At 42.2% G+C, this 60948-nt stretch overlaps 1 protein-coding gene across 1 annotated transcript; it reads right to left on the minus strand.

The window, feature by feature from the left end:
• Positions 1-7199: 7199 nt before the first annotated feature.
• On the minus strand, positions 7200-60714 carry SLCO1B3 (solute carrier organic anion transporter family member 1B3). Its single transcript, XM_073329735.1, has 16 exons — positions 60633-60714; positions 50325-50456; positions 44166-44318; positions 41333-41474; positions 41112-41244; positions 37189-37313; positions 36193-36339; positions 35065-35163; positions 27738-27983; positions 25802-25966; positions 17446-17641; positions 16535-16697; positions 13856-14040; positions 12610-12674; positions 8924-9041; positions 7200-7740 (listed from the first exon to the last, which is right to left on the minus strand). Exons 3-16 carry the CDS (start codon positions 44292-44294, stop codon positions 7524-7526), a joined length of 2130 nt encoding a protein of 709 aa, XP_073185836.1. The 5' UTR covers positions 44295-44318; positions 50325-50456; positions 60633-60714; the 3' UTR covers positions 7200-7523.
• Positions 60715-60948: the final 234 nt, after the last annotated feature.

The following is a 60948-nucleotide window of genomic DNA, read 5'->3' on the forward strand; positions in this document are numbered from 1 at the left end:
ATGTTAACAGTAAGGTTTACCCTGAAAGAGTGTAGCCACTGTTTTATAAAATGTCTCTTTAAATACCGCTGTCCCTTTTTTTTTCTCCACCAGCTGCATGTGTTTCAATGATCACAGGATCTTCTCCTTCCCAGAGGCTAGTGAAGCTTAGAAAGAAAAAAAAATGCACTCGCAATGAAATGTTCTCCGAGCTCATGCTGTCCTCCCACACTGACAGAGCACAGACGAATGTGTGGAGGCAAATAATGTCAGAGTGCAGGAAAGCACAAAATGACTGGGAGGAGAGGTGGTGGGCTGAAGAGAGCGCTGAAGCTCAAATGTGGCAGCAGCGTGATGAGAGGAGGCAGGATTCAATGCTGAGGCTGCTGGAGGACCAAACCAGTATGCTCCAGTGTATGGCTGAGCTGCAGCAAAGGCAGCTGGAGCACAGACTGCCACTGCAGCCCCTCTGTAACCAACTGCCCTCCTCCCCAAGTTCCATAGCCTCCACACCCAGACGCCCAAGAATGCAGTGGGGGGGCCTCCGGCCAACCAGCCACTCCACCACAGAGGATTGCCCCCCAAAAAGAAGGCTGTCATTCAATAAATTTTAAAGTTGTAAACTTTTAAAGTGCTGTGCTTAAAGTGCTGTGTGGCATTTTCCTTCCCTCCTCCACCACCCCTCCGGGGCTACCTTGGTAGTCATCCCCCTATTTGTGTGATGAATGAATAAAGAATGCATGAATGTGAAGCAACAATGACTTTATTGCCTCTGCAAGCGGTGATTGAAGGGAGGAGGGGCGGGTGGTTAGCTTACAGGGAAGTAGAGTGAACTAAGGGGCAGGGGGTTTCATCAAGGAGAAACAAACAGAACTTTCACACCGTAGCCTGGCCAGTCATGAAACTGGTTTTCAAAGCTTTTCTGATGCGTACCGCGCCCTCCTGTGCTTTTCTAACTGCCCTGGTGTCTGGCTGCGCGTAACCAGCAGCCAGGCGATTTGCCTCAACCTCCCACCCCGCCATAAATGTCTCCCCCTTACTCTCACAGATATTGTGGAGCACACAGCAAGCAGTAATAACAGTGGGAATATTGGTTTTGCTGAGGTCTAAGTGAGTCAGTAAACTGCGCCAGCGCACCTTTAAACATCCAAATGCACATTCTACCACCATTCTGCACTTGCTCAGCCTGTAGTTGAACAGCTCCTGACTACTGTCCAGGCTGCCTGTGTACGGCTTCATGAGCCCTGGCATTAATGGGTAGGCTGGGTCCCCAAGGATACATATAGGCATTTCAACATCCCCAACAGTTATTTTCTGGTTTGGGAATAAAGTCCCTTCCTGCAGCTTTTGAAACAGACCAGAGTTCCTGAAGATGCGAGCGTCATGTACCCTTCCCGGTCATCCCACGTTGATGTTGGTTAAACGTCCCTTGTGATCCACCAGAGCTTGCAACACTATCGAAAAGTACCCCTTGCGGTTTACATACTCGGCGGCTTGGTGCTCCGGTGCCAAGATAGGGATATGGGTTCCGTCTATGGCCCCACCACAGTTAGGGAATCCCATTGCAGCAAAGCCATCCACTATGACCTGCACATTTCCCAGGGTCACTACCCTTGATATCAGCAGATCTTTGATTGCGTGGGCTACTTGCATCACAGCAGCCCCCACAGTAGATTTGCCCACTCCAAATTGATTCCCAACTGACTGGTAGCTGTCTGGCGTTGCAAGCTTCCACAGGGCTATCGCCACTCGCTTTTCAACTGTGAGGGCTGCTCTCATCTTGGTATTCATGCGCCTCAGGGCAGGGGAAAGCAAGTCACAAAGTTCCATGAAAGTGCCCTTACGCATGCGAAAGTTTCGCAGCCACTGGGAATCGTCCCAGACCTGCAACACTATGCGGTCCCACCAGTCTGTGCTTGTTTGCTGAGCCCAGAATCGGCGTTCCACAGCATGAACCTGCCCCATCAGCACCATGATGCATGCATTGGCAGGGCCCATGCTTTCAGAGAAATCTGTGTCCATGTCCTGATCACTCACGTGACCGTGCTGACGTCGCCTCCTCGCCCGGTATCACTTTGCCAGGTTCTGGTGCTGCATATACTGCTGGATAATGTGTGTGGTGTTTAATGTGCTCCTAATTGCCAAAGTGAGCTGAGCGGCCTCCATGCTTGCCTTGGTATGGTGTCCGCACAGAAAAAAGGCGCGGAACGATTGTCTGCCATTGCTCTGACGGAGGGGGGGGGCGACTGACAACATGGCTTACAGGGTTGGCTTCAGGGAGCTAAAATCAACAAAGGGGGTGTCTTTACATCAAGGAGTATTTCAGGTAGGACTTCACAGAGGGTTCCAATAAGAAATGGTGCACCTTAGTTATTGTTCTTATTGGAACAAGGAGGTTAGCCTGGCCTCTGATTGATACATGGCTAGATTTACCTCGCTGCACCTTCTCTGTGAGTGACTGCAGTGTGACCTAGAGGAATGAGTCCCCTAGACAGGGGAGGAGGCAAATGAGTACAAAACAAATCTGGTCTATTTCTTGTTTTGATCCACTCCATCTCTCTTTTACATCTTTGGCTGGCAGCAGACGGTGCAGAAGGACTGCATGCCATCCACATCTCATGGCTGCTCGGCAGAAGATGGTACAGTAGAGCTGCTAGCCATCCTCATCTCTTGCCTGCCTGGCAGAAGATGGTACAATACGACTGCTAGCAATCCGTATCGCCTGCCTGCTCACCATAAGACGGTTCAATAGGACTGACTGCAGGACTAAAGAGAATGACCTGGTCAAGTCACTCCAAATTTAGTCCCTGCGCCCATGTCTGCCCAGGCGCTCCCAGCCAACGTGGCCAGGAGCACCTCGGACACGACGAGGATGACTACCAGTCATACTGCACCGTCTGCTGCCAGAAGGCAAGGGGTTGCTGCTACTGTGTAGCAAAGCCGTACCGCGTCTGCCAGCACCCAGGAGACATAGGGTGACGGTTACCTGAGCGGGCTCCATGCTTGCCGTGGTATGGCGTCTGCACAGGTAACTCAGGAAAAAAGGCGTGAAACGATTGTCTGCCCTTGCTTTCATGGAGGGAGGGAGGGAAGGGGGGCCTGACGATATGTACCCAGAACCACCCGCGACAATGTTTTAGCCCCATCAGGCATTGGGATCTCAACCCAGAATTCCAATGGGCAGCGGAGACTGCGGGAACTGTGGGATAGCTATCCACAGTGCAACGCTCCGGAAGTCGACTCTAGCCTCGGTACTGTGGAAGCACTCCGCTGAGTTAATGCATTTAATGCACTTAGAGCATTTTCTGTGGGGACACACACACTCGAATATATAAAACCGATTTCTAAAAAACCGATTTCTATAAGTTCGACCTTATTCTGTAGTGTAGACATACCCTAAGATTATTATAGCAGGCAATACTGCAATTTCTGAACAGATCAATAGGTCTTGCACAACACACTTTATTATGACCCTTTATTCCTGGAAGTGGCTAATATCCAGGTCCTCTGTACTCTGAGTCTGCTAGTGACATGTTTTCCTCAGAATCCATCCATTGCTGTAACACTGTTCTTCAGGCTCTAGCCTTTTATTTAAATAATGATGGGTTTCTAGTACTGGCAGTTGTATAGTGAGATTTTCAAAGGCAACTAGGGGCTTAATTTATTGAAAATCCCACTAGGTGGCTATTTGCATTTCTAGGCACCGAAATACCTTTAAGTGTAAACAGTGTAGTATTGTCTTCCTGAGTCCTGCAGACAGCCTGAAACTATACCTCTCTCTGAGAGGTGTGTCCTGCCCTGTGTAACTTCTTTGGGGTTTAGAAAGCATGGCCCCTTTAAATCTTTTTCCTGAGGGGGGGGGAGTGCTTATTGTTCCAGAAGGAGGAAGTTCTGTTGGGGGAGGACGGGGGGGAGCACAGAAAGAGGGGAGAGTGACAGGTGTGTGTGTCAGGAGCTCCAGACAGAAGGGCTGCAGCAAGCAAGACCTCAGAGTGAAGCAGCTGAGAACCTGCTTGAAGCCTGGGAGGGACAGAGCAGCCGATCAGGGACACCCTGAGACAGGAGCCAGTGGAGCATTGTACCAGGGAGGAATTACCCGAGAAGGACAAACTGGAGCTGGACCCAGTATCACTGCTGCCAAGAGCTGTAGAGGGTGACCAGATGTCCCGATTTTATAGGGACAGTCCCGATTTTGGGGTCTTTTTCTTATATAGGCTCCTATTAACCCCCACCCCTGTCCCGATTTTTCACATTTGCTGCCTGGTCACCCTAGAGCTATATGGGGCCGTGAGTATTGGGGCTTGTGACTTTGCATTGGGAATAAGGAGGGAGGCTGTACCTAGTTAACTGGAGAGGTTGTCGCTCCGTGTGGCTTTGCAGAGAGCAGCAGAAGAGGGCACTGGAGGGGTTTGTTGGGGAAAGTTTACTGGCACCAAAGATGACCAGGAGCACCCAAGACTCACCACTGGACTGGAACTTTGCCCAGGACTCCTGAACTCTGTGTGCAGACACAATGCTTGGTGTCTGCCCTTTCAGGCTGTGCTACCACTGGGCCTGTGGGGCCTTGTGTTGAATGCAACCCTGTTTTACCGCTCTCCTTATCTTTCCCCCTGTTGTTTTTCTCCTTTCATCCCTCTGTAAGTAAATATTTTCCTTTTCTATATTCACTGTATGCATTGTACACATTCCGGTGTGTGTGTGTTCACTTTGGGGGGTTTGAAACAGGTGTTCCTGGGGTGAAATGGACTTTCCCTGCTGCATTCCTGCATGCACCTTCTCTTGGCCAGAGCTGCCTGCAGAGCAGACTCCATCTTGGCCACAAGGGCGCTGAAGTTACACCCGTCTTCTCAATGAGCAGGTAACTCTGAAACCTAAAGATGATTGGTATAAGCAACTTTGTTAACTATTTCACTGATGACCATTTCAAGAAAAACATCCAGTAAATGGACCCTTTGGTAATAATATATGTAATGCTGACAGACCCTGGTCATCAGGATTGAATCTGGGATCTCCAGAGCTAAATGCATGAGCCTCAACTGCATGAGCTAAAAGCCATATGGCTCTTAACTAAGGCTGTAGAGTAGACTCATTCATCTCTAAGTGGTCTCGGTACCATTAGAGGGGATAGACCACCACACACCCAGAAGGTGTGTGGATTACACATATGCCAATATAGAATTGTGTGTGGTAATAACATTAGTAATTTCTTTACAGTTTTGTTTTATTGCATTCATGTGTCCAAAAATTAGACAAATGGAAAGGGAAAAGGTTATTTTATGTTTCAATGTCAAGTCTTGGACTCCCGTGCTGTGATCCCTATTCAAGCAACACCCTAATTGTAGGGAAGTTTCAGGCACTTGATGTCTAAAACAGCTATGAAACCTAAGGGATTCTAACAGGATTGAATCCAATAGCATGAAAAGCTACTTCAACAGTATTTTAAATATGCTGATCAAAAGGAAGCCTCTAGTCCAGGATATTGTTTAGGTTTAGCAATGGTTTTGAAACAGATATTATAGACTGTCTCAAAGAAATCTAGAGCTCAACTTTCCTAAAAACAATGAGGATTAGGATTTGGTATATGACGAACATGATAGATTTGGGCTCCAATAGTCAGGTAGTTAATATTATTATTCTTTGAGTGCCCTCTACTGGCTGTTATATGGCACAGTAACAGAGGTCAGCTTCAGAATAAAATAGCCTAAAATGTGTGGGTTTTGCGTTGAAAACATAAAGTCACTACAAAGCTGAAAACATTTCACTGATCAACTTAGTAAAGAATTTAGTCTAATTTTTATAAAATGCTATAACTTTGAACTCACTTAATAATCTTCATTTTAAACTTTCTTTTAAAGAGAAAAATAATAAAATAATTATCAATGTACTTAAAGATATGATGGATGAATCAGTCACGATTTCAAAATTAGGTGCCTACAATTAGACTCCTAAGTCCATATTTAGACACCTAAATCAGTGCCCCATAATTTACTTCATGGGTAGTCTCATTGAAAGTAATGTGATAAATTTGGAATAAGCTAATACAAAACAGTATGAAGAGTATCAGAAGCTGGTCTTTTTTTGGCTTTAATATTAGTAAAATTGTGGTAAACTTTGAATTTGAATGCTTTTGCAATGGGGTGGGATTTTCCAAAACCACGTAAGTTAGGAGGACAAGTTCCACTGACTTCCTCAGAGGTGCTTTTGAAAACCGCCTTTTTTTTTTTTTTAACTGCTAGTTTTGAAAATGAAATCTTGAAAGCATAGATCCTGGTTTGTTGTGGAGAGTTTTTTTGCATTCTTTAAAAATAAATTATTCAAGTTTTGCTGCTTTCCTGTGGATGTCTAGATAGCTCCTTTTAGGCAGAGGAACAGTAAAACTGAGTATACACAGAGTAATGTCAAAATCTACAAAGTAAAGAAAAATAATTGATTTTTTTCAGTTATTTCATTTACAGCAAACTTAGGTGCTTCTTACAACTAGAGCCAGTTGAAAATTTTCCAATAGAACAGTTTGGAAAACGCTGATTCAATGAAATTGAAACATTTTGTAGGAACATATTGATTTCATCAACATTTTCAACAGGAAATTAATGAAATGATTGGTTTTGATAAGGTGGAAATATTTCATTTTGATAAAGTTAACATGTTTTGTTTCAGTAAGGTCGAAATGTTTTATTTTGACTTTATTGGTTCAAGTTTATATCATATTATCATTTATAAAAGCAATATAATATAAAAGTAAAAATTTTATGACATTTATATTATAAATGATAATGTAATATGACATAAAAGTTGTAATTATGTCAAAACCAAATGTTTCAATAAGGTTCTTTTGATGTTTCCTAAACAAAATATTTTGAAATTTTCATTTCACAGTAAAAATCTTGAAATTTCAACTTTTTGTTCCAATTCAGGATGAAAGCAAAACTTGAAATGCTGGAGTTTCTGATGGAACAGAAATTCCATTTGATAACCAGCTCTCCTTACAACGTTAGTAGGCACAACATTTTCAGTTGGAAATATGATTTTTCAAGTTGAGTGTCCCTGAGGATGCAGGAGGAAAAGAGGGTTTGGGCCTTCCACCTAGCTATTCCCTAGCAGGCCAGAGTTCAGAAAACTACACTAGCTTCTTACTGTACTGTGCAGACCCTTGCAACTATGCAAGTCCTTTTGACTTCAGTGGACTCAGTACAGGTGGATCTGTGGGCAGGACTGGGGCCTTCCAGTGTAGTATCTGGAATGCAGTTACTGTGCCAGAAACCACATTCAAGCCATTTAAAAATTACAAACAGTTGCAATTAACAATGCCAAACAGGATTTTCCCTCGTTAATTAATGGAATTTGTTGTGCGTGTCATTGATAAGCAGGTTCATATAAGGTAGTTAAATATAAATCATATGTGCACCTAACTGCCCTTGTCATTGACTATGTGTTCATTCTGGTTTTTCATTCTGAGCAGTGTTATTGTTTTATTCAGGACATTCTGAAAGTTGATTTTAAAAGATGCTGTCCTGATTCATGCAACATGGACGTAAGTGGTTTTTCTAAATACATGATTCTTTTTCCACATCGGAAGAACCTGATAAATATTCACTGCTCTTTGAGTTAGCTTCTTTGTTCATAGGAACGCTTTCTTGCCCTCCATTTTCTGTGGATTTGGGACCCCTTGCTTGGTACTGTTTCTTCACCATTGTATAAAACAGGAAAGCTAAGAAGTAGGATGGTAGTCTGAAGCCTGCTGTTAGGCCAAGGTAGGTATACCTGTGAAGGGAGAAGACAAAAGGTAGTTCTCCTAATATAAACAAACTTCAAAAGAACTGCAAGTACTAACATTACTTATAAACGGATCTTTTCAGGAATGGTACAAAAATCAAAAATGCACAGTAGTCCCTGAACTCTTTAATACAATAGTTAAGGAGACAAAATCTAAAGCGACCTTGTGAATGGTGCTATAAAGTGGACATTTTCACTGTTTGTTTACACTGTGATTTATGCCTTTGAAAATATGTGTACAGTAACAATCAATCATTTCTCCTCTACTCCTGCTGAATTTGTAGGAGCTTCTGGGGCCAGGATTCCTGCAGCGCCTGTATGTGTCATGGGCTCCCTAGTCCTGGCTACTCTGCATATAAATAAAAATCCTCATGTGGCCATCAAGAGTTGCATGAAATAAAACAAATGTGAAAAAAAACCAGTTGCTTTGAGTATTCTTCAGGCAGATATTTTTTGGTTGTGCTTAAAAAGCATTTCTCTACCATGTCCTCAGCTGCCCAATAGCTTTTATTTTTCATTTGTTCACACATTAAACATGGCCAATAAAGCAAAATTGGCAGTCTTCCCAATGTGCATGGTAGGCACTGTGAATTTGGATGTCTTTTCTATTCCTGCTTGTGAATCACATGACGACTATGGATTTCTGAGCTGGTCCAAAGTGTAGAAAGTATATCCACTATTCAGGAAAGACTCAGTCATTGATGTCAATGAGAGTTTTGCCTGAATGAAGAAAAGGAGTACTAGTGGCACCTGAGAGACTAACCGATTTATTTGAGCATAAGCTTTCGTGAGCTACAGCTCACTTCATCGGATGCATGCAGTGGATGCAACCGATGAAGTGAGCTGTAGCTCACGAAAGCTTATGCTCAAATAAATTGGTTAGTCTCTAAGGTGCCACTAGTACTCCTTTTCTTTTTGCAAATACAGACTAACATGGCTGCTACTCTGAAACTTGCCTGAACGAGTAAGGCCTGTATAAAGAACTGAGAAGAGACTTCAGTATTTGGCCCCAAGAGTAGTTAATGTGAAGATTTCTTGACATTTGAGATCCTGTACTGACCTATATGAAGGTGAAGCCAACATTAGATGACCGGGGCCAGAGCATCAAATAATTTAGAGTCCTGATGCAGAAAAGAAACTCACGACCACTCTGTGTTTTGATTTAACTTACCTGTATGCATCAGAATCATATATCCTACAAGCTCCTCGCTGCCCACAGCTTCCGCTTCCCCATTTCAAGCATGTCCTGTCGATTAATGCACCAAAATAAATGGGGGCTGGAATTCCGGCTGCAATAAAACATTCAAAAATATATCACTATGTCATATTATGAGGCACAACTTTAGAAAATATGATAGCATTTTCATACTAAGCTCCAACCCTGCCCTGTCCTGTAGTGGTACTCTGGTGGGCAGTGGGATATAGGGAGCCGCTTCTTCCCTTTATAGAAATTGGACAGGATCCTTCAGAATAGTGAGCTGGGTGACCACTTTTGGTGCTGTTTGGAGCTCCACAGTGACGTGGTCTGACACCTAGTGGGCCTGGCCAAGCTATCAGCCTGTGGTGACACACATGGCTTTCTCCAGCATGTATTAGCTCAACAGTTCCCAAACTGTTCTGTAAAGCACTGGTGGTTGGCAGCTCAATCGCTGCAGCAGTTTTCAGGACTTAGTGGTGCATGGACCTCATGCTGATCCTCTACACTGGGGTGAAATTCATCTTATGGCTCGCCTCTTTGTTTCCTACTGAAAAAAGTACATGGCGGGGGGTGGGGGTTAGGGGAAGAAAGAGAGGGAGATGAAACCAAGTCCTAAAGTAGACGGTAGGCAAAATTGTCAACGCTGCTTCAGACCCAGATTTTAAAGGTGTTTAGGCTTAACCCCACACAGTGTTACAAGGTATAACTTAGGCACCTAAGTCACATTTTCAAAAGTAACAGGCACTTAAGGGCTAAATTCACAAAGGATTTAGGTGCTGTGATACTGAATGTGGCAATGCCTACCTTTTAGGCCTATAGAAAATCATTGGACCAACACTGTGATTCACAAAGACCTGAGTTGGGCACCTAGGCTCCTGTATAATGCATGGGGAGAGACAGGCACCTTAGAATGTGATTCATATAAGCCAGCATGCTAGGTGGGGAGCTATCTAGTGGGAGATGTTGCCTAGATGGGTGTGTGCTAAGCCCTACCCCTCTCACAGAGAGACTGAGACCCACAGCAGAATACCCCATAGCTCAGTGGTTAGTGTTCAAATCCTTTCTGCCCCTTCAATAGCAGGAGGGATTGAATCCAGGTCTCCCACCTCATAGGTGAGTGCTCTAACTGCTGGGCTAAAAGGCATAAGGTGGGCACCATCTTCTCCTCCAGTGGCCAGATTTTAAATGGGACCTGATTCGGTAGGCGTCCTCTGAGCACACCAATTGGATTGGGCCCCACACATGAGTCAGGCCAGCAAACTCCTAGCTTCCTCTGTTTGTGAATCGCTCAGGGGTTACGGGGGAGATAAGTGTCCAGATGACTAGAGTGAGGTAGCAGCACACATGTTCAGATGGGTGCTGAGGGAACTTTCAACCTGAAACCTTAGGTGCCAAGTGATTTTAGGTGTCTACAGTGTTCGGTGGCAGTTTTGTGAAATGCAGTGGAGCCTAAAACTGAGATTTAAGCACCTGAGTCTGGGATTTAGGAGTTTAGGTACCTTTGTGAATCTAGGCCTAGAAGCTAAAGTCCCACTGACTTTCAATGAGACTTAAGCTACAAAGTCAGGTAGATGTTGCAATACTGAGCAGAACAAAGCCTAAATACTTCTCAAAAGCTGGGCCTGAGTAATTTAGCAAAGTCCTATTTATTTCTAAGAGTGATGTAGACACTTAGGAATCTAAATCTCATTGAAAGTCAGTGGAACTTAGGCTCCTCTTTTGAAAATGGGCTTTAGGTACCTTTGAAAAGTTTACTCAATGTAATTAGTTTTTCAAAATAGAACAAAACATTTACTGCACTGAGGACAACTAAAAATGCATGCACACATTCCTAAAATAACTGTCCGAGATGCTATATGTGCCATTGGGATTTTGTGTCTCCGAATGGAATGAGAGTTGGTCTGTGCCTTGCAAATGAGTGGGGCAATGATACTTGGCACAATCTTCGTATTATACTGTAGTTCAGACTATGAAAAAGCTTAGAAATTCTTGTGACTGGCCAAAGGAAGAGCAAGATGCATCTGTCATTGCACCCTCCACTCTGGCTTGCTCTGCACTGTGCTGCCCTTTACCCCTGTAAAATAATTTTAAAAAATCCTGGCCCTGTTACAATCCATGGGAATTTTGGCATCAACATTAATAATGCCTGGATTCCAACCTGTACTGAACCATGTTTGTGCCAGCTTTTTTTCTGCATTAAAATATTGCACTCCTATATAGGAAAACACTGGTTTAATCTAAAAGGAGTGTATTCTCTGTGTGTTCTATCCAGAGGGCTACATGTATATATTCTGCTCTTATGAGCGTATCTATGATCTGCTTCTGCAGGTCCATTTCTAACTTCGATGGCCCTAAACAAGCTGGGAGTGTGGACTTTTCTAATCTGATATAGCTTGGTCTGAAACCTAGAAAACCATTATGACACTTCTTCTTACACATTTTTTCATTTTTGGATAGTGCTCTAGGCACCTGTCCCATGAATTAAAAATCACAAAAACAAACAGACAAAGAATTGCCTATAACCATATCCACCTCAGCCCAGGGGTGCTGGAACAATTTGTATAGAGGGGGTGCTGGGAGCCACTGAACCAAACTGTAAACATAAGAACGTAAGAATGGCCCTACTGGGTCAGACCAAAGGTCCATCTAGCCCAGTATCCTGTCTTCCGACAGTGGCCAATGCCATATGCTCCAAAGGGAATGAACAGAACAGGTAATCATCAAGTGATCCAGCCTCTGTCGCTCATTCCCAGCTTCTGGCAAACAGAGGCTAGGGACACCATTCCTGCCCTGGATGGAAACCACTTCAAGCCATGGGGTGTTGCCACACCCCTAGTTCCAGCACCTACACCTCAGCCCACTCCCTCCTCGCTGCCTTGGAGAAGAGAGAGAAAAGATAGGTGTTATAGCATGTCTGGAACATTCTGGGCTCTGACGGACCAAAGAGGGGATTAAGTTCCAAAATGGAGGACCCTTCACAGATAAGAACCTGCCAGCAGTTCCCTCTTGTTTATATTAAATGAGCGCCAATTTGACTCTCTCTTCTGATCTCAACTGCGGCAGTATGTCACAGGGCGAGAGGCCATCTTCCAAGCAACCAGGGCCCTAACCTTTTAGGGCTCTTTATGGGTTAGAACCAACACCTTGAATTCCACCCAGAAGCTTATTGGAAGACAGTGCAGATTGTGGAGCACTGGCCTGATGTGCAATTCCACTTAATAAGCAGGCTGCAGCATTCTGCGAAATAGCATCAGCTTCTGAATGGTGCCAGGGTGCAGGCCCATGCACAGCGTATCACAGCAATCTCAGCTCAAGGTGAGGCATGCGTAATTGTGGCAAGGTCCAAATCAGAGAGGAAAGGTTGTTTTGTCAGGTGCAGTTGCAAAAATATGCTCTTGGCCACATCTTGGACATCCAGGAGCAGCCCAGAATCTAACACAGGGACTGTCTTTTTGTTTTTTGTTCCTGCAGTGCCTACCACAGTGGGGTTCTGCTTGATGGCTGGGGCTCAGTATTACAGTACTATTACTACTCCCACTAGTACTATTAATAATAATAGCACTGCCAAATTGTGCATCTGTTTTGCGAATGCACTTGGTGCCATTTAAAGCCACACAGACAATCAAAGGTATCTAAAAAACTCAAATAATTTATCTTACCTAGGGCTCTCATAATGAGTGTGTACAGACCAACTGCAAGAGATTTCAGCTCTGAGTGAACACACCTAAAATAGATAGATGTCAGTCACAATAATATGTCTCCATAATACCCAGACGCACTCATTAAAATTTATTATTTCCCCATAGAATTATTATTCTTAATGACAGAATACAAAACTTCAGAAGAAAGCTGTCTCATAGATTTGCCAAAAACACATTAAATAATGTGGGAAAAGTGAGCTAATCAATTACTCTTCATTGAATATTCACTGGGAAGTCAATGTACTGCACATAATTAGTGAGGTGAATCTATATGAAATACTGGCACCTTCTACCCACGTTTTGCAGAAGAGGGTGTCCCTAAATACCCGTTCTACTGCCTTTTCATTATGAGCATTATGAAGTGATGGGGACTACAATATTGCCCTGGGTCAAAACTTCTAGAAATGGCATAATTGGAGCAGCATCTTGTAACATTGTAATGACATTCCCAAAAGCTGTGTTTTCAAGAGCCACATTCTTAGCAAAGATGCAAAGCAACTTGCCGCTCAAATTTCCAAGAGATTAAACTAAACTGCTGCCACAAGGGAATCTGACAAGGGTTCTGAGTTAATTATATACCCAAACTGTGTTGAATCCCTTTAAAGTTATTGTCATGAAAAACCACCTTCTTAAATAACAACTTTATCTATATACTACATTAGCACCTCTTTCTGCATATTCATATATGACAAAGTAATTTTTAGAACTCCTTAGAATTCCCACTGATTTTGCTTCCAGATTGCCTTTGGGATTTCAGAGTGACCAAACTTTCTTCCTATCAAGCTTTTATTCATCTCTTCACATAAAGAAACAGTGGCAACAAAATATGTTTCAGCTGGACTTCCTTTTGTTCTTCAGTCTACTTATACAAACTACAGAACCATTTGTGTTTGTAGCTTTTAATCACAGAAGCAGATCTAATTGTTTTCTGTGCTACAAACACAAAATTCAGATGTAAAAGCCAATGTGGGTCAGATTAATAGAAACATGGAGAAATTAACTGTAATGTATGAACATAATAGTTAAATTTGGTGGTAGTGCCCACCAACTGATTTAATTCTTCATAATTAAAAATGGATTCAGAGAAGACAGCAGTAAAAGTGTGTTAGATTTCAAGAAAGTTAGTGTAATTTGGGGAAATTAAGTCTCCCACGATGGGAAAAGCCCTTAGTGATATTAAAATAATTATTTTGGTTTCACTTACCTAAACATAACCATGTATAAAGGGGTGCCTCCTAAAGCATAGAAAAAGGCACTTATAACTTGTATTACTGTATAATAAATAAACTTTCTTGAGCAGTCACCACTTTTTGGACATTGTCCCAAAATTACAGAGGTATTTCCTGATTGTAAACCTGTAATTTCCATGCAGCTGCAGTTATGATACACCTAAAAGACACAATTTTGATTTGTCGGTATATCATTAATGCAATAGGACATACAGCATTAAAATACAAGCAAAACCTCACATGAAAACATGACCCAGGTAAACACACCAGGAGCCTCTAACCAGCTCTTGTTTGCATTTCTCAGAGGTTTCAATGTTCAGTAGTTTCTTTCCTATGTGTCATGTACTTCTTGTACATAGTAGGTTGCAAGGCTTCTACTAGCAGGTCAAGCTTCTGTATCAATTATAGACTGTCTACCAGGGCTGTCCCTGTCAGGGCAGGGCCCGGGACATTAGAAACTTGGTGCCTATCTGCCAGCAGAGCGGGGAGGGTGGGGTGCTCTCTCCAGCTCCACCCAGGCCCTGCCCCACTCCACCCCTTCCCCCAAGGCCCCACCCCAGCCCCACCTCCACCCCGCCTCTTTCCCACCCAGGTCCACCCCCTCCTGCGAGTGTGCTGCACCCCTGCTCCTCCCTCCTCCCCCTCACAGCGCTGCCTGACGCCGCAAAATGTTTGATCCACGGCAGGCGGTAGGTGCTGGGAGGGAGGGGAAGGCACTGATCGGCGGGGCCCACCGATGGGCAGAAGGCACTGGGGAGAGGGGGAGGTTGTGGTGGTGATGGGGGGCTCCTAGTCACCCCCCCGCCTGCCTGCTGCTCACCTCCCCATTTGTCTCCTCACCCCACTCACTCACCCACCCACCTCACCTCCCCGCCTGCCTCCTGTGGGGCCCCCCGAGGCCCGGGGCGGATGCCCCAGTTTGCCATACCCTAGGGACGGCTCCGCTGACTACAGAGCTTATTTCTCAGAGATACACACCAGGTGTCTTTGCCATAGAACCCTTTAATACTCTGCCGGGTACAGCTAAAGATTAGCTTAAATAAGGTAAAAAGAAAAGGAGTACTTGTGGCACCTTAGAGACTAACCAATTTATCTGAGCGTAAGCTTTCATGAGCTACAGCTCACTTCATCGGATGCATACTGTGGAAAATACAGAAGATGTTCTTATACATACAAACCATGAAAAAATGGGTGTTTACCACTACAAAAGGTTTTCTCTCCCCCCTCCCCACTCTCCTGTTGGTAATAGCTTATCTAAAGTGATCACTCTCCTTACAATGTGTATGATAATCAAGGTGGGCCATTTCCAGCACAAATCCAGGGCTGAAGGTGACGGCTAAAACGCCCCCAACTAAAACCCCTCCAACGCATTATTAAGGATCTACAACCTATCCTGAAGGATGACCCAACACTCTCACAAATCTTGGGAGACAGGCCAGTCCTTGCCTACAGACAGCCCCCCAACCTGAAGCGAATACTCACCAGCAACCACATACCACACAACAGAACCACTAACCCAGGAACCTATCCTTGCAACAAAGCCTGTTGCCAACTGTGCCCACATATCTATTCAGGGGACACCATCACAGGGCCTAATAAAATCAGTCACACTATCAGAGGCTCGTTCATGTGCACATCTACCAATGTGATATATGCCATCATGTGCCAGCAATGCCCCTCTGCCATGTACATTGGTCAAACTGGACAGTCTCTACGTAAAAGAATAAATGGACACAAATCAGATGTCAAGAATTATAACATTCATAAACCAGTCGGAGAACACTTCAATCTCTCTGGTCACGCGATTACAGACATGAAAGTTGCGATATTACAACAGAAAAACTTCAACACCAGACTCCAGCGAGAGACTGCTGAATTGGAATTAATTTGCAAATTGGATACAATTAACTTAGGCTTGAATAGAGACTGGGAGTGGCTAAGTCATTATGCAAGGTAACCTATTTCCCCTTGTTTTTTCCTACCCCTCCGCCCTCATTCCTCAGATGTTCTTGATAAACCCTGGATTTGTGCTGGAAATGGCCCACCTTGATTATCATAAACATTGTAAGGAGAGTGATCACTTAAGATAAGCTATTACCAGCAGGAGAGTGGGGTGGGGGGAGACAAAACCTTTGTAGTGGTAAACACCCATTTTTTCATGGTTTGTATGTATAAGAACATCTTCTGTATTTTCCACTGAATGCATCCGATGAAATGAGCTGTAGCTCCTGAAAGCTTATGCTCAAATAAATTGGTTAGTCTCTAAGGTGCCACAAGTACTCCTTTTCTTTTTACCTAAGTGTAGTTACACTGGTGGCTAAAAACCTCAATGTAGCCAAGACCTGATTTACAAAAGGCAAACAAATGGAGGTCTGCCTTTAGGCAATGTGTAACACTCATCAGTGCATGTTGTGTGTTCCCTCAGTGCCCAATATGAGTTTGTTACAGCCCCCAGATACAGAGCCTGGCTCTTTTGCTCAAGCTGCAGAGACTCAAGCATCGAGCTCTGGAAGTTTGTGGTTCTCAGTGATCCTCACAAATACATGACAGTTCCTCTTGCTCTGTAATTGATTTGATCTTTTCTAAATATACATCACTAATACACCAATGTTCTTAAGCAAAAAAGATAGGAAAAAACTGGGTAAGTCTCTTACTGTGTTCTTCCCATGTCCTGTCGAAGCCTTGCATCCAGCAAGACAAGCTGACATATACGTGATTCCATTGTCTCCACAGACAGGATCCCATTGGTTCGTGGCACATTTGCAGTCAGAGTTGCAGACAGAAAATAAGGCAGTTTCATGTTGTGCAACTGGTTTGCTTATGAGGTAAATTTACAAAGGCACAACATTGTTTTATTACAAAATGCATCATTCAATTAAACATTAAAGGACAATATAGCAAATTTGTCTTTCACTCCTACTTGATATCCTCATTATTATAGAACTAAACTAATATTCCTGGTAAACAAGGTTAAATTGTTCCTATTCTTGTAACAGTGATCCTATGGCCTCAGCTTCCATCTCACACACATTGAAATACAGATGACTACTGGGTTATGAAAAATTCTATGACAAAGAAAGGGATTTCTGCCCATTATAGCCCAGAAAAACCAGACCTTTAGTTCTAACACACAGTGAAATTCTTGACACTATCGGTGTCCAGTCCCACCATTCTAGCTGCCTAAAACCACACCCTAAAACTGTTATTCATTTTATACATGAATCACACTGACACAGTTATTCAATTCAGATCCATACCCCAAACTGATGTAATTATGAAGCCTCCCCAAAAAGTAGCAGTATGTAACTTGCAAACAAAGTATATCAGTATAAAAAGAGGGCTACATTCTCATCTGGTGTAAATTAATCTAGCTCCATTACAATTTATACAAACTTAGAATCTGACATTTTCTAATGGTATAATGCTTCAATATTTGTGGAAGATACACTAAGTACTAAAATGGTGTGTTTGTATTCAATCATGACAAAACATCATGCTATTTGTAATGCTTCTCTGCTACCAGACAAAGGAAATGTGCTGTATCTTACATAAGATGTATACATACCCATCATAAGATACTGTCAATCCCGCCACTTCATGGTTCTCACAGCCCACAAAAAAGTGTGAGAGGGTTATGAGAAAAGCCATCAGTGACATCCCAAATCCAAATTTTGTAGCTCCAATCATGCCCATTTTGTATTTCTTCATTATCAGCCCTCCTAAGAAAATCCCAATGCTTACAGCGGGTAAAGCAGTTACTCCTGTAATAAAAGAGAAAGGAGGGATACTGGAGAGGTGTAGTCACATTCTGTCACACAAAACTGATTTAACACATGAGCTGATTGAAATTGGTGAAAATTTTCATAACATACTGCCTGAAAAAATTCATCCATTTATTTCATATGTCTCAAAACACGACGACATTTCAAGGGTCCAAAAATCTCCCCTAATACGTTTGCCAATGAACCTGTGAAAATTACATCTAGATCTATGTAATTAAGGACCAAACTCTGACCCAACTCATGCAGCACCATGAGAGGGTAAGGGAGCATAAGGCACCTCCTTATGCCCTTGTGTTGACTACCTGTACCATAGGTTGCAGCAATGAAGAGGAAATTGGATCTGGAGAACAGCTAGATTTTTCCCTCCCACTGGAAGGAGCATTGGCTTTGCCCCCTCCAAAATATCAGCCAGAATAGTTGCACCAGCATGTTGGGTGACATGCACTGCACCATGCAGAGGCCCAATGTGGAGTACCACCCAATCAAGGCAGTGGGGACACCAGGAGGCAGACAGTGACAGACATCTACACTAGCAACTATATATATGTCCATGTGCAGGCTTGTGACATAACCCCCGCAATGTCCACACTTAAACCCCAGAAGCATGTGTCTCAAGGTGAGCAGAGGGCACGTAAGCTAGCATGCCTGAGGGTGTGAGCAAGTACACACCTTAGCTGTGGAACAGCCCCATAGCTGTGCCAGTTTGCAGTGTGAATGGAAATGAGGAGCATCTACCAGGTTTCAAGTTTCAATACTCCTTCAGTTCTAGTTCCACAATGCACTGAATCCTTTTCTTCCTGATCCTTACAAAACCTAGGTCCCTGTCACCTTGTGCACTGGTAGTAGTGTGCTGCACTGCCCCCGGCAGAACAGTTGTCTGTTGCAGTCTTTACGGGTGTGTGACATTACCCAGGGTATTATCTGGACCACAGGTGCCAGCTTCCTCATTTCCCTGGGAGTGCCCAATCCCCCATTCCAGCTCAGACCCTGCCCCCACTCCACCTCTTCCCCCAAGGACAAATCCTGTTATCCCAAATAGAGTTTCCCAGACACTTCAGTCCAAATACAATGGTTTAGATGAATTCAAGCAAAGGTCTCTCTCACAGCAGTCTTACTGACTGAATTCCTTTCAGTCAGGGCCCCTCCCCAGTCCAGTGATGCTTCCTTTGTTCTTCAAGTGTTGTTGATGCCATGAGTAGAGATGAAGGTAGAGAAAGATGTTTTGGGGCATTTGCTCCCCCTTCTTATATGTTTTTCACTTCTTTGAGAATCACCTCCAGCTGAGGTTTAGGAAACAGAAAGTCTGCGTGGATGGGACCGCTCAGCTGTTTCTTTGTAAAAATGTAGATTTCCCCCCCACATTCTTTTTCCACCCAAAGAATCGCCACTTAACCAAGTGATGGGTCATTTGATTTTGATGACACTTGGCTGGGGTGTTGGCTAGCCTTTTGTCTCTGGAAAACTGCTTTGTGACTGCTCTCAAAATTTGGAATTTGTCTTAGTACCATCACACAGTAGAATCTGATAACTTTACATACAATGGTGCCACACATATTTAACCAGGACAATAATGATCAGCAAATTACAATAGAACTGCAGAGTTACGAACCGACCAGTCAACCACACACCTCATTTGGAAACCAGAAGTATGCAATCAGGCAGCAGCAGAGACAAAAAAGAAAAAAGTAAATACAGTACAGTACTGTGTTAAACATAAACTACTAAAAAAACAAAAGGAAAGTTTAAAAAAAGATTTGACAAGGTAAGGAAACTGTTTCTATATTTGTTTCATTTAAATTAAGATGGTTTAAAGCAGCATTTTTCTTCTGCATAGTAAAGTTTCAAAGCTATATTCAACTGTAAGCTTTTGAAAGAGCAACCATAATGTTTTGTTCAGAGTTATGAACATACCAGAATTATGCACAACCTCTATTCCTGAGGTGTTCGTAACTCTGATGTTCTACTGTATGAGTTTTCAAATGATACCTCAACAAGGCAGTCACTTGGCCCGTGGAGCTGATCAGTGTGTGGAAACAGCATACCATCCTCCTTAATTTCAGCCAGAGCAGCAGGAACATTCACCTCTACCAGGAAATTGCACAGAGTCTGGCTCAGTGCTATGAATGCATGAAGCATTTGAGGCTCCTGTACAGGAAGTAGTAGGTTTGGAAGGGCTTATCATACATGCGTTTTCTACAAGGAGCTTGACTCATGCTTTCAAGGACCTCCAGCACGGAGCCTGAAGTGGCTCATGATCACTTCCTCAACCCTGAGGCCTCATTGTCCAACAGCACATTGATGTGGGCCAGAGCAAGGAGGCAACAGGGACCACACAAGATGCCCCAAAAGACCCAGAGGATGAGGAGCATGTGATTCTGCATCTTTACCCAGAGAAGCAGGTTGAAGAAACATTCCATTATGAACCTGAGGAGGACCCCAAGCCATGCCAGGAACCAGAACCCCAGGCTGGTGAGTTATAGTGGATGTCCACACTCCCTAGCAATATCCCCTCTTGCTCTGGTGCTAAATTCCCTATTTTAATGTCAAGGACTTTTGAACTACTGTGCACTGATTTTTCTTCCCTGGATAATAGATCATGCATTGCTACAGTGTTGAAGACATGGCACTGCCATGATTCATCCCCTTACCAAACACCTTCAACTTTCCTTCCTCCATCCAGTCCCCTCTCTGCTCCACCTCCGAAATGGTCCTCAAACAAGACAGAGTTCTAAATCAATAACTTTATTGATTTCTGATGAACCACAATTATGCATTTGGCTTCTAAAGCGTCTTTTTTTTTTCAGGGGAGGAAGGACTGGATGTGGAAGGGACCGGCACACAGTTGTAGAAAACTTACAGTTGGGTGTTGAAGAAAAAGTTAGTAGCAGTGATCTTTTCTGCCTTGGAAGATTACGAAGTCTGTACAGTCCCTGTCTTCACCCTATCACCACCCAGAGCTATGCTGCATGAGCCAGGGCTAGTGAGGGTGGCAGAAGGGACTGGTCTGGCAGTTGGAAAAAACAGTGTAGTGCTGTTTCCCTTTCCAGTTATCTGAGGTGAAAGGTTGCGATGCTTAACTGTATCTTCAGGAAACCTAATGAAGTTACAGATTGTCCCTTTCTCTCCCTTTCCATTTCACCTTTGCTACACAGACATAGAGGCAGGATTTTCTCACAAAATCAGGTGTTGGGATGGTTCATGGTTCCAATCTCCTTTTCCATTAAACCTCTGTATTCCAGCTCAGAATTTCATCCATTTCCAGCCAAATTCCCTCCCCATCCTGTAAGCACATTTCAGCAAATTTCTGTTGAAGCAAAAACTCCAGTTGATTCTTCAGGTTCACCAGCAGTGCAAGTCTGCCTGGTCCACCTTTATAGCTGACCAAGCCCCTTAATTAGGCAATATGTAGTAGTGGGGGTGACCATTAGCAGAAACAGTTCTTTGGCATACTCTCCTTCACAGGACTGGAAAGCCACTTCTCTTTTCCGTTTTAATACTCTGAAAACAACCATATTCTCCAAATGTTGGCTAGTCTTAAGGGAAGAAACTGTAAACTGATAACATAGCTTCTGGAAGGAATTACTCCACCGCCACACTCCTGTTTGAACATTATGAACATTTTATATTGCTACAAACAGTAGTAAGGTTTTCTTATCATTACTAGCCTCTGCTCCTTCCTCATGGACCACAAAAGGTTTCTGAGAATCAAGGATAGTGAGACAGCTACATTCCTGGAATGCTGAAAAGTAACAAAATTGTGGGCCTTTACAGCAAAGTTATGTTATGTGGGGGGATTTCTCAGCTTATTATAAAGGCCAAAAACATAATGCTCTTCTTCTCTTTGAGAACTAGCAGGACTTTCAGCTCCCAAGAGTGAAACCATGGCACCAAGAGGGTAGGAGCAGCATCTCAGGGACAGCAAAGGCAGACAGAGAAGGATTCTGGAGGAGCTCCTCATAAACTGGAGAAACCAAGAGCAATTTGAATTCCCCAGAGCACTGGAGGAGCAGTCTCTTCAGCAGGAACTGGTTCATGGACATTGAGACACACCACAGGGAACAGGAACATTCTCTAATGGAGAGGCTCATTTGATGGCTGAAAGGGTGGGGCATCCACCTGCTGCCAAGACCCCACAATCATCCCATCTGCTGCTGCTGCCGCCGTGTCTGGCTGCCAACCAAGGTGCTGCTGAGCTGGAGGATCCTGTTGCAATAACTCCCTCAACTGAGTAGGAGGAGAACACTGAGCCTGCAGTAGTCCTAGAACACTAATGTGCACCAGCCTCCAAAACCCTTTGCAAGAGACATCCGCAGATCTCACCACAAGTCATTGTCCTACTTCGTTCACCCCTTCTAATGAGGAGGGGAAGGAGATGGGTGCAAAGACAAACTGTGGGCCGTGTTCTCAATAGTAAACAGATACTTTGCTAACAATATGTTATTGTTCTGATTTCAAAATCTTCCCATTGAACCTTCTACTTCATACTTTTAGTAAATCTTTTGTTTTGTTTAACTTGTGTTGGCCCTCCTTCCTAATGATGAACTGAAGGTGCTTTTTCATTCTTGAATGGGCCGCAAGCTTCCTACTTCATTTAATGGAATGGTGTGTAAAAATCTGGTGTCAATAGTTTTGAATCCCCCCAAGGTTCAAAAATACTTTAAGTCACACAATTACACAGAAGGGATAGGGAACCACTACTATTTTTCAACCTAGGAGATGTCCAAAGCATAGAAAAGGGGTCAATCAATCTTTTAAAGGCTTTATTAGACATGTTGAAAATCAAAACCAAAGAATAGTAACAAACAAAAAGGGAACATGCCAGCAATAACAAACTATGGCAGTACCCTGTACAGAAATACCCCCTTCCTGCCTTGCCAAATTTTTAAGAATTTCAACTGTACCAGGGACTAGTGCTCTATAACAGTCCTTAGTTGCACTTAACTCTGCTGACAATAAAAAGTCAAAAAGCACAATGCAGTACTTTCCCCCATCAAAGCAAACAGTCATAAACTAATTTAAAAAGTTTAAGTGCTCCAAATAAGCGAGGTTTCTAAAGAAGTGTGAACAGTGTAGACAAAAACATTGCTCAATGAGCTCAGAATAACTCAGTTGCCACCCTCCACAGCAGAAACCCAGCACCAAGGTGATAACCCAATAGCGGTGCCCTGTTAATTGTCATTACTGTGTGCATTGTCACAAGAATGAATGGCTAATGACCTTTGGCTACAGGGGAACAAAACTCTCACAAAGCTGTGTAGCCCTATAAGTACGTACCAATGTTTCCTCATGTGCATATCCCGCAGCTATACAGGATGAATAGATGTCCCTTGGCACAGGCAGGTGTCATCCTCTGCCTCTCTGCTGTGCCAAGATATATGCACATATGGCATCACTGATTTTCCTCTCCCATTGGGAACCAGGACCATGTGTTAACATGGGTGGAATCCAGCTGCCTGTACAGAGTTTGTAAATCAGACTTGTCCTGAGATCACTCAGGATGGAAACACTCCCCTCTATCTCACAAATGTTATGAAGTATGCAGCAGACAATGATTATATGAACAGTGTTTGCCACATTGGCATCCAGACAGCTGCAAAGGCAGCACCAACAAGCTTTCAGTTTATCAAATGTGCACTCCACTACCAGTCTGCAGCTACTTAGCTTGAAACTGAATTCCTGTTTTCCAGGGTCATTGATGTTGGGTACAGTTTCATGAGCCAAAGCAGAAGCAGGTATGCCACAATAAAAGTTGACACAGACACACTGTATAGAACCAGAACATTTCTGGGAAATAAAAACCGTTTCCCCCCACTTCAAGTACAATCTTGATCTCCTCAGCACCCAGCATCATGCACCTTTCCAGTGTTTCCCACATTTGTATTAATGAATCATAGAATATCAGGGTTAGAAGGGACCTCAGGAGGTCACCTAGTCCAACCCCCTGCTCAAAGCAGGACCAATCCCCAACTAAATCATCCCAGCCAGGGCTTTGTCAAGCCTGATCTTAAAACTTCTAAGGAAGGAGATTCCACCACCTCCCTAGGTAACGCATTCCAGTGCTTCACCACCCTCCTAGTGAAAAAGTTTTTCCTAATATCCAACCTAAACCTCCCCCACTGCAACTTGAGACCATTACTCCTTGTTCTATCATCTGCTACCACTGAGAACAGTCTAGATCCATTCTCTTTGGAACCCCCTTTCAGGTAGTTGAAAGCAGCTATCAAATCCCCCCTCATTCTTCTCTTCTGCAGACTAAACAATCCCAGTTCCCTCAGCCTCTCCTCATAAGTCATGTGTTCCAGTCCCCTAATCATTTTTGTTGCCCTCCACTGGACGTTTTCCAATTTTTCCACATCCTTCTTGTAGTGTGGGGCCCAAAACTGGACACAGTACTCCAGATGACACCTTGCCAATGTCGAATAGAGGGGAACGATTACGTCCCTCGATCTGCTGGCAATGCCCCTACTTATACATCCCAAAATGCCATTGGCCTTCTTGGCAACAAGGACACACTGCTGACTCATATCCAGCTTCTCATCCACTGTAACCCCTATGTCCTTTTCTGCAGAACTGCTGCCTAGCCATTTGATCCCTAGTCTGTAGCGATGCATGGGATTCTTCCGTCCTAAGTGCAGGACTCTGCACTTGTCCTTGTTGAACCTCATCAGATTTCTTCTGGGCCAATCCTCTAATTTGTCTAGGGCCCTCTGAATACTATCTCTACCCTCCTGTGGTCTACTAAGCCCCTGTGGTCTACTAAGCCTTTCAGAACAATTGAATGGTAACCTTTTTGGGTCACATACTCAGTTGTGCCCCTTGTGATGGGCAAAATATTTGGATATGAGTGCCATTAATGGTCCCTGCACAGTTCGGAAACTGCATCCTCTGAAATTCATATATTATTTTTGGAACTTTTCTTATGGCAACCCATGGGTAAATTATTTGCCTCACAAATCTGCACAACAACCACCTTGACAGTGGACTTTCCAAACCCAGACCTATAGCTGTTTGGTGTTGACAGCTTCCAGAGGGCAACAACAACCCACTTCTGAATCGGTATGGCTTCCTTGAATGTAGTGTGCTGGAAGGGTGCTGGAAGCTCTTCACACAGCTCAATGAAGGTGTGTTTCTTCATTCAGAAGTTTTGAAGCCACTACTGGTTATCCCAGGTTTCCAAAACAATATGATCTCACCACACTGTGCTAGTTCTCCTCCATCAGAAGTTACGGTCAACTAAAGAGACTACCATGACAACACTGGCATTCATCATAGCTGTACCATGTGAGCTGAATGAATTGTCATTGACCTTAAAAGTCCGCCATCTTCCATGTGTCAGAAAATGCTGTCCAAATTCCATCCCGTGTCTCACAGAGTGCATACTCCACTGCATAACCATTGGTCTGCAATAAGGAGCAGAAGCAGAACCAGATAATCATCCATTTGCTCCATGTTTTTCACCTAGTTTTGTAGAGAATAACTGAAGGGCAACATGATCAGGAAGTGCCATAGGCAAATGTGTGAAAGCAGGGGACCATACCAACAAAACACAGCAAATCTGTTCCTACAGTGTCTCCCTGTGATGCACACAATCCTGAAACACTGTTCCTGAAACATTAAGCGCTAACATTAAGTACCTACAGCTAGAGTGTGGACACAGGTATACATGTGTGCACAGCTTTATACTAGTGTCCAGCTCAGCATGCCTGTGTATGTGTATATGGGAAACACACACAAGTATGAACATGGTATGAACATAATCCAGTGCTCCGCTATGCGCACAAGTATAGACATAGCCTGTAATACTCTGAGGTTATGTCTCACGATCTGCCACCTGGTGTGTCTGCTCCAAAGTTGCTCATGACAAAGCCACAATAGAGTCCTTAGCAATTCTATATATTCAAAGCTTCATGTAAATTTATCCTGGAAGCCATCTATTACAATTTTGGCTCATGTAAAGGAAACAAAAAGAGACACATTACAGTCACCCTAACTGTCCACCACAGAATCAGGCTCTATGGTGGCTTTGTATAATTCCCTCACAAAAGGTGTCTCTTTTTTTTCCTTCAAAAAAACCCCCAAAACTCACCATGCTCAATAAAATGCACATCAAAACACTTTTCCAAGCACTTTAACACTCACCTGTTATAAAGTTAGACTTAGATGCTGACTGACCATACTGCTGTTCCATGTATTTTGGTTTGTAAGTCAAGAAACCAACAAAGCTACTGAATTGTAATAGTGAACAACACAAAAACATTACATAAATTCTATTACTCAATACTCTTTTCAGAGAGATAAAGAAATCTGAAAGACACAATATACAATTTTATTTTAAAAAATGCTTGGCATAATTATTGGTAAATAATCTATGAGATTCAGAGCCAAATTCTGCCCTCAGACACCTATGTGCTTATCTCACTGTAGGATTTCAGGTGAGTATCTGAGGGCAGAATCTGGTCCTCAATTAGAATATAGGCTGTGATATTACAGTAAAATCCTCTGAAATGGTAAACTTCAGTGGAGACATACCAACTGAGGCCCCAGTCCACCAGTGAGATCTACACAGAAGGCCCCTGGGGAAACTGAAGTCAATGGGGCAGCACACAGGCCAAAGGGACTATCTGCTCACATGAATCTCACTGTAGGATCCAGGTCTAAGTGATTTCTCCGTGGTTCCTCTGTACCTTGTGTCATGTCTTGCATTGGGAACTGTAGCCAATGATTTTAGTTTATTGTTCATTTATTGTGTGATGTTATAATTAACTAACAGGTTATGTCATATATAATCATTGTATGCAAAATAGAGTTAAATTGTAGAAGTATAAAATAGATCAGTAGTTAGAAAGGATAATTACATAGTAGGTATCTAAGTAAGTAGGGCTGAAGCACAAGGCCTACAGGCTGAGGCCTGTAAGATTTTAGCTTAGCCATACTAGGCTATAGCCTTAAGAAATGCTTGACATAGGTAAGTGACCAAAGAATGACCCTATCCCCCACAAAATTACAGGAAAAGATATACCAATGGATGAGACTGTGAAAAATTAACAGAGTAATTTTTTGCTTACAAGATATCCGGTAGTCACATTTTTCTAACACATGCCCTAACCGCAGGGTGCACTATGTGCATAAATGCTAACGGGGTATAGTCAGAATCACATTATAAAAAGAGGGTGCCTGGATTAGGAAAACTGAGCTCCCTATGGGAAACTCCAGCAGGAACCATCCTTCTTCTGATGATCAATTGGCAAGGCAGCCATCAGACCTTAAGAATAGCATTAAGGATGTGTGAGTATAATGATATTTTTAACTTATGAATAGGTCTTCATAGAATTTTTTATATGCTTAGGTAATCATAACTTCAATTGTAACTTTAACAAAACTTGTAAAAGAGTCTAGACCTTGTAGGTGTGAATGTGCGTGTGGTCACTAAGGTTGGTCTTTACGTGTTCCTAGACACTCTAAATCTGAAGCAAGTAGCAGAGGTAACGTTCACTCTGTTGAACATGCAACTCTAGCCACCAGAGCCAAATCCACAATGGTTTAATACAACATTACTAAATTCACTTTAAATAAAGTAAAAGGCTGCAGAACTGAACCAGAACAGGAGAAGTGTAAAGATGACACAACGTCATCTTTTTCCTTGCCTCTACCCTCCCACATTCCTGCACTGAGCACAGCTCAGCCCTGAAGGGAAAATCAGGCCTCCTGTATTTTTCATTGCAGACAATTCATTTAACATTTTCCATTACATCTGTGATGATCATGAAAATAATATGGAAATAATTGTGACTTGCTGGGAAAAGAACCTTCTGATTTTTTTAGGCTTAACCCTCACTAATTTTAACACAGACTTTAGTTAATTTTGGTCACTCATTTTTCCTTAGTTCCAGTTTGATTCTAGTACAAACTTTTAAATGTAAGACCTAATTACATAATTGACTCAATGCAGGCCAACCTTCATGACCACCCAGAAACCCAATGACTTCAAATAATCCTTGTGGGGTGGGCTTGGGGTGTTCCTGTGTTACATTGTACTGGTAGGTTTCCAGTTTAGCAGAATATATAAAACACTTGCCTTTTGAAGTTACTGACCACTTCACTGGCTGATGATTTTCAGATTCATGATGCTTGCTCTGGTCTTCTTTAATTTTGGAGAGATCAGATGAAATTTTGTCATTGTTTTCTTCCTCCTGCTTTTTCAGACTTTTCGGCAGGAAACAGAATGGTATGGCAGCAATGAGATTAATTATTCCAGCTATAATAAAACCAAGCCACCATGCACCTACCCACCGGGAGTCTTTTGGAGTTATGGTTATGCTACCTAGAATAAAATGAGACAAAAAAGAATTCTATTAATGAAGAAAAAGACCCCCCCCCCATCCTCTATAGTTGCTGGGAAATCCACATTATAGACTGGAAGGAAACTCAGTATTTTCAATATTTAGTGAGATATATTGAAAGATAACATAAAGCAAGCAGGGCATCAGCAGTCATATAATATCTTGGTTGGTGTTGTTTTTCACTTGCCTTCACACATTTGCTGACTTAGAATCATAGAATTGTAGACTTACAATTAAGACTTACAATTACATAGAAGGTCAGAAGGGACCATTATGATCATCTAGTCTGACCTCCTGCACAACGCAGGCCATGGAAAATCACCCGCCCACTCCTGTAACAAACCTCCAACCTATGTCTGAGCTATTGAAGTCCTCAAATCGTGGTTTAAAGACTTTGAGGTGCAGAGAATTATCCAGCAAGTGACCCGTGCCCCATGCTGCAGAGGAAGGCAAAAAAGCCTCTGCCAATCTGCCCTGGAGGAAAATTCCTTCCCGACTCCAAATATGACAATCAGCTAAACCCTGAGCAGGTTGGCAAGACTCACCAGCCAGACACCCAGGAAAGAATTCTCTGTAGTAACTCAGATCCCACTCCATCTAACATCCCATCACAGGCCATTGGGCATATCTACCGCTAATAGTTGAAGATCAATTAATTGCCAAAATTAGGCTATCCCATCATATCATCCCTTACAAAAATTATCAAGCTTAGTCTTGAAGCCAGATATGTCGTTTTCCCCCACTGCTTCCATTGGAAGGCTGTTCCAGAACTTCACTCCTCTGATGGTTAGAAACCTTTGTCTAATTTCAAGTCTAAACTTCCTGATGGCCAGTTTATATCCATTTGTTCTTGTGTCCACATTGGTACTGAGCTTAAATAATTCTTCTCCCTCCATGGTATTTATCCCTGATATATTTATAGAGAGCAATCATATCTCCCCTCAACCTTCTTTTTGTTAGGCTAAACAAGCCAAGCTCCTTGAGTCTTCTTTCATAAGACAGGTTTTCCATTCCTCGGATCATCCTAGTAGCCCTTCTCTGTATCTATTCTGGTTTGAATTCATCCTTCTTAAACATGGGAGACCACAACTGCACACAATGTTCCAGATGAGGTCTCACCAGTGCCTGGTATAACGGTACTAACACCTCCTTATCTCTACTGGAAATAACTCACCTGATGCATCCCAAGACCGCATTAGCTTTTTTCACGGCCATATCACATTGGCGGCTCACAGTCATCCTGTGAACAACCAGTATGCCGAGGTCCTTCTCCTCCTCTGTTACTTCCAGGTAATGCGTTCCCAGTTTATAACAGAAATTCTTGTTATTAATCCCTAAATGCATAACCTTGCACTTCTCACTATTAAATTTCATCCTATTACTCCAGTTTACAAGATCATCCAGATCTTTCTGTATGATATCCCGGTCCTTCTCTGTGTTGGCAATACCTCCCAGCTTTGTGTCATCCACAAACTTTATTAGCACATTCCTGCTTTTTGTGCCAAGGTCCGTAATAAAAAGATTAAATAAGATTGGTCCCCAAACTGATCCTTGAGGAACTGGACTAGTAACCGTCTTCCAGCCTGACAGTTCACCTTTCAGTGTGACCTTGCATACTACAGATGTCAAACTAACAGGCCTGTAGTTACCTGGATCACTTTTTTTTCCTTTCTTAAAAATAGGAACTATGTTAGCAATTCTCCAATCATACGGTACAACTCCTGAGTTTACAGATTCATTAAAAATTTTTGCTAATGGGCTTGCAATTTCATGCGTCAGTTCCTTTAATATTCTTGGATGAAGATTAACTGGGCCCCCCGATTTAGTCCCATTAAGCTGTTCAAGTTTGGCTTCTACCTTGGATGTGGTAATATCTACCTTCATATCCTCATTCCCATTTGTCATCCTACCATTATCCCTAAGCTCCTCATTAGCCTCATTAAAGACTGAGGCAAAGTATTTGTTTAGTTGGTCCTCACAGAATCAATTCTGAAGCACTTTGAGGAGAGGAAAGTGATCAGGAACAGTCAGCATGGATTCACCAAGGGCAAGTCATGCCTGACTAACCTAATTGCCTTCTATGATGAGATAACTGGGTCTGTGGATGAGGGGAAAGCAGTGGACATGTTATTCCTTGACTTTAGCAAAGCTTTTTATGTGGTCTCCCACAGTATTCTTGCCAGTAAGTTAAAGAAGTATGGGCTGGATAAATGGACTATAAGGTGGATAGAAAGCTGGCTTGATCATCGGGCTCAATGGGTAGTGATCAATGGCTCCATGTCTAGTTGGTAGCTGGCATGAAGTGGAGTGCCCCAACGGTCAGTCCTGGGGCCGGTTTTGTTCAATATCTTCATTAATGATCTGCAGGATGGCATGGATTGCACCCTCAGCAAGTTTGCAGATGACACTAAACTGGGAGGAGTGGTAGATATGCTGGAGGTTAGGGATAGGATACAGGGGGACCTAGACAAATTAGAGGATTGGGCCAAAAGAAATCTGATGAGGTTCAACAAGGACAAGTGCAAAATCCTGCACTTAGGATGGAAGAATCCCACGTACTGCCACATACTAGGGACCAAGCGGCTAGGCAGCAGTTCTGCAGAAAAGGACCTAGGGGTTACAGTGGATGAGAAGCTGGATATGAGTCAACAGTGTGCCCTTGTTGCCAGGAAGGCTAACGGCAATTTGGGCTTTATAAGTAGGAGCATTGCCAGCAGATCGAGGGATGTGATCATTCCCCTCTATTCAACATTGGTGAGGTCTCATCTGGAGTACTGTGTCCAGTTTTGGGCCCCACACTACAAGAAGGATGTTGAAAAATTGGAAAGAGTCCAGCGGAGGGCAATAAAAATGATTAGGGGGCTGGAGCACATGACTTATAAGGAGAGGCTGAGGGAACTATATCAAATATCTAAACAAATACTTTGCCTCAGTCTTTAATGAGGCTAATGAGGAGCTTAGGGATAATGGTAGGATGACAAATGGGAATGAGGATATGGAGGTAGATATTACCACATCCGAGGTAGAAGCCAAACTCCAACAGCTTAATGGGACATCAGGGGGCCCGGTTAATCTTCATCCAAGAATATTAAAGGAACTGACACATGAAATTGCAAGCCCATTAGCAAAAATTTTTAATGAATCTGTAAACTCAGGGGTTGTACTGTATGACTGGAGAATTGCTAACATAGTTCCTATTTTTAAGAAAGAAAAAAAAGCGATCTGGTAACTACAAGCCTGCTAGTTTGACATCTGTAGTATGCAAGGTCTTGGAGAAAATTTTGAAGGAGAAAGTAGTTAAGGACATTGAGGTCAATGGTAATTGGGACAAAATACAACATGGCTTTACAAAAAGTAGATCGTGCCAAACCAACCTGATCTCCTTCTTTGAGAAAGTAACAGATTTTTTAGACAAAGGGAATGCAGTAGATCTAATTTACCTCGATTTCAGTAAGGCATCTGATACAGGTCCATGGAGATTTATTAGCTAAATTGGAAAAGATGGGGGTCGATATGAAAATTGAAAGGTAGATAAGGAATTGGTTAAAGGGGAGACTACAGCGTGTCACACTGAAAGGTGAACTGTCAGGCTGGAGGGAGGTTACCAGTGGAGTTCCTCAGGGATTGGTTTTGGGACCAATCTTATTTAATCTTTTTATTACTGACCTTGGCAGAAAAAGTGGGAATGTGCTAATAAAATTTGCGGATGACACAAAGCTGGGAGGTATTGCCAATACAGAGAAGGACCGGGATATCATACAGGAAGATCTGGATGACCTTGTAAACTGGAGTACTAGTAATAGGAAGAAATTTAATAGTGAGAAGTGCAAAGTCATGCATTTAGGGATTAATAACAAGAGTTTCTGTTATAAACTGGGAACGCATTACCTGGAAGTAACAGAGGAGGAGAAGGACCTCGGCATACTGGTTGTTCACAGGATGACTGTGAGCCGCCAATGTGATATGGCCGTGAAAAAAGCTAATGCGGTCTTGGGATGCATCAGGTGAGTTATTTCCAGTAGAGATAAGGAGGTGTTAGTACCGTTATACCAGGCACTGGTGAGACCTCATCTGGAACATTGTGTGCAGTTGTGGTCTCCCATGTTTAAGAAGGATGAATTCAAACCAGAATAGATACAGAGAAGGGCTACTAGGATGATCCGAGGAATGGAAAACTTGTCTTATGAAAGAAGACTCAAGGAGCTTGGCTTGTTTAGCCTAACAAAAAGAAGGTTGAGGGGAGATATGATTGCTCTCTATAAATATATCAGGGATAAATACCATGGAGGGAGAAGAATTATTTAAGCTCAGTACCAATGTGGACACAAGAACAAATGGATATAAACTGGCCATCAGGAAGTTTAGACTTGAAATTAGACAAAGGTTTCTAACCATCAGAGGAGTGAAGTTCTGGAACAGCCTTCCAATGGAAGCAGTAGGGGAAAACGACATATCTGGTTTCAAGACTAAGCTTGATAATTTTTGTAAGGGATGATATGATGGGATAGCCTAATTTTGGCAATTAATTGATCTTCAACTATTAGCGGTAGATATGCCCAATGGCCTGTGATGGGATGTGAGATGGGGTGGGATCTGAGTTACTACAGAGAATTCTTTCCTGGGTGTCTGGCTGGAAAATCTTGCCTACATGCTCAAGGTTTAGCTGATCACCATATTTGGGGTTGGGAAGGAATTTTCCTCCAGGGCAGATTGGCAGAGGCCCTGGGGGCTTTTCGCCTTCCTCTGCATCATGGGGCACGGGTCACTTGCTGGATAATTCTCTGCACCTCAAAGTCTTTAAACCATGATTTAAGGACTTCAATAGGTCCGACATAGGTTAGGGGTTTCTTACAGGAGTTGGTGGGTGATTTTCCATGGCCTGTGTTGTGCAGGAGGTCAGACTAGATGATCATAATGGTCCCTTCTGACCTTGAAGTCTATGATTCAATGACTCTGTAAACTGGGATTATTTAGTCTGCAGAAAAGAAGAATGAGGAGGGATTTGATAGCTGCTTTCAACTACCTGAAAGGAGGTTCCAAAGAGGATGGATCTAGACTGTTCTTAGTGGTAGCAGATGACAGAACAAGGAGTAATGGTATCAAGTTGCAGTGGGGGAGGTTTAGGTTGGATATTAGAAAAAACTTTTTCACTAGGAGGGTGGTGAAGCACTGGAATGGGTTACCTAGGGAGGTCTCCTTCCTTAGAGATTTTTAAGATCAGGCTTGACAAAGCCCTGGCTGGGATGATTTAGTTGGGGATTGGTCCTGCTTTGAGCAGGAGGTTGGACTAGATGACCTCCTGAGTTCCCTTCCAACCCTAATATTCTATGATTCAAGCAGAGTCCCACACACACCATGGATCCGCTAGGACACAGTACTTTTTACTAACCTTTTTTCTTATAGGACCTTCCAGCAAAATGCTTAATCATGTGCTTAATTTTAAGCACATGAGGAGTCCCATTGGCTTCCTTGAGATTTGTCACATACTTAAGTCCGTATTATGGAGAATGTGGGAGCTGCCTGTAGTATTTTTATGAATATCATATGTCCATCTATTTGTTGGATTGTTTATCTATTGTTTGCTGTGTGACTACCGAAGAGTTAAGTCATGCAAGAGCTGGGAACACTGGGCTGAGGAGCAGATGATGGCTTCAAATAAGCCCTACTGCTGGTACACACATACAATAGAGTTGTCAATTCCTATTAGATTTTACTTCTACCTTGTAAGGGCACTGTCTGGCTGGTGATTCCATGTGTGTGTGTGTGTCTGTGTTTTGACAGGGTGGGGAAATCCACATAGGAAATCTAAACAGAGAGCTTTGTCACTGATGGAAGGACAGCCTCTGATGAGACAGTAAGAGACAGGGATTGATGAGTCTCTTAGTTTATCTCAATTTGCAAAGCAAATGTGGGGGTGCCTGGGATAAGCCAGGCCTGCCTTAGCTTAGCTTAGGTAAGATATAGATGTATATGGACTATTGTTTTAAGATCTGTTTTTCTGAATGCCTTGGTTCTGACTCAACAGTGCTTTGCTTTAAGAAACTTGCTTGGTCAGTGTAATAACCACTTGTTGAAGCTCCCAAAGGAAAGTATGTACGAGGGTCCAAAACCCGAGTTGAACCTGCTAAGAAATCACGGTTCGTCCAAAAGGGACTACAGCTGAAGGCCAGGTCTCATAGTGAGAGAGTTGCATGATTCCATCTCAAAAAGAAGTGGAGGTAATGAGGCCTGTCACCTGAGAGATTGCACTTTAGGAGACCAGGAGTAGTTATAGCTGTAGTTAATCCAGTGACCACGGCATATATGATCAAAATTTTGTTGGGATCAGGGCCTTAAAAAGCAAAATAAGCAAATATCTGTATGGGGGCACTGTAAACAGTCTCACCCTGCAAGCATATGCTCAGATATTAGGCTATTTAAAGATCACCAATGGGTGTTACATTTCAAATGCCTTTATTAACATTATTTATTTATATTACACATGCACAGGTGTGTGCAATGGAAAAGAGTCGGCATACATGTCTGTGTGTGAAAAGTTGAATGCACACCAATGGACACCAAATAGAAAGCCCTTTGAAAACATCACCTCATATATTTTCTTTTTTGTTTAACCCTTAGTAAAATTTGAACTCAGTAATAAAGAGTAATATTAAACAATTAACATATTATATTCTCAGCCAACATTTGAAATTAACCACCTAAAATGAAAAATTGATATGCTAGGCAAAGCCCATCAGGAAGGGCATGACTCAGCAAAGCATTCAGTGAGGGTGCTTAAGCACATATTTAAATTTAAGCATGTTTAAATGCTTTATTGAATAGGTATGGATTTAAGCCCATGCTGAAGTGCTTTCCTGGATTGGGCCTAAAATATTTCCCATACCTACAACTTTTAAAATTATTTTTTCAGTGAAAACACTTTGTTCTCACCTCACCTTGAAACAAAGATATTTATTATTTACCGAAAGGCATGAAAATATTTGGCGTATCCTGATATAAAGCACTGGTCATATTGATTGTTATACAACAGTTTAATATAATTGGCTCTCCATTTTTCCTTACCTAGATCCACAAATCCAATATCCACATACAAGCTGGCACACAGTGATCCCAACAGGTAGCCGATTATTGGCCCGATCATTGCTATTGTGTGCAAACATGCTGAAAATATAACGAAGTAGACACAGATAAATTTACAGAAATGTGGCCCTATATGTTTTCCACCTATTTTTCTTATTCCTCTCCTAGACCCAGGGTATTCCAGGAAGTGCAAAGACTAGCATCCTGCCATGTGAGATAGGTTTTTTACTCTTCTCCTATTTGGTGAAAAAAGATCACCTTAGGCAGTATTAATGTATCATTTATTGATTTATTTAAATTTGTTTAGTGGCCATCCAAGACTACAAGAGCCAAATTAACTCCATTCATATAAAACTCAAGTTCAAGTCTCAGTGCAGGTAGAATGAACCAGGACTCGGTGGGTTAAGACAAAAACATTACATGGAAATTTATACAGCCTCGTCATTTTCTTTTGAAGGCAGCAATGGACTAGGAATGAAGGCTACCTCACTACTGTGAGGGTAACTAATTCTTTGGTTAGTTGGCCAAACTAATTAAATAAAATAGAATAGTTTTGAAACAACCCAAAATGAATTTTTTTTAAAAAATTTCAGCACACTGAAAAAGTCACCAAAATTTCATATCAGGTCAAATGAAATGTGTTGTACAATCTGAAAAAAGATGTTCGTTATTGCGGGGGTTTTTTGCCTTTATAAAAAGCTGTTTATAAAAGTGAATAAAATTTTGAAATGAAAGATAATTTCAAATTGAAAAGCTGACGTTTCATTTAGAAAAAGTCACATCCAAATATTTTGACTTTTTCTGATTTTGTAATGTGTGTTTCTGGGTTTTTTGGGGGGAGGGAGGTTGTTTGTTATTTTATTTGACCAAAACAATTTAGCAAATTCAACACAAATTCACAAAATGTTTCAATTGATGCAAATCTGTATTTATCAGAAGAAAAAAAAAAAAGCTTTGTCAAAAGATTTTGCCTGGTTCCAATGGAGAGAGCTATTTTTTTTTTAAAGGACTCTTTAGGGGAAAGTGTAGATGATCTACTTTTAAAGCTAAAGCAGATTTGCTCCTGTCACTGTTTCTTTGTAACCAGCCTTTTCATCCTCTTAAGATTACCTATGTATAAAGGAGCATCTTCTTCTTTAGCAAAATCATCAAGGTAAGAAATTCCTAGTGGTGTTATTGGCGTTTCCCCAATTCCACGTAACAAGTTGCCCAATAAGACATATATCCACATATATGATGATGCTTCCTTTACACAATCTGTAAATAACAGTAATTACCATCTTTACAGTAGAACAATAAACCATGAGCCTGGCTATAACACCATTTAACACACTCTCTCTCATCTTGCTCAATTGTTTTTTCTTACATAAGACTAAGACTCTGTCTAGGTAACCAAACTCATTAAACCTGTCTAGGTTGCCAAAATCATCAGCCCTCCCTTTAACAACACTTCTAGATATCAGTCACATGCTTGTCTATCAAACATAGTCATGCAAGGATAATGGTCTGTATTGTTAGGGAAAGAATATCTAGGAAAAAATAAACAGATTGAAACTGTGATAGACATACTCTATGACATTTCATTTACACCTTCAACTATGTCCCCTGATCCAGGCTAACAGTTGGCTCATGGGTCCTATAGTGACATTTTTCTCCTCCTATGCAGCATACAGCTGGAGATGCTCTTTTGGTATATTCTAAACTGATAGTGAGGTGTGTGAAGATCACAGAAATGCCAGTTAATTTCCAGTTAACTTTAACTCAGCTTGGACCCTTAAATTTTCTTTGGGAATCAATTCTCCTCACAAATTATATGAGAAATTCCTTTAATGTCAATGTGAGGTACTTATATCCAGAAGGGTGGGAGAAACTGGGCCCAAGTAGTTCAGATACTTCTGGATTGGTAGATGTGCTTGCTCTGAGTGAGATTTACAAGGCTGCTGTATCACTGAATTGTCACTAACACCCTCCAAATAAGTTAAGGCTTAAATGGGGTTTAGAATTGTACTAGCCCTCCATACTGGGGTGAATTGCCCTCTTGTGTGAAGACCGATTTATAAGTAGGTCAAAATTGTCACATTTAGACGTATTTACAGTTACACTCACCTGAATCTGGATGTTCCGATAAGGTTTCACTGACACCAGTTACATTTTGATCCACGGAGCAGGGAGAGAGACTTGAAGTTGAGTTGACTGACAACACTGCATGAGATGCTGTTTCATACTTATAACTGAACACATACAACATTATATTTAGTTGTGATGTTTCTGGGCAGTTGAAGAAATACAGGGGTATATTTTATCTCAGTACAGGGGGAATTTTGTGACTGCTGTTTTGGCGAATAGACAGTATGGGCATCTAACTGGAAAAAATAATTTGAATGCGGTGCACAGACAAAGTGTTAATTGAACAGTTAAAAGAGGGTCACTTAAGTAAAAAAAAAATAAGGGGGTGGGGAAAAAATGAGCAAAAAAATATCAAAAGCAACTGTAGTGTAAATCTACAGTCCTCTAGCCTGCCACACGCTAATTGGCAATATGGACCTTGCTACTGTGCACTGAAAGTCCATTGTGCAAACAGCAGTGTATCAAACCATACTACCGAACTACAGAACTTTTAGTGTGCAGTAGAAGGGTCCACACAGCAAGTTAATGCATAGTATACTACAGCGCTGTAGATTTACACCCAGTTTGTCATGCACTAATTCTCCATATAGACAAGCCCTTAGTTATTTCTTGTAACTACAGTCCTATAGTCTCTTTGAGTTAAGTAATAGAAATGATAAGCCTGATGCTACTGCAAAACAGCAGAAGAGTTAGAAAGACTTTCTGCTGAACATAATTCTTTAGTTTTCTTTTTATGATTATAAACTTCTTGTGATATATATGGCAATTTCCTGCAATATCCGGGACAAACCTTATTGAAGTGAGTTTAAGTATTTTAGGAGTTCATTGTATTAAGAATGTAAATGTTTATGTATTAGTGTGGAATTGTATGCAACTTCTTTAACTGGGAAACAGGACTAATGTAAACCTTGGAAGTGGTATGAGCTTCAACAGGCCAAACAAGACTGAACTTTCAGTTGAGTGAGTTTCCTAGGAAATACTTGGCATGAGGGGAATGTAAATTACCCACCTCAGGAATCATTCTTTTGAATCATTCTGCATCTTGAGGAGAAACTCATTGTCTGACTGATTATCTATTCATAGTCTCTTCAAAGACCCAAACTGGATAAAGGAGTGACACACAGATTGATGGGGATTCTTGTTCCAAGACAAAGCAGTTATGAACTTGTAACCCCAGAAAACTCCTTTGGTGAGAATTGGGGGAGTATTCACCTGCCACAGTTGGGGTGATCTCTGGTAAACTAATCAATATGCATGTCAGTTATTTTATTGTTTTAATATGTTTTCTCTATAATGCTTTTACCATAAGAATAAAGGTACTTGCTTGGAAAGAGCTACGTGCTAACTTAACTGTGGGCAATAACACTGTTTATAGCCTCTGAAGAGAAGGCAAAGGAAACCTGCTTAGGCAGTCTCTTTTGCTGAGAATATACAGTGTAGGCAGGAAGTGTGCAGCCTAAAAATCTTCCAGTCATGCGGGAGAGAGACACACCCATTTTCCTGAGAGAAGTAAGAGCTGGGGAACTGGAAACTTGTGAGTGGGTGCCCTTGCTGGACCATAGAGGGGGAATACAGGTGCAGTTGCCTTGAACTGTGACACCCATAAAGGATTCTATTGTATTGAATATAGGAATAGAAATGTGTTGCATTGTTTATTTGTCACTGTATCAAAACTTCTGCTAGAAGAAATGTCATGGGTAGACAAAACAGTGCTTCTCTGAACAAAGAGAGGATGCATTTGTTGGCAAATTAGTTTCATGAGACATGAGGATTTTTAGCACCCTGAACAGAACTTTTGGCCCAGTTCTGCAAACACACACCTGAAAAGTCTCACTGAAGCCTCACATGAGTAATGACTATTTGCTCAGGTAGGGGTGTGCAGGATCAGCCCTTACAAATGTATGGCATAATACTGTAAGCTACTAATTAGACTCCTCCTTTAAAGTTCTGGATTTCTTCAACTCCCATTTCTGTGGGGCACCTTCACAGGTGAAGTTTGGAACCTTATATGAGTGACCTATGTCACAGTTTCCAGGTAACTGCACATGTATTCCCCACTCATGGTCCACCAAAGACACACACACTAGGCTCCCAGCTCCTCAGTCATCACTTCTCTTGGGCTGAGACCTACGTCTCTCTCCCTCCTGAGCAGAGTGTTGAGGCTGATCTACTGATTCCTGATTTACAGTGATATCCCCAACAAGCCAGACTTTCTAAAAGGCCAGCGTCTGCAATTTGCTTTCTCTCCGGAGGCTATGGCAAGTGTATTGCCAACAGATATACGTTACCACACAGCTCTTTCTAAGCAAGCACCTTTATTCTTAAGGTGAAAGAATTACAGAGAAAACACATTCAAACAGTAAAAGAACCTATACGCAGAGATCACCCCTCCCCCACTCCAACCTCGGGTTTTGGTAAGTGTCAGTGCTTCAAAATGCAAAACTGGGTTTCCCCCATGGTTACCATTTCATAACTGTTTCAGATTCAGAACCAGAACCAAGACTGGACAGATCAGCCAGTTTCTTTTTATAGCTCAGGCCTTTGATCTCCCATCTCCAGGAACAAATAATCAGTAAAGATATTCTCCTCAAGATGTGGCTTTGAAAGGCTGATTTTCTTGTATAACTAGAGGTTGGGAATTTGCATTAACATTAGGTATTCCCCAGGAAATCCACTTCACACTTCTTGTCCCAAAAGTCCATCCTTGTCTGGCACATTTTCAGTATAATCCTTTGAACTCCTGGGCCTCACATCACATCTTCCCCCTAGAGAAGTTATGCACAATCCTGAACCACAATAATACATTTAATACAGTGGACCTCAAAGATACTTAAACTTAATTCAATAAGGCTTTTCCCCAGGATATTTCAGGGAATTCCCATATTTGTCATGTTCTACTCTTCCATTTTACCAACATACAAATGACTGTGAGCAATTATTGAAGAACTAGAGTTTGTGCTGCCGCGGAGACACCATCATGTTGGACTTTAAAGATATTGGACAATGTAGTCAAACACGCTCTTGGAGTAGAATGCAGCTTTTCGACTTTTTTTGGATTAAGGCCCCAATATAGCACTGAAAAACTTTAATCACAGGAGTAGTCCCACTGACTTCCATTGGATTATTCCCACACTTCAAGTTTCACACATGCTTAAGTGCTTTCTTGGAATGGAGCCTCAGGGTCCTGTTCATAACTACAAAAATACCCAGTTACAGAAATCATATGAAATAGTTTTATAATATAATTATTCTACTGAAATTGTTGTGATTCATCATACTTTAACCTTCCGTGCAATAACCCTGTTTAAGGTCAGACTCTACCATCCTTCCTCACACTGAGCAATATCTCAGCCCTTCAGTAGTCCCAGCATTTTCCCTTAGACTCTTCCCTTAGAGTTAGCCATAGTAATGTCTTGAAAAGCAGCATGATGCACACTAGGGCTGACTGAAAAATTTTCTGTTAAAACTGGTTTTTGGTGGAAAATTTTGGTTTTCAGGGAATATAAATTCACATGGAAAGTGTCCACTTTCTGCAGAAAACGTCTGCTTTTCCTCAAAAGCCTACAACCCAACCAAACCAAAACATTTCTAGCTGAAATTTGAGACATTTTGGTGGTTCTGATTTTTGAAAAAAAGTTGACATTTTTTGAAAAAGTTGACATTTTGAAAAAAAGTTGACAAAGGACCGGGGAAGGAATTCCCACCAGTTCTAATGTGCGTTAATGTATGTGTGGAGTTGCCTGGCTTGAATATTTATTCTGATATCCAGAATATTAATTTAGTTTTAGGCCCTTTGATAATCCCAGATTTTAAAAACACAGTGGTGTTCGTTTGATAAAATGGAGAAAGTGGTATAGAATCCCAGTGCTATGGTACTTAAATTAGCCTTAGTGAATACTTACTATCCCATGAAGAAATGAGGCATTGCTGTTAAAATACTTCCAGCTGACATAATACAACACCCCAAAGCAATGATTTTTGGTCTATGAAATTTGGCTCCAAAATAACTTACAAATGCCAGCACCAGCAAATTACCTAAAAAAGCAAAGAAAACATTACTAGTAGATGCTGTTCATTGTATTTGCTCTGAGGAATTTACTGTTTGTTACGGAATAACAATTACCAATCTCAAAACTTCCATCAATTAAGCCAGCTACAGAGGAGGGAATATCAAATCTTCTTTCTATCTGAGTGATGGAACTTTTCATAATTGTTCCAGATAACGTTTTGCACAAGTAGCTGAATGACAAAGCAGCGAGAAACACCTGAGGAAAGATCAAGACAGAAGGTGGGAGGTAAGGGAGGAGAAATTGATAATATAGAAACCAAGAGAGCTTAAATCTATAGAACAATCTGTATGAATTAAATTTTAATTTAATTAATTTTACTAATCAAACTCCAATAGGGAAAATGTGATTTTTCTAACACAACATGAGGTCTTGATCCTGCAAGAAGCTCCCTCTGGGCTTTCAGAAGGTGTTTTCTTCCCATTCTTGGCTCACTGTGATCGAGAGAAGTCATGTGCATGGGACAGCCCAAAGCAACAACTAACTTTGTTCGTGCTTAGGGATGGCATTGCCAACTTCAGCATCCAGAAAGCACAGCCTCCTTTGCTTTGCTGGTCAAAGGCTCCCCAGAATAGAATTTGTGCTTCTGAACCTAAAAGCCATCTGTAGATGGCAACCAGTTCAGTAGAGACAGCTTACCCTACTGAAACGTAACATCAATTTTCAAGCTATCCACAACACTGAGACCAACTGAAGAAACCTTGAGGCCTCGAGGTGCTACCAGAATACTAATAATTAACAAGAATAAGAGCGCTGGTCAGAGGCCACTTGCTGAAACTAGTGCAAACTGTCAATGAGTCTTAGCTTCAATTCAGTTATTACTTTTTTTAAGCCAGATTGTCAATCCCCAGGTTAGAAATCGTGTTGGTATTACAACACTGGGCTTTGCCACAAGCTTCACAATATCCCTTTTTTTCGGAGGTCTTGTACAGATTCTTTGGCAATCTCAACCCTGTTGGGATGCAGTTTGAACTATTTGGATTATATTTTTGTTGTACCCCTTTGCAAAGGAAATGTTTGTATTTGACTTTTTTATAGGTTTAAAACAAGAGCATTTGAATACACACTTTGCTTTGACACACAAACTCTATTAAGTATTGCAATGATTGCAGATAAAACCATGCTTATGATGACAAGACAGTCTAGGAGTGCTTAAATATTATCCAGATATTTCAGCATAACAGATTTGTACTGAATCCCAAACAAATAAACCTATTGCCCTCAGGGTAAAAGTTAAAATAGCTTGTTTAACCTGACAGTAGATAAGTGGACAAATTAAACTGCGTTTTGAACTTTATGATGCTATTTACTGCAGCAGATGACAAGCAAAGCAAATCCTAAGAGAAAATGTTTTTAAAAGGAGTTGGACGCTGGTTTTGCCTGGAAATTTGACTGAAAAAATCTTACAGAAGCAGGCTTTAGTCTAAGAATTTTCATATTTACTGGGTCCAACAATTCTGAGATTTTTGGGGTGGGGGCCACTATTTTCAGTAGTTTTACATCTGGTCCAGACTGAAGCCATGAAATGCAAATAAGCACGAAAGTAGGAACAAAAAAGTTAGTTGAACTGTTCTAAACCTCACCACACAAGCAAGAATTTAGCAGAACTGTTCTGACACCTCCCCCCTGCAATGGACTCCAAAGTCTGATAGGAAGATGAGGTGATTCTCATTGTAACTGAAACATTTGTGCCCATCCCAAACATTAAAGTTATTGTGTCTATTAAATTCTAGTTTCTATAACATTCTGTGCCACACTCACCGCTGGGATAAGTGGATACAAACTCACTGACTTCCATGCCTGCTTATGCCAGTGGTGAAGCTGGTCCAATGAGACTCCCAGGGGTATGAGAGTTTTGAGAGCAGTTCAGCTACTACTGGAGATATATAGGGGTAGCAAAACTGGTTCAGCTCAAAAAAGAAATGTGCTAACCTTTGCCCAAACCTTGAACCAAGCCATTTTGAATATGTGAAAAAGTTGGATTCGCTAATTTTTATAATTCTGTTACAGGCCTCTGATTGGACCAAATTCATCGCTGGTTGCAGCTCCATTGACTTTAATGGAGTTACAGCAGGTATGAATTTGACCCAAGGGCCTAGCCTGGGCAGAAATCAGACACATCATTATACCATAAGAAATCCTGATTTCATGGTACTTCCAGCTCAGCCAGAAGCAGTAAATACTATGTCTTTAACAAGAAAGCAAAATTCTCATTAGTTTTCCAGCCCTATTTGCCCAAGATTTTAAATAATTCAAGTGAGGCAGTGTGATCTAGTGGATACAGCATCAGATGAGGACTCAGAAGATCCAGGTTCTATTTTGGTTATGGCACTCTGCTGGGTGACCTGGGGCAAGTCACTTCACCTCCCGTGCCTCGGTTTCCCTACTGTAAAATGAGGGTAATGATAATTACTTTCTTTGTAAAGTGCTTTGAGATCTGTGAATAAGAGCTAAGCATTATTATTTTCCTGACACCTTGAGTGTTTGGCCAAACCAACTCGTTGAACTTTGCCTATCAGGACAGGGACTCAGTAGACCCACTTCAATTCCTGGCTCTGCCACTGGTCTGCTGGGTGACGGTGGGTAAATCACATTCCTCCCTGTGCTTCAATTTCCAAATATGTAAAATGCGGATAAAGATGCTGACCTCCTTCGTGGAGCACATTGAGATCCATGGATGAAAAACTCTACAAAAGAGCCATATATTATTTATTTATTATTATTGGCTTATATGTTTTTTAAATAAAACTCCTACTATTCTTTTATTAATTGGGTGAAAAAAATAGTGGGGAAAAGAACCATGCCTGCTTATGTACCTTGAAGAAGAACACACATATTATCAATGATTAACAAATAACAACAGTAATTAATAAAAGTAATCCACTGAACCTTCAAGCCAGTGCAACAGGAAGTTTTCTTTTTGACTGGTACTTGTTTGATTGCTCCATCTTCCAAAGGTTGGGGAGGCTCCACTGCCAGGTTTGAGTGATTAGCATTTGAATCCGTTTCCACTGTCATGGTTTCTTACCTTGAATTGGTTATCTGTTTTGTACAAGAAAACATGAGAAAATTCTAATAAATCCAGGGCTTCTTCCACAGAAATAATGAAATAGAAATCTGTAACTAACTTGCCCCTAAAAAGATTTACACCATGGCTAACATTTTCACAAGTGGTCACTAATTGTTTCTGAATAGAGACAACTTGCACTTTATTTTCAGATGTACTGAAAATCTGCATTTCCCACTAGGACAGATACTCTGGAGATGGTATCCCAGTAGACAAGTCCACTGGCACTTCAGGGCCTCAGCAATGCTAAAAATCTGGCATGTGTTGGGCACCAAAAATTAGTGAATGGTTATGAAAATGTGGCTGCACATTTATAGAACTAAATGGGGGTTGGGAGAGAGATTCTGTACTAAGATTTTATGAATACCACAAAATAAAGAACATTGCAAATTGAGTTTTATTTATGTCGCGGATCCCAAAAATGATCACTGTGAAAGTGGAGGAGGAGACGTTGTAATAGGAAAGGAAAGAGATGGGGAGGATAAATACACCATAGGGACAAGCAAAGGGTTTAGTAAATAAGAACCGGAGCAGTGCTCTCACAAGGGAAAAGCGTCTCTATAATATATAACAAAAAGTACTGGGGGCACTGAAAATTAAGTCCATATGGGAAAAGAAAACATAGGATATAAGTGTTATAAGGAGACCTTTAGAAACTGATGGCAAAAGTGAAAGCCATCAACATCTAAGTGTCATCAACTGTAACCAAGTTTTTAAGTCTCAAGCTATATGTTACATTAGCAAGAAAAGGGTAAGTCATAGCAAACACTGAACAACTGGGATGCTTACTGAAGCACCAGCTACAAACACTGTATCCACTACACTAGAGTTGTACTTGTAGGAGGAGATTACGAGAGAAAGTGAGCGGATTTCACACAAGGTCAAAGTAAGACAGGGTTATGCAATTCTGAGATAGCTGTGTATGCTGGGTGCTCAATGAGGCACAAGACTTGGTACATTCTTTGCTGGAATGTAAATAACCAGGATCGCAACAAGTCCAGTAACAACATGAAAAGGTAGTGGGCTTATCCTGTGTTCCTTGTGTACCAAAAATATCCAATGAATTCAAGACTTCACATTAATTTGGGAAGGGGAATTACTCCATCTATTTCATGTCATAGAATAATAAGGAACTGCATTAAAAAAACCCACCTGCTCCCTAACACAACCAGCACAACTCATGTGCTGTCCTCGGGGCTACATCAGCCCTGTCTTTGCCTTGCTGGTTGACAACAGATTAACCCCATCCCCAAAGGCCCTTCAAAGTCTCCCACTGGGGTATTCAGCCCCTGATCACTGGATACCCACAGGAATCCCATATGCTCTGTTCCCAAAGGAAGAGAGTACCACAGTTTACCAGCCCCTTGGATCCCTCCCCCCTGCTCCTGTAATGCTTGCAGCACTTGACATCAATTATTAAAACTAAGGGGAATGTATTTAGAAAACATAGAGATTCAAATAAAAAGCAGTATGAGAGATGGAAACAAATGGTGACATATAAACCACGGCCATAATATGCATTTTAAAGCCCAAAGGTAACTAACAAGTTATCCTTCTGTCTAAAGAAGTTTATCTCACTCAAAGTTCTCTCCAGCATTTCCAACCACTCCTGATTGAGATCCCTTTTCACTAAACAAACTCATGGTCAGTTTACTTCCTAGGTGAAGGATACCAGGGTGTGTCTTTGCATCCTCAAATATACCAGTACAGACCTTTGAGGTTCACCTCAAGCTAGCCCCCTCTGTTTACCTCTTCTTGTCAGTTTCCTTCTTAAGTCTCCACCTGCTCCTCATTTGCTTTTGACTTAGAATGCTAATAGACTCCTATTGTATGACGTACAATACACAATGGTCCCCCCCCCCCCCGGAGATAAGTGTCTCCCACCCCCTTTCTGGGGAGGATGTCTCAAGACATGCTACCTTTGAGTGAGCTGTTTTTAACTACAGACGTAGAGAACAATTTTCAGTGTGGATAAATAACTCCTCACATATTCTCCATACTTACATCTCACAGTGATTATGATAACTAGTGTGACACAGGCTTTTGTTAGAGACCTTACATGACATTATTTTGGTGGATCCCAGGGATCCCTGTACCCCTATATGTCCAGAGTCCTCTGCCAATTGGTATCCAGAGGTTCTTGGGTCACAGTTACATATTGAGTTAGTGGTAGAGAATTGTTATTTGGACTAAACTGCAGGGATAAAAATTTCTGTCCCTAATGTATAGCCTGAGTAATCTGGGGAATTCTGTAGGGGCTGGGCTGCAGCAGCTGTGCACATGCATGCACACCCCATTTGCAGAGGAAGTGGCCAGTGGATCTACATGGTCATGGATCTGCTTGGCAATTTGTCTGATCTTCCTCTAGCCCAGCATACCTCCAAAGCCCCATTCTGTGCTGATGTGCAGGTAATCCTTAAAAACAGTATTCTGCAGACATGTTCTTAATCTTTCCACTACCAGTTCATAGAATCACACAAGTTCTGCTGTGGGTCACTGAGCATGCTGCAGCTTTGGAGGAGAGGGAAAGATTTCCCCCTCCTTAAAACAATAGAATTGTTTATTGTTTATTAAAGATTAGTTAGGCGGATTAGGTTTTATTTGTTTTTATTGCGATGCAGTGCACATATTCCATTTTGTGTTCTCTGCTGTGTTGTGTGTTTTAGAGCTAGGTGAGTAATAAAAATGATATGGGAATATTTTATCCCACAAAAATTAGTGGAAGTCATATTTTTTTGCAAATCATAAACCTTATTTAAAGAAAGAAAACACTTGCTGGCATATACTACTCCAATTAGAAAATGGAACAAGGCCCTGACCTGTAATTGGATCCATGAAGGAATACCCATATGCTGTCACCGAGCTCCATAAAAGAGTGAATCCATTGAAACAAACAAGTTGAGAAGTGCGTTTTTCAATAGAACAAGGAGATTGGAGTATTAGAACTAATAGGCCCAAGCCAGAACACAAAAATCATACAGTGCCAAAATCAACTCGCTTCACCTTTCCTGGCCCCCTTGAGAGTTGAGGATGAAAGAAAGAAAAAGTGTAGAGATCAACAATTCCAACAGTGCAGCTGAAACAGATTTGTGAAAGCTGGCTGAACCTTCCCTCCCTTCGGGAAAAGCCAGTAGCATTTTCAAGTATCTCTGCCCTAGGTCATACCACAGAAGACTGTGGGCAAAGTTTTCAAAAATGCCCACTGGTTTGATACAACTCCTGTTCACATCAATGGAAAAACTCCCATTCACTTGAAAGGTTTAGGATCAAGCCTTAGAGCTTGTCTACACTTAAAACGCTGCAATGATGCAGCTTCAGTGAATACACTTCCTAGTCGGACAGGAGGTTGGGGAAAGGGGCTGGGAAGATTTTAGGAGCAATGGAGGCAGCTGGCTTAGTGTAGCTGGACAAGTCAGTGATGGAGTCCTCAAGAGCCCTTGATACTCTGAAGTATTTTGAGACAGAAGCCCAGGAAGGAAGCAGCGGTATCTACTTTTGGCCGGGGATAGATAACACCTCTGCTCCTGATGCTACAGAAGGGGCCGGGGGGAAAAAACTGGTGTCAACATTGCAGGAGAAGCTATGTGGAGGGGCCAAGGGTTAGACCTGCTGGCATGCGCATTCTGCTGAACTTGGCTGACCCTAGCTCATGTGCAAAGAATTTGGGTGCTGGGTGGGTTCCATGACCACATGACGTTAGGAAAAAAGACCAAAGGCAAATTTGCTGCAGGTATTAATCTGAACCAAAACATTTCATATGGTAAAAAATAGCAGCCATATTGCTATTCACAGCAAATCTATTACCTAAGTCTTTTACTTTTAACTTCACTCTTATTTAGAATTAATAGGCCTATTCCTTAGACACTATTATAAATTATTTGTTTTCTTCTGCAGAAATCTCAGACCTAGATTTTCAGAATTGATTAATGATTTTGGGTACACATTCTGAGATACCTTGCAGGAGCTGCATTTTCAGCACTTTCTGAAAATCAGACTCTTTTAAGGTGTCTCAATTGCACCCAGAATCTTGGCCTCAATGTATAAATGTCATTCCCATTCCCAGGAATGTGAGTAGATTGGTACATGATCGGTTACAGGCTCTGATAGTAGACCTAAACACATACCTGTGTAGTACTTCTTCATCAACCATCATACAAAATCATTTTTTCTAGGCAGCTCATCTTAATTGAGAAATTCAACTCAAAATTCAAATGAAAAGTGATTATACCTCCTCTATTTCCACAAAATGTGCCAGGCTATCAGCAAGTATAAATAAATGTAGTCTAATGATCTCAATGGAGCTATGTTGATTACACCAGCTGAAGATCTAGCCTGATGCATTATCTTGCCATTTGCTTGGATAGCCATATCGGTGTCTCTTCCTCAACTTTAGCAAGATTCGAAGTGTTCATTTTACCAAAAAGGAAACACAGAGAGGTGACTTTAAGGGATTTGCCCAGGAGCATTTCAATTAGTTGCATCATCTCTAACCAGACATTGCTGTTTACGTACATGACTCCATTCTAGCAGATCAATGGCCTATGGTCATTGCATTTTTCAAGTAAGGGTGCAGGGGAAAAGAATAACTAAAGCATTAAAATTTGTCACAAGCATACAACCAAGTGCATACACAACAAACTCACTTAGACTGCAATTCAAAGTAAGCAAATGATACCAGTGGGGGATTAACATTGTTCCAGTGATGTTCTCACTGTTTTTCACAGATCTGTGTCTGTAGATTCATTTCCCATTGCATTTGTGTAAGGACCTGATTGATAGCATATATCATTTGTGACAGTAAGAAAATATAAAGAGCTCATTTTTGTGTTTGATAAGTACATCTATTGAGGCTCAGTTCTCAGGGTATAATGTAAGATCTTGGGACTAAACTATATGGACCATTTACTTTAGTTGGAGTTAAGAGCTTTCCCCACATCACATTAGACACTCAGCACCTGGCAGGTCATATCCATAAGATGAAATTCACCAATGAGCAGAGGGCCGGCCCATAGCTTCTGCATCACATAAGCCCTATTTTGAGGACTTAGATGAAACAGAAGTGGAGCACTCTCTGCATGGGGTTGAATTTTACATTTAATAATATAAAAACATTCAGAAATTCAGTTTGGCTTCCCATTCTTTCTTACATCAAATCACAATGGAGAAGAGAGCATCACATATATTTATCCTGGATAACATTTAATTAGTTTGCAAAGATCAAGATAATACAGTAGTTACAAATTAACAGAAAGGAGACATTCCAAAATGTCAAAAGAAACACTTACAATTCCACAAAGAACCTACACTTATTAGGTTTTTGGCTAGTGTTTCTACTTGAGTCATTTTAAAAAGGCAGTACCAGCATGCAATATAATACCAGATGAAATATAATGGGCCAGGTCCTGTGCAGAAGTTAAAGGAAGCACATTGATTTACACCAGAGGAGGAGCTAAACTAATAGTCTCATTGATTTCTGAATACATTAAAACAAATGAAAAAATACCATTTTAATTCTCAGCTTCCAAAATATGAAGAATTAATAATATTTTTGATTACTTTTGAGTACTCCACAGGGCTAAGTCCTGCTTGCATTACTCATGAAATAAGTAGTGATATCTATATCATCTATATATCTGTATCTGTATAATGGACTTTTTAATGACAACAGTGTACTCCCTCCCAACATTTATTTATGTATACGTAAACTATATCTATATCGACATATCATGTATGTGTACGTACAGTGGTGATCATTAAATGTTGACATTTACCGTGTGAAAGTAATTGGCCTTTTCAGGTACAATTTAGCATCAGAAATACCACTAATGCCATGGTAATGCTAATTATCTTCAACCAGTAAATGGCAATATTTTAATGGCTAGCATTATACTTAATCAAAGGGTGTTTTAAACAGAGATTGATCCTAAATGTCTAATCTGAAATTCAAAGGGAAGTAAAAATAAAATTTAAAAAGTGCCTACCTAGATTATGTATCCAGCACAGCAGCAGCTACTTCATCACTTAAATTGTTGAAAAAAAGTGGATCCTCTCCTTAAACAAGGCTGTTCTGATCTTATCAGTTGACTCATTAACTTTCCAGCATGGTCATTTTACTAGGCAAATAGAAACGACAGTTTAGGAACATTGCTTTAATCCTCTGTCTCTGTACAGTTCCATCTTCTTTTCCCAGTCCCAAAATGCATGCATACTACAAGATTAAAATAACATAGGTAGAGCATGCTTAGAATGGAATTCTGCATTTGTAATCTGTTTTGTGAAGCTCCCATTTTCCTGAGACAGAAGAGTACTCCTCTTGCCTTTACATAGTGGATGATCCAATCTTAATATAGCTGTAAACTAAAATAAAGGGCAAAAAGGAAAGAAAGCAAAAGTTTGAATTTCTTTTCAAAAGCTATGATTCTGAATGTTACTTCAGCCCTGAGGCAGTCTGACAGCATACATTGTTTTTGTCTATTGTATTTAACTGCTTTCTGTAGTTTCTAACTGCAGATAAAATATGTTTTGCTGACTCGGGCTGATATCAGGTCCTCTAGGCCCTATTAACTCCAGTCAAGGACTAGAAGAGGGTAAAATGGGTGTTGCTAGGTACAGGGACAAGAAAACAAGGAACTGTCATGCTAAGGAGAATGTTTAGGTTTGTGTTTCAGTGCTGTTAACAGCACTGGCAAACCCAGAACGGTGGTATATTTAGGTCATCTTAAGTATGTGTATAGTCTCTTTGGAGCAGATCTTCACCAGCTTATACCTGCCAATAATCCGGGCCATTTCAAGGTGTCATAAATAAAGGGAAGGGTAAACCCCTTTGAAATCCCTCCTGGCCAGGGGAAAGCTCCTCTCACCTGTAAAGGGTTAAGAAGCTAAAGGTAACCTCGCTGGCACCTGACCAAAATGACCAATGAGGAGACAAGATACTTTCAAAAGCTGGGAGGAGGGAGAGAAACAAAGGGTCTGTGTGTCTGTCTATATGCTGGTTTCTGCTGGGGATAGACCAGGAATGGAGTTGTCATAAATATAAAGGGAAGGGTAAACCCCTTTGAAATCCCTCCTGGCCAGGGGAAAGCTCCTCTCACCTGTAAAGGGTTAAGAAGCTAAAGGTAACCTCGCTGGCACCTGACCAAAATGACCAATGAGGAGACAAGATACTTTCAAAAGCTGGGAGGAGGGAGAGAAACAAAGGGTCTGTGTCTGTCTGTAGTCGTCTTGGCCGGGGACAGAACAGGAATGGAGTCTTAGAACTTTTAGTAAGTAATCTAGCTAGGTATGTGTTAGATTATGATTTCTTTAAATGGCTGAGAAAAGAATTGTGCTGAATAGAATAACTATTTCTGTCTGTGTATCTTTTTTGTAACTTAAGGTTTTGCCTAGAGGGGTTCTCTATGTTTTTTAATCTAATTACCCTGTAAGATATCTACCATCCTGATTTTACAGGGGGGATTTCTTTATTTCTATTTACTTCTATTTTTTATTAAAAGTCTTCTTGTAAAACACTGAATGCTTTTTCATTGTTCTCAGATCCAAGGGTTTGGGTCTGTGGTCACCTATGCAAATTGGTGAGGCTTTTTATCCAACATTTCCCAGGAAAGGGGGGGTGCAAGTGTTGGGAGGATTGTTCGTTGTTCTTAAGATCCAAGGGTCTGGGTCTGTAGTCACCTAGGCAAATTGGTGAGGCTTTTTACCAAACCTTGTCCAGGAAGTGGGGTGCAAGGTTTTGGGAAGTATTTTGGGGGGAAAGACGCGTCCAAACAGCTCTTCCCCAGTAACCAGTATTAGTTTGGTGGTGGTAGCGGCCAATCCAAGGACGACGGGTGGAATATTTTGTACCTTGGGGAAGTTTTGACCTAAGCTGGTAAAGATAAGCTTAGAAGGTTTTTCATGCAGGTCCCCACATCTGTACCCTAGAGTTCAGAGTGGGGGAGGAACCTTGACATGGTGGCATAGTGGTGGGATTAACCTGAAATCATTTTGAGATCCAGTTGAGATTTTTTGAACTAGAAATACAGATTTTAAAAAGGAATTTTTTTTTTCCTTTGGAAAGGAAGTCTAGAAAGCAGCTGAAACTGAAAGCAGCTTGGTTTTTCTCTGCTTTGTGGCCAAGCAGAGACAAAAGGGGATTATTTTTGTGAATTGCAGGTTTTCTTTGCCTGGAGGCAGGGTACTTAACTCCTGCAGGGAAATTCACAGTCTTCCAACCCAGAGTTTGTTTTTTTTTCTTTTCTTCCTAAAAGTAAATAGGGGTGTGTGTTCTACCCATTTGCTTTTTCTTTGGGCTGGGTAAGCAGGTTTCCAAGTAGTTGGAGGTTTTTTGCTTTAATTTGGGCCCAGAGCAGAGACAAGGGAATTGTCTTTTTCTGTAGGCTGACAATCACTATCAGAGAATAGGTATTCTATTCCAGCACAGAAAAATTTTACAGCCAAGTTTTGTTTGTTTATTTCTAAACCTTGGGTGTAAAGTTAGTTAAAAACAGAGAGGTTAGAATGACAAAATCCACAGCTCGACTACAGCTGGAATTAGCCAAATTTCAGGCTGAGGAAAAACAAAGGGAACATGAAAGACAGATAGAACTCATGCGGCTGGAGAAGGAGGTACAGGAGGCTGCCCACAAGAGGGAAATGGAAGCAAGGAAGCATGTGGAGGAGGAGAAGGAAAAAGAGAGGAAGCATGTGGAGGAGGAGAAGGAAAAAGAGAAGAAGCATGTGGAGGAGGTGGAGAGGATAAAGGCCCAGCAGAATATACCAACAAACCCTAGCAATCCTTCTCCAGGTACCACTTCCCATCCCAGAAAGTTCCCCACCTACAAGGCAGGTGATGATACTGAGGCCTTCTTAGAAAACTTCGAAAGGGCCTGCCTTGGGTACAACATCTCTACTGACCAATACATGGTAGAGCTGAGACCGCAGCTCAGTGGACCCTTAGCTGAGGTGGCAGCTGAAATGCCTAAAGAACACATGAACAAGTATGAACTGTTTAAATCCAAGGCGAGAGTCAGAATGGGGATAACACCCGAGCAGTCTCGTCGGAGGTTCAGAGCCCTAAGGTGGAAACCAGACATGTCATTTACCCGACATGCCTACCACATTGTGAAACATTGGGATGCCTGGATATCAGGAGCAAGTGTTGAATCTCCAGTAAATTTGCCCTTCCTAATGCAAATGGAAGAATTCTTAGAGGGTGTTCCTGAGGAAATAGAAAGATACATCCTAGATGGGAAACCCAAAACTGTAATCGAGGCAGGAGAGATTGGAGCCAGATGGGTGGAGGTGGCAGAGAAGAAGAAAACTGGTCGCAGTTGGAGCGGAGACCAGAAGGGACCACCCCAGACCACACCCTATTACCGGGGGCCGCCCAAAGCCCCACCTACCTCCCAAAGAACCCTCCAGACCCCTTATCGTCCCACCACCCCGTTCTCCAGCAACCCTCCTCGCCCCAGTGACCCGTCAGCTGGACGATGTTTTAAATGTAACGAGCTGGGGCATGTAAAGGCCAACTGCCCCAAGAACCCCAACAGATTACAGTTCATTGCGCCGGAATCACACCAGAGGTCCACAGGCCCAGATACCTCCCTGATACCCTTGGAGCAGAGGGAAACTGTGAGTGTGGGCGGGAAGAAGGTCACCGTGTGGAGGGACACCGGAGCACAAGTGTCAGCTATCCATGCTTCCTTAGTGGACCCCAATTTAATCAACCCAGAGATCCAAGTGACGATTCAACCCTTCAAGTCCAACTCTTTCAATTTGCCTACAGCCAAGTTGCCTGTCCAGTACAAGGGCTGGTCAGGAATGTGGACTTTTGCAGTCTATGATGATTATCCCATCCCCATGCTGTTGGGGGAAGACTTGGCCAATCATATGAAGCAGGCCAAGAGGGTGGGAACAGTCACCCACAGCCAGGCTAAACAAGCCGTGAGGCCTAGCTCTGTTCCGGAAACTTCTATCAGGACCCGGTCAGAGGTGATGGACCCGCACCCCAGGCCAATGTCTGCAACAGCAGTAGTGGATCCAGTCCCAGAGACCCAGACGGAACCAGTCCCAGAACCGGAACCAGCCGAACAACCAACACCAGACCCAGTGTCAGCACTGAATCCAGTACTTGCAACCTCAACACCAGAGGGCCACACCGACCCTGAACTGGCAGCAGCCGATAACCCGACACAAGAGGCTCAGCCGGAGCCTGAATCCCAACATAGTGCACCAGCGGAGAGCGGTTCACAGTCAACAGAAACAGCTCCATCCCCTATATCGCTTCCAGAGGGACCAAGCCTAGGTCCACAATCCAATGAGGGACTGATGTCTCCAGCATCAAGGGAACAGTTCCAGACCGAACAGGAAGCAGATGAAAGCCTCCAGAGAGCTTGGACGGCAGCACGGAGCAACCCACCGCCTCTCAGTTCTTCTAATCGATCCAGGTTTGTTGTAGAAAGAGGACTTTTATACAAGAAAACTCCTTCTGGTGGACACCAGGAAGACTGGCATCCTCAGAGACAGTTGGTAGTTCCAACTAAATACCGGGCCAAGCTCTTGAGCTTAGCCCACGATCACCCTAGTGGCCATGCTGGGGTGAACAGGACCAAAGACCGTTTGGGGGGGTCATTCCACTGGGAGGGAATGGGCAAGGATGTTTCTACCTATGTCCAGTCTTGTGAGGTGTGCCAAAGAGTGGGAAAACCCCAAGACCAGGTCAAAGCCCCTCTCCAGCCACTCCCCATCATTGAAGTTCCATTTCAGCGAGTAGCTGTGGATATTCTGGGTCCTTTTCTGAAAAAGACAGCCAGAGGAAAGCAGTACATACTGACTTTCATGGATTTTGCCACCCGATGGCCAGAAGCAGTAGCTCTAAGCAACACCAGGGCTAAAAGTGTGTGCCAGGCACTAGCAGACATTTTTGCCAGGGTAGGTTGGCCCTCCGACATCCTCACAGATGCAGGGACTAATTTCCTGGCAGGAACTATGAAAAACCTTTGGGAAGCTCATGGGGTAAATCACTTGGTTGCCACTCCTTACCACCATCAAACAAATGGCATGGTGGAGAAGTTTAATGGAACTTTGGGGGCCATGATACGTAAATTCGTAAATGAGCACTCCAATGATTGGGACCTAGTGTTGCAGCAGTTGCTCTTTGCCTACAGAGCTGTACCACATCCCAGTTTAGGGTTTTCCCCATTTGAACTTGTATATGACCGTGAGGTTAAGGGGCCATTGCAGTTGGTGAAGCAGCAATGGGAGGGATTTACACCTTCTCCAGGAACTAACATTCTGGACTTTGTAACCAACCTACAAAACACCCTCCGAACCGCTTTAGCCCTTGCTAGAGAAAACTTACAGGATGCTCAAAAAGAGCAAAAAGCCTGGTATGATAAACATGCCAGAGAGCGTTCCTTCAAAGTAGGAGACCAGGTCATGGTCTTAAAGGCACTCCAGGCCCATAAAATGGAAGCATCATGGGAAGGGCCATTCACGGTCCAGGAGCGCCTGAGAGCTGTTAATTATCTCATAGCATTCCCCACCTCCAACCGAAAGCCTAAGGTGTACCATATTAATTCTCTAAAGCCCTTTTATTCCAGAGAATTAAAGGTTTGTCAGTCTACAGCCCAGGGAGGAGACGATGCTGAGTGGCCTGAAGGTGTCTACTACGAAGGGAAATGTGCTGGTGGTGTGGAAGAGGTGAACCTCTCCATGACCCTTGGGCGTATGCAGCGACAGCAGATCCAGGAGCTGTGCACTAGCTATGCGCCAACTTTCTCAGCCACCCCAGGACTGACTGAACGGGCATACCACTCCATTGACACAGGTAATGCTCACCCAATTAGGGTCCAACCTTACCAGATGTCTCCTCAAGCTGAAACTGCTATAGAACGGGAGATCCAGGATATGTTACAGATGGGTGTAATCCGCCCCTCTGAAAGTGCATGGGCATCTCCAGTGGTTCTAGTTCCCAAACCAGATGGGGAAATACGTTTTTGCGTGGACTACCGTAAGCTAAATGCTGTAACTCGCCCAGACAACTATCCAATGCCACGCACAGATGAACTATTAGAGAAACTGGGACGGGCCCAGTTCATCTCTACCTTGGACTTAACCAAGGGGTACTGACAGGTACCGCTAGATGAATCTGCCAAGGAAAGGTCAGCCTTCACCACACATCTCGGGCTGTATGAATTTAATGTACTCCCTTTCGGGCTGCGAAATGCACCCGCCACTTTCCAAAGACTTGTAGATGGTCTCCTAGCGGGATTAGGAGAATATGCAGTTGCCTACCTTGACGATGTGGCCATATTTTCGGATTCCTGGGCAGACCACCTGGAACATCTACAAAAAGTCCTTGAGCGCATAAGGGAGGCAGGACTAACTGTTAAGGCTAAGAAGTGTCAAATAGGCCTAAACAGAGTGACTTACCTTGGACACCAGGTGGGTCAAGGAACTATCAGCCCCCTACAGGCCAAAGTGGATGCTATCCAAAAGTGGCCTGTCCCAAAGTCAAAGAAACAGGTTCAATCCTTCTTAGGCTTGGCCGGTTATTACAGACGATTTGTACCGCACTACAGCCAAATCGCTGCCCCACTGACAGACCTAACCAAAAAGAAACAGCCAAATGCTGCTCAGTGGACCGAAAAGTGTCAGAAGGCCTTTAACAAGCTTAAAGTGACACTCATGTCTGACCCTGCACCAAGGGCCCCAGACTTTGACAAACCGTTCCTAGTAACCACAGATGCGTCCGAGCGTGGTGTGGGAGCAGTTTTAATGCAGAAAGGACCTGATCAAGAATTCCACCCTGTAGTGTTTCTCAGCAAAAAACTATCTGAGAGGGAAAGCAACTGGTCAGTCACTGAAAAAGAATGTTACGCCATTGTCTACGCTCTGGAAAAGCTACGCCCATATGTTTGGGGACGGCGTTTCCACCTGCAAACCGACCATGCTGCACTAAAGTGGCTTCACACCGTCAAGGAAACTAACAAAAAACTTCTTCGGTGGCGTTTAGCTCTCCAAGATTTTGATTTCGACATCCAACACATCTCAGGAGCTTCTAACAAAGTGGCTGAAGCACTCTCCCGTGAAAGTTTCCCAGAATCAACTGGTTAAAATCATCCTTGAGATGTGGAAAATATTGTTAGTCTTTATGTACTTGGTAGTATATTTAGAGATGCATGTGACTTATTAACTCTGTTTTTCCTAGAGCTCCAGGAAGAAATCCCAGCCAGTGTTTCACCCTAGCTGAGATTTGTGGGGCGTGTCATAAATAAAGGGAAGGGTAAACCCCTTTGAAATCCCTCCTGGCCAGGGGAAAGCTCCTCTCACCTGTAAAGGGTTAAGAAGCTAAAGGTAACCTCGCTGGCACCTGACCAAAATGACCAATGAGGAGACAAGATACTTTCAAAAGCTGGGAGGAGGGAGAGAAACAAAGGGTCTGGGTCTGTCTGTAGTCGTCTTGGCCAGGGACAGAACAGGAATGGAGTCTTAGAACTTTTAGTAAGTAATCTAGCTAGGTATGTGTTAGATTATGATTTCTTTAAATGGCTGAGAAAAGAATTGTGCTGAATAGAATAACTATTTCTGTCTGTGTATCTTTTTTGTAACTTAAGGTTTTGCCTAGAGGGGTTCTCTATGTTTTTGAATCTAATTACCCTGTAAGATATCTACCATCCTGATTTTACAGGGGGGATTTCTTTATTTCTATTTACTTCTATTTTTATTAAAAGTCTTCTTGTAAGAAACTGAATGCTTTTTCATTGTTCTCAGATCCAAGGGTTTGGGTCTGTGGTCACCTATGCAAATTGGTGAGGCTTTTTATCCAACATTTCCCAGGAAAGGGGGGGTGCAAGTGTTGGGAGGATTGTTCATTGTTCTTAAGATCCAAGGGTCTGGGTCTGTAGTCACCTAGGCAAATTGGTGAGGCTTTTTACCAAACCTTGTCCAGGAAGTGGGGTGCAAGGTTTTGGGAAGTATTTTGGGGGGAAAGACGCGTCCAAACAGCTCTTCCCCAGTAACCAGTATTAGTTTGGTGGTGGTAGCGGCCAATCCAAGGACGACGGGTGGAATATTTTGTACCTTGGGGAAGTTTTGACCTAAGCTGGTAAAGATAAGCTTAGGAGGTTTTTCATGCAGGTCCCCACATCTGTACCCTAGAGTTCAGAGTGGGGGAGGAACCTTGACACAAGGATATGAAGAACAGCATTGCATTTGATTTGAAAAGGTGCTCCTGTAGTAGATCGGGCCTGCTTGCCAGACAGAATTTTATCCAAAACAGAGAAGACTTTGGTGGTTTTAACACATGCAATTTGTATCTATGCCCAATCTCCACCTATGCATGACACCCAAATGAGATCCCACACACTGCAGACTATGTAGACCTTAATAAAGTTAGCATGGATCTTCTTTTACCTGCTGACATCACTAAACTACATTGACATTTAGGTTATTATAGTTAGGCTTTGCCTTTAACATCCCTTTGAGGTGGTAGTTTGCGCCTCTCGTTTCAGGCTCTCGGAGTGACTGACTGCACTGGTTTACATACATTTCTCATTTTGAATGTTATCTTCCCAACCAGGACTACAGGTGCTGCTTTTAAATACCAACTTTAGTGTCTGTAGTGCAAGATCTACCATGCAGAAAAAGGTAGAAGCTTGTACAGGAGCTGCACAGCAGGTCAATTCAAAAGCATTAATGAAAGGAGAAAAGTGAAGCTTGGAAGGTTTTGTTTAATATGTTTAGAAGCCCACTGAAGGTGGTAAATTAAGGAGCAGGAGGACTTCATGAGTGGTACTCTCAGAAACGCCACCTCGCCTACTTTTCTCCATTGCGGAACTCTTTTCTGATTCCCGTTGCTGTCCCAGACTCTGCTCGATATTTTAGTCTATTTTTATATCTTTAGCTTTCTGTGCAGAACCACAGGTAGCTTAGTCAGAATTAAGTAATCAATATCTCCACATCAGCCATGAGTTCAGGGGAGCTCTCTTTATAGTACAGAGAAAAGATGTGATAGAGTGTTACCATTTCATCCCCGAAGTAAATTTCATGTTATCTCCATGCAGCTTAGACCCTGATTTAAATAAGCACATGGCCATTGAAATCAATGGATTTAAGCACGTGCTCACAATTTAGTCAAATGGACCCTAAACACATGCAGAAGATCCTGATTCATGGGTCTGGTGGAGATATGGTTTCTTCCTCTCTTCCAAGGGGTAGTCCTTCTTCATGTGTTGTTGCTTGTGTTCACAGCTGGGCATGAGGCATTAACCTTCCAGCTTCTGCATGTTTACTTTAAAGCAGTTGGCCTGCTCCAATGGTCTAGAAGATTTTATACCTCATTACACCTGGTACCTCATTATTTATTGCAGGGTGAGAGAAAGGGTTTCTGCTGGTGTGAACAAAAAGACACTAGTGCTACATAATACAAACTCCTCAAAGTGCATCCACAAGAACCCTCCCTCTTCTTCAGACATGCCGTTGGCTCCAACGCTTTTCCCAAAGGCACTGGGATATATTCATAGCACAGTATTTCCTTTTCTTTTATGTCACCCCACAAGAAGGTGGAGTCTTCCACCTGTAGGTCTCTAATGTCAATCTTTTACCATTGGACCTGTCTCCAACTTCAGTATCAACAACCAGTGATTTTTTTTTCTTTAAACTCCATGTGGCGTAGGAAGCCACAACACTTATGAAGCTATGGACGAAGCGAAATACATTCTCCAGATGGGAAATTATTGAGCTTTAGGGGAAACAAATTGGGTTGTTGTTTCTCCGCTTGTGGTGGATTTTTGTTTGCTTGTTTTTTGAGGGAAGGAAAAGTATTTCCTTGGTTTCCTCAGATTAATAAATGCTTCCAAAGCAATTGGTCTCAGAAAGTGTGCCCGGTCCTCTGTACATTAAAAATCTACCATTTGTTCTGAAATGAAAGGGCAAACAATGAACCCCCTTTCTCCTATTTTATACATGGCTAGGGGAAATCTCATGAAGTTTCTTACTGTAAAACTAAGTTACTTATCTTTTATCTAGGTACAAAACTTCTGTCCAAGCAACCATGCTATGAGTTGCCTACCTGAGCCAGAAGTGTTGAGGATGGTCCATTATTAATAAAATGGAAAACGGAAAGCACTTTGGTATAACCAAATATTATAGGATTCCCATCCTTGACCAAAAAATATGTCTCAGCCTTTCCCCTCACCCCAATCCTCTTACAAAAATCACAGTTTACATATGTTAAGGGAAATAATTGGCATGTGACCACAAAATCACCATAATCTTAAAACTGAGATGTTAGCAACATCTGACTATACCTGAAGCATGAGCGAACTAGAAAAACCGCACTAGAAGTCACCTTTATAGCAGTAGCTATTTGCAGAATCCTCCAACTGGAAGGCGGCAACAGACTCCTGCCAGTAGAAGTAGCTACCAATAGCAGTTGGTAGCTTAGCAATAGCCGTCTGTAGTCAGGCAACAAGGGAACACTGAACTAAGCAGCTCTGTTTTGAAGCCATTTTTATTCTCAGACCACTAATCCTTAAACAAAGGATCCATTGAGCCTGAAAAGTTAACTCATGCAGGGAAGTCAAATCTTCTCCATCTGTACTGACTGGTTGATGCTCTTAATGT

This window comes from Lepidochelys kempii, chromosome 1 (assembly GCF_965140265.1).
Source record: "Lepidochelys kempii isolate rLepKem1 chromosome 1, rLepKem1.hap2, whole genome shotgun sequence".
NCBI classification, from domain to species: domain Eukaryota; kingdom Metazoa; phylum Chordata; order Testudines; family Cheloniidae; genus Lepidochelys; species Lepidochelys kempii.

Coding starts and splice junctions, on each gene's coding strand:
- SLCO1B3 (XM_073329735.1), bottom strand. CDS start 44,294: ATGACAGTGGAAACGGATTCAAATGCTAATCACTCAAACCTGGCAGTG. Junction 41,245..41,332: donor TGATGGAAGTTTTGAGATTG/GTAATTGTTATT, acceptor TTGCTTTTTTAG/GTAATTTGCTGGTGCTGGCA. Junction 7,741..8,923: donor TATGATTCTGATGCATACAG/GTAAGTTAAATC, acceptor CTCCCTTCACAG/GTATACCTACCTTGGCCTAA.